We start from the raw sequence: 72,089 nt of genomic DNA, 5'->3' as shown, positions 1-72,089 counted from the left end.
AGCGCAATTTCCAGGCCACCCTAGAAGCTGATCAGAGCCGGCTTATTGAAGAGAATGAGCAGGACTGCCAAAACAGAATAAAGAGGGCGTTCTCCATTATCGACCCGGGTGCAGACTACAACGTCTGGGAGCTCGCCTACAAATACGCAGACTTGGCCATTTTGGCTAAAGAGGAGGGCCAGCCGGGGCCCGAACCGTATGAGCAATGGGTGGACGCCGAGTTCCAGCGAATGTAGGCGGAAGCGGCTGCTTTGGAGGCGACAGTCGAGGATGAGGTTGCTCCCGGCTCCGTCCCCAACACCGACCCAACTCATCCGGAAGGGAGCCAGGCTTAGGGCGACCGGGTAACAGTGCAGCTAGAGTAGCAACGACCTCCCGGCCTGCGCGCCGTGCATTATCTTGTAATAGCGCCGGAAGGGTCGGCTTACTCAGCTGTTATATTTCATTTTGAGTATTGATATTTTCACCGGCTGTGCCGGTTTATTCTGTAAACATTTTAACATTTTCACCGGCTGTTCCGGTTAATTCTGCTACATTTCTATTACAATTCTACCGGTTGATCCGGTTTTGAATGAGTTTGCTTCTTTCTTTTTGCTGCTTTGAATGTCTTGAATATCGCATTCTTCTTGCTTTGAATGAACTCGAATAAATAGCTTGCAATTGGTATCATCAGGCATTTATCACAAAGCATATTATTGTACGCAAGAAGTCAGCCCACACAAGCGGCATGCCGGCTGTGTATAATAATTCTTGCGAGGATAGCCAAGAAAACCCAACCAGTATCACTACCGTCTGTGTCTTCGCAAGCTAGGCAAAGAAATTTGTGAGGGTAGACAAGAGAACCCAGCTGGTACCGTTACCGTCTGAGTCTTCGCAAGCAATTATATTTTTTGCCTTGTGTAAACCATGGTGGTAGCAGCCATGAGTATTGATCTTTTTCAAAAGTCAAACCATGAATGTTTTTCCGCATGACTTGTTGGGGTTAGAATAGGTAATTGCCCCTGGATAGGAGGCTGGCATAGATGAAATGATGCCAGGCGGCTATCCATATGCTATAGCACAAGTTCTAAGTGTCAACCGTTTTTACCGATTTGCCGGCTGGGTTTTTGGGAAAGACCTTTGCAAAGGATTTAGGGTGTCAATTTGCCGGTTGGGCTTTTGCGGGAACACCCTTCATAGATTATTGGCCTAACCCAAATTTTTGAGTCCAACCTTCTCTTAGTCGATTAGGCGGTATGTTAAGTACCGGCTGTCTGTTTTGAGATCAGCCTTAAATGGTACTTGATCCAAAGAGGGGGCCGGTTGCATGTTTGGGAATGCTAACCCACAATTCTTTGGTGCCATGGATCATTCAGGCGGATAGAACCACCTGATATTTGATCACTAGAACAATTTTCCACCCAAATGGGAGATGTTCTCTTCGATGAATTCACCCGAATGGGCGTCACCGGCTGGTTCATTAAATTTCCAGGCCCGCTTGTGTCGGGCACAAGACAAGGCGCATGGGAAATAGGTAAAGGGAGCCGCTTGTGTTAAGCACAAGACATGGCGCATGTAATCACTATATGTAATAAATCTTTCTCATTAATTATACAGAAATCTACAAAAACTATACAATTTCTAGTAGTAGTACTTTTTTAGATTATCTACATTCCAAGTTCTAGGCAGTTTTCTACCGTCTGGGGTTTCCAGGCGGTATGTGTCGTCTCGTACTTCTTCAAAGATCCGGTAGGGTCCCTCCCAATTTGGGGTTAATTTGCCTTGTTCATTGGCCCTACCGGTTGCTTACATTTTGCGAAGCACAAAATCTCCTACTTTCAGGGGCCGTTTGTGAACCCGCTTGTTGTAGGCTCTTGTCATTCTCAGGCGGTAAATATCATGACGCAAGGCTGCGTTGCCCCTTCGCTCTGGGAGAGCATCCAATGCAAGCCGCATGGCTTCCCAGTTGGCCGCCTCATCATATAGCATGATGCGAAGCGTTGGCTCATAATGTTCAATGGGGAGCACCGCCTCAGTGCCGTAGGTCATAAGAAATGGGGTTTCACCGGTTGCCCCTTTTTCAGTGGTCCTGATGGCCCAAAGGACATGAGGTAGTTCCTCTGCCCATAGTCCACCGGCTCTTTCCACCTTCTTTTTTATACCGTCTGAGATCAGCTTATTGAAGGTCTCAACTTGTCTGTTTGCCTGAGGACGGCCAACGGATGCAAAACAATGGGAGATTCCTTGGACTCCCAACCAGCTCTTGAGGACACGCGTTTCGAATTGAGGTCCATTATCAAAGACCATAGTCATTGGAACCCCAAACCGGGTGATGACATTTCTCCAAATGAAGGAGATCACGTCCTTTGTTTTTATGCCTTTGACTGCCTCTGCTTCAACCCATTTGGTGAAGTAATCCACTGCCACCAAAATATACCGTCGTCCGCCTGATGCAGGCGTATACGGACCCAAAATGTCCATGCCCCATTTTGCGAATGGAACCGGACTATGGATGGTTGTTAAGTTAGTTGTCGGCCGATGTATCATCCGGGCAAACTTTTGGCATTTGTCACATCGTTTCACCAAATCCATGGCGTCTGCCTCAAGAGTGGGCCAAAAGTAGCCCTGCCGTCTGGTTCTTCTTGCCAAGGATCTGCCGCCTATGTGTGAGGCACAAAAACCCGCGTGCAGATCCTCTAGAACCTCTCTTCCCCTTTCAGGGGTAACACACTTTAGAAACGACTGTAGGTGCATCACAGGATACCTATGGGGTCATGATCAATGCTTCTTTTCTCAATGACTTCCCAAAAAACCGTTCTAGGTGCATCACAGGAGGCGGATGATGCCAATTTGGAAAGGGCATCCGCCTGATTATTCTCGGACCGGGGTACCTGACTTAGATGAAATTCATCAAGTGACACGGCCTCTTCTCTGACTGCCTGCAGATATTTGATCATAGCCGGATGGGTGGCCTCGTAGTCACCATTGTACTGGCTAACAATCAATTGAGAGTCTGAGCAGGCGGCGATCTTTGTTGCGCCTGCTGCCTTACACATGCGTATACCGGCTATCAGGGCTTCATACTCCGCCTCATTATTAGAGGCTTGGAACCGGAACCGTAGTGCATACTCGAACTTATCCCCTTCCGGGGAATGACATATGACGCCTGCACCACAGCCGTTCACCGTAGAGCTACTGTCTACGAATAACTTCCAAACCTGATCAGGATTTTCCGGTTGCACTGGTCTAGTCATCTCGACAATGAAGTCGGCAAACGCCTGACCTTTCACTTCCCTCCTGGGCTCAAAAGTTATCTCAAGGCTTTGTATTTCAAGAGCCCACTTGATCATTCTGCCGGATGACGCAATGGTGGTCATTGGGAGCTTGAGTGGCTGGTCTGTATACACAATCACCGGGTGAGCCAAAAAGTAGGGCTTCAACCGTTTGACTGCGACGAACAGGGCCAACCCAAATTTTTCGATCATGGGGTACCGGAGCTCAGCATTCTTAAAAACATGGCTGATGAAATACACTGGGAGCTGATTACCGTCTCTCTCAGCGAGGAGAACTACACTAAGGGCATGATTAGAGACGGCTAGATACATATAGAGGATCTTCCGGGGCAGGGGGCTCACTAGCCTTGGCAACGAATGCAAATGTTGCTTTAGCTTCTGGAATACCATTTCCGCCTCTTCACCCCACTCGAATCTGGACCTCTTCCGGATGGCCTGGAAGAAATAGAGGCACTTGTCACCTGACCGGCTGAGAAATCTTCCCAACGCCGCCAGGCAACCGGTCAATTTCTGGGCTTCCTTTACAGTGCGGGGAGAACGCATGTCAATGACCGCCTGTACTTTTTCCGGATTAGCCTCTATGCCCCTTTGATCGATCAAGAATCCGAGAAACTTCCCAGACTCAACACCAAATACACACTTCTTTGGGTTAAGCATGACCCGGTGCCGCCTGAATGTGGTGAATGTTTCTCGAAGGTCCAGTAGGTGATCCATCTGCAGCTTGGATTTGACTATCATGTCATCAATGTACGCCTCTACATTCCTGCTAATCTGATTGATGAAAACGGTGTTTATCATGCGCTGGAATGTAGCCGGTGCATTTTTTAACCCAAACGACATCACTTTGTAACAAAATAACCCCTGATCAGTGACGAAGGCCGTCTTCTCTTGATCTTTTTCCATAGGGGTATTTGGTGGAAACTTGAGTAGGCATCCATGAAACTCATCAGAGCATGACCGGCTGTAGAGTCGACCAGATTGTCGATCTTTGGAAGCGGGTAACTGTCCTTTGGGCATGCTCTGTTCAGATCTGTGTAGTCTACACACATCCGCCAGGTACCATTCGGCTTTTTCACGAGGACAACGTTTGCTATCCAATCCGGGTAGTAGCATTGTCGGATGAACCCAGCATCTAACAATATTTTGACCTCAGCCGCTGCCGCCTGAGATCTCTCTTCACCGTGATCCCTCTTTTTCTGCCTGGCCGGCTTCTTTTTAGGATCCACGGCAAGCTTGTGGACAGCTAGATCCGGGCTGACGCCTGGCATCTCTTCCACTTCAAAGGCAAAGATGTCTTTGAATTCTCTTAAAAGTTGGAGCAGGTCTGCTCCCAGCCGTTTATAAGCAACCGTCCCAACCTTGACAGCTCTGTCAGGACGGCTGTCGTCTAAGACGACATTAATGCAGTCACCAGCCGGCTGAGGTCGTTGATCATCTGGCCTTTCCCCGGCTAGTGATTGCTATTTTTCTTGCTTGACGGGATCCGTCTGGCCCGACTTTCTTTTCTTACCGGCTGATTTTGGAGCCGGGACGGCTGTAACGCAGTTATCAAGGTCTATGGGGTTGCCGTCTCCGGCTGCCCCCATAGTAGGTCTGATGTCAGAGAGATAGCACTCCCTAGCCGTCCTCTGGTCCTCCTTAAGGGAACCAACTGTACCATCGTCCTTTTCAAATTTGACAAGCATGAGAGAAGGAACGATGACAACCTTGGACTCATTGAGGGTCGGACGGCCAAAAATCATGTTGTAGTCGGCGAGCTCTTCTACAATTAAGAATTTTATCACCATGTGACGTCCTTCCCCCTTTTCACCCAACCGGATGGGAAGATCTATGCTTCCTACCGAATGCACTACGCCTCCCCCAAAACCAACAAGCGGGTGGGGCGCCTGGTGCATACTACTGGATTTGTACTTGATCTTGGTCAAGCACTGATAACTGATTAGGTCAGACGAGCTCCCGGTATCTATTAAGATCCGGCCAACTCTCTGATTGGCAACCTTGCATTCGATGACTATGGGGTCATCGTGAGGCCGCCTTACCTTGCCTCAGTCCTTTTCAGAAATAAGGACCTCAGGAAAGATGTCTTTCGACGCCTGGGTCTCCTCAACTGAGTTAACCAGCTTCCTGATGTTATCTTTAGTGCCTCGGATAGTGGGACCCCCTCCGACAAAGCCGCCGGCTATTGTGAAGATGGTTTCTTCATCCGTTTCTGAATTGGCAAGAACAACTTTTGTCGCCTGCCCTTTCTTGGCTAGGGTGTTGCCCTTGGCTTTGGGCAGATAAGACTTTAGAGCCCCTTCATCAGCCAGACGGTCTAATAGCCGCTTGAGGCTATAGCAACCATTAGTGTCATGGCCAACGTCCTCATGGTACTGGCAGTATTTGCTTTTGTCTCGGCTGCCTACGGGGATTTTCATAAGAGCCGGCTTGTCGAGAGACATTCGGTCCTTGATCTCCATGAGGATGGAGGAGCGGTCCTTTGTGAACTCGTACTTGGGAACGTACGGTTCAGATTTCCGTCTGAGCTTCTGAGCTGGCTGACCAGATCGGTCTGCAGCCCAGACCTCCTTTCTCTTCTTTTCTTCCTTTTTAGCCGGCTACTGTTGTTGTTGCCGGCTGTCTCTTCTGTCGATTTTTTGGAATCCAATGGCTGCTTTATAGCACAAAGCTCCGTCGCCTGTATGTAGGCCTCAGCTTCCATTAACGCCTCTTGGAGGGTGGCTACCCTTTTCCGGACGAGGTCAAACTTGAAGGTTGACCCATCCTTCAGACCCTTAAAGAAGTCTATGTAAGCAACTTCGTCAGACAACCCTTGAATCTGAATTCTCATCAGATTGAACCGCCTGTTATACAACCGGAGTCCTTCTCTGTCACCCTGCTGTATTGCCCCCAGATCGAGGCTTGCCTTTTTAGCCGGGATGTTCATTGAGAAGTTTGACGTAAACAAGTACGCCAAGGTCTTGAAGCTGTTGATGCAGCCGGCTGGTAAGTTACCAAACCACCGTTGGGCGATGCCCTTCAGGGTAGTCGGGAAGCATCGGCACCACACGGCATCATCCAACCCCTGTAGGTACATGAGATTGGAATAAGCCATTAAATGATCTTCTGGGTTGGAGGTACCATCATAGGCCCCTACCAACACGTTTTTTATCTTGGCCGGCTGTGCCGCCTGGGTTATCGCAGGGGAGAACGCCGAGGGCTGTTCTCCCAAATTCAGCAGGCGCTGCTGCCAGTCCATGAGTTGGAACGGCTGCTGCATATTTCTGCCAAACGGACCCGTTTGGGTAAAAGGGGATCCACCTAGCCCATTCGGCGAACCAAATAGACCGGGTTGGATCACTTAGGGTCCAGACCGGGCGGATGGTTCGCCCGTCTGACTCCCTAGACTCGTTCACGTACGCCTGTTAGAGGTGTCACGAAAACTGTCTGGAAAGGTCGACGTTGAAGCCGACGCAGACGCCAGACTTCTCTTTTCTTGGAGAAACGTCCGGGCGTCAGAGAATACCTTTTTTGAACCATCCTGCTGGAAGTGTCGGATGGGTTTTCTTGGTTCCGCTTGCGGGAAGCGGAGCCGGTTTTGATCGAACCTGAGGCCCTCCCCCTCCTTTGGCTTTGGATGAGGGGTAGGGATCCGGTCCTTGATTGCCTTCTTGTTAGAAGGCTTCTTGGCCGGCTGACTCTTCTTAGGAGTAGCTGACCGAATAAGGCTCTGGATCTCGCCTTTGAAACTATTCATGAAGGTCATGAGTTCGTTCCTTGTGACGGGAGCAGAGCCTTCTGCCGCCTGTGCAGCTCCAACCGGGTTGCCGGCTGGGTTGCTTGGAGCAGCTTGGATGCTTTCTCGTTCCTTTTTATCCCTAGAACGGGTGTACTTTGTTCTGAAGGACCCGTCTGGGGCCACATAGGTGCCGAGTCCGTAATCATCACCGCTTTCATGGTCCGTCTGGACCTCAGGCTTGGCCGATGGCCGCTTGACCTGATCCGGTGGTACATGGTTTGAAGCCATCTTAGAAGTACTCTCCCCACAAACGGCGCCAAATGTTTTGGGGTTTTTTGATGTGTCCTGCGGGAGAGTTACAATTCCAAGAATGCCCTTCGACCGCCTGTACCTGCAAAACCACGAAGACTCCGGTTGGATGGAGCTCCGCCTCCGACGATCAAGTTAGTGATGTACGGGAGCAAGAAAATGCGTAAAAGGGTAAAGTTACTTCTCGCGTAATGGGAGAAATCCGCAATTAATATTGCTCGGTTTTGGTGTAAGTGTATTGAATGCAATTGCATGCAAGTGAGTATATATTCCATGCCCCATTAATGAGGAGTCTCCCACTATTTATAGGGGGAGCATTGGTTCCCCATTTAGGGTTCCTAGGACACGTGTCAGCAGGGGATTGGAGCCCTGCTGGCCAATGGCAAGGTGCCACGTGTCGCTCAGCCATTGGGCCACGCGGCTGGGGTAATTTTACCCCAAACACTAGCTATGGCCCGAAGTCGCGCTCGTCTGCCATTGGATGTTTATTGATGTTTCCGAAAGGAGGCATGGGGCTTTTCTTTTATTGATGTTCCGAATTGGAGCATGGGGAGACAACCTTGTCTATTGCTTAATCCAATTAATAGAAAAAAAAAATATGACATGAAATAATCAGAGCTAATTAGAGAAGTCTTAGTAATGTTAACAGCTTGAGTCATGTGCTTGAGTCTATTAAGTTGTTGTGTGTTGATTTTAATTAGTATGATGTTAGGAATTCTTTGTTATACATCGTAGCTTGTATGTACTCAGCTTTATTGATTGCGTGCTTTTGTGTGTCTTTTTCTTGGTCATGGCCTTCGCCTTTCAATGACCCTGTAATAATCCGATTTTTTTACACTTGTAATATTGGGATGCAGATTAATCACAAGTATTTACATAGTCTGGACTTACATCAAGGTGGTGGGATTTTGAGTGGAGTGTTGGTTATTTCACAGTTTATTTCCTTTCATAAGTTTGAATTTACTTAAACTCTGGTTTGATTAATTTACTACTTTTGTCGGGTTTTGAATAAGGGACTTAATTCAGTTTTGTTCATCAGTTTTGAAACTTATTTATAACTGTGTTAGTTTTTCCGCTGCTAACTTCTGAATAAGCCTTGATGTTTGAACACGTAACGGTAGGACGTGAGGTCCGCCATTGCCTCCATTGAAGCAGCCTTTGAGTTTCCTCTCCACCTATTGAAGCAACTTCCAAGGTGAGATAGTTGCAATTTTTTTAGGGAAATTCTCTATGTAAACTCGAACTTTTTATTTTTCTCAGTGCTAAACGTTAAAAAAACTTATTATCATAGGTAAACCTAAATTATTGATTACCATTAATAAGTTTTATTTTAATAAAAATCACCACAAGAAAATAGCTTGATTCCGACCGGAAAAAAATCCGTCAGAAACATCGGAAATTCCGTCGGAAAAAGGTCTTCCGACGGAATTAGTCTGTCGCAAAACCCTTTCTAGGAAATTCAACCTTTTCCGATGGAATTTCCGTAGGAAGGCTAGTTTCCGACGGATTTATTTCTGTCGGCGCTGTTTTTTACTTTAATCGAGAGTCCGTCGCAATTTTCCGACGGAATATATACCTCTTGCGATGGAATTTTCCGTCGAAATCTACTTCCTTCTAATGGAATTTTCCGTCGAAAATGTTAATAAAAAAAAATAGCCCCATCCACCACCCCCACCACCAGCCCACCCCCTGCCCCCCTACCCACCCATACCCCCTGCCCCAATAATAACCCAGGACTGCCGCCCAATCACCCACCTCCACCCCGTAAACCACCTACCACCAGCCAGCCACCACCAAAAATTCGAAAACCCACAAAAATCACACAAAAAACCCACAAAAACAGCCAAGCAAAAAACAACGAAATCAACCTATAAAAATTAAACAAAAAAATAACTAAATAAACTCATATTAAACAACAAAATCAAACATTACCCACACAAAATCAAACCAAACTACTAGAAAGAAAACAAAGACATACCTTAAATTCCACCTCCAAAACCTCGAAATTGGGATTATATGGTTAAATTCGACCATAAAAACTCCAGATCTGGAATTTTTATGGTCGAATTTGACCATAAACACCATAATTATTTGTTTGTTGACGACCACTAGCCCACACTCCACCGTTTATTGTCGAAAATTCGAGGAAAAAGAAAAAATGAAGAAGAAAAATAGAACGAAAATGGAGAAAAAGAATAGAGAATAGATAAAGGGAAGGAAAAGAGGAAAGAGAAAGAAGGAGAAAGAGAACGAAGGAGAACGAAGGAACATAGAAAGATTGAAGGAGAAAGAGGAATAGAGAAAGAAGGAGAAGAAGGAGAAAATAGGAGAGAGAAAGAGAAGGAGAAGAAGCGAAAGAAAGAGAAGAAAGAGAGGTACCGGTTTTAAGGTTTTAGGGTTTAGTAAAAAAAGGTTTGAATTTTTTTTTTTAATTAAGTGCCAACGGACTATAATTCCGTCGGAAATTGTAAATTCCGACGGAAAATTCCGTCAGAAAGCACATATATTCCGACGGAATTTATTTCTGTCGAAAATTTCCGACGGAATTGTTGAATTCATCGGAAATATCCGACGGAACATAAATCCGTCGGAAATTTCGATTTTTCCGACGGAATTTCTTGTCCGTCGGAACCAGTCCGTTGGAATTTGCCTGTTTTCTAGTAGTGAATCCTTAACTATAGTTAGTTTTTTAAATTTTTAATAATTAAATTATTATAAAAAATATTAAAAAAAAAAAAAACAAAACCCCTCCCCCACCCAACCTAGCAATCAACAGCCCCTCCCCCTACCGGCGGACAAGCCCCCGCCGCCGACGCCAGATCTCCCCCAACCTCGGCCTCGGTCGTGACGTCCAGCCTCCCCCGCCCCACCTTCTCTTTTTCCCCCCATCTTGACACCTCCCATTTCCCCACCTAACGCCTCATCGCCAACCGCTAACCACCTCGAAAACCGGCCCTCTTCACCGATGACTACCCTCCCCTTTTCGCGCGGCCCGAAAACCTTAAACCAGCTAAAAACCCAAACCCGTTTTCTGGGTTTTGTTTCAAAACCCTAAACGAGTTTGGGGTTTTTAGGTGTTTCGGTTCAACATGAGGTTTTGGCAAGGGGTGGGGCATCGCCGACTGGGGTGGGGGAGCTGGCCGCCGGCCTGCCGGGGTCAGGTGCTAGGTGGGTGGGGAAAAAGGGTTGGTTTTTTTTAAAAAAACAATTAATTCTAACAGGGCGCCGGCTTGGGGTCAGGTGGCTAGGTGGATGGGTTAGGTGGCTAGGCGAGTGGGTCAGGTGGCTAGGGCTTGGGTCAAGTGGCTAGTTGGGTGGGTCAGGTCGGAAGGGGGTGAGTTTTTATTTTTTAAAAAAAAATTATTTTTAAAATTAATTAAATGTAAAAGAAAAAAAACCTAACTATGGTTAAATATTTAGTTCAAATTTGTCATTAATGTTATAGTTAGATTAATATAAAAAAAACAAGTTTACTAGTGATAATAAGTTTTTTTAACGTTTACCATTGAGAAAATTAAAAAGTTCGATTTTAGCAAAGAGAATTTCCCTTTTTTTTTACCATCAAATTAATTGTCAAATGCCCAATTAATTATTGAATTTCAGTTTCACAATTTAGTGTTAATCGTTGATCATAGTATTTCAATTTCTTTATCTAGTATATATCAACTTCAATGGAGGAGGGAAAAGTACAAGAAAACGAAAAGCACCTACCCTTTAGGGTTAACAATGCCCTTAATTTCTCCAATTTTCTTAGGGTTTTCTTTGAATTCGGCGGCTTGTTGTTGGTGTATGTTGTGGTGTTGGGTTGTTGTATGATATCGTGGGGAAGAAAGTCAAGAAACTGCCATTGTTATGTTGAGAATGAAAGAAAAAGGAAGGAAGAGAAGAAGAAGAAACTCAAGAAAGGAAGGATGAAGAGGGGTGCAGTGAGTCATGCGCATCCAAATAAAAATAATAAAACAATTAAATAATCAATGTGCATGAATTCATAGGCACAAAATAACAAATATGCCATTTGAGATACAAAAAATGTATCTCTAGTTGAGGTACCGGGTCCTCCTCCTTTTTACCCATCATTTCAATTGAAATTTGGTTATTCACAATGTATAAGGATACCCGCTATGCATACAACTATGTAATTAAAGGGATTATTGACCAAATTAAAGTTGTGCAATTAGAGCCACAAAATAGCAAATGCATTTTGCAACTATTTCTAAACATAGTAGGTATTAAATGTTATGAAATGACCTACTTATAATACTTAAATTTTTGCCTAGTTACATTCAAAATGACACAATATGCCTTATATTCAAGCCAAGAGAAATTAAACCCCACAAAACATAAATTCTTCACTTGCATACATCACCATGCCATAAAACTTCCATTTTTATTGATGCATGACCATTCTTATAAACTGATGTTTTTCATCATCATGCATTTGGTATCCATTTTGAAAGCTTTATTTTATTTTTTATTTGCTTCAGTGCATGATTAATGCCTTGTTTAGTTCAACTTTTTTTTTTTTTTTACTTATTTTAGAAAAAAAAATAAGTTCAGATTCGAAAAAATAAGTTTAGATCAGATCATTGTTTTATGTGCAATTTTTTATTGCTAAATATCTTTAATTTCGTAATGAAAAAAATTATGAAAATTACAAATTAATAAAATACACATTATTACGAATCTAACAAAACCTTACTTGATATATTTTTTCCTTATATTTTATCGCATACTTAAGGTCAAAATTTAGTCAAATCAGACGATTAGATCAAATAAGATAAGATCAGACCAAATCAAACCAGTTCAGATCAGCAAAAATAAGGCAAACTAAACAATCCTAAGTTGTGGTCATTGACAAATGTCGTTTCCATTTTGGCAAACAAAATCATTATTGAATCTAACCATACCTATTCATTTAATCAAATTCAAAATGTTATATTCAAATCTTTTTTTATACGTCGTGGGTAATTGATCAAATGTCTTTTTGGTGATTTCTAAATAATTTTAGAGTGTTTTCCCTTAATATTATTGGGAAAGTTTACGATTCTATAAATACAACTGCTTTTGTAAGTATTCCCAATCTACTGTCCAGGTAAGCAGCTAAATTAAATAATTTTTTTTTATATATTTTTTGACAAAACCGCTTCGAGGGAAAACCTAATATTAAAATAAAAAAATTAAAACTTTACATTCTTTCTTTTTCTCCTTCTTTGACGTTAAAACCAAGAGGCAAAGATTCCAATGTTCCATTGCCATCATCGTCACTCAAATTATCTTTCGCCTTCCGCTTTCTGCCTTCCACAATGCATCTTTAACGGTTTTCAGATGCTAACGCAAACCCAAATTGCCATTATCACCATTGGCGGTGTTTAATTGCTAACTCAAAACCACCGCAACTTCCACCTTCGCCTCCGCCGCATCTTCCGCCTTCAAGTAGCTTCAATGGTTTATTGAAAATTTTAATTTTATTAATTTTGTAATTTAGATTTAACACCGACCAGTTTGGATGGCAATTTTTCGCTTCCGATTCCCAGATGAGGTGTGTGGTGTGGTTCCCTCGTTAAAATTTATGGCAACTTCTCTCTCTTGTTCTTCCCCTTCTCTCCCTAGAATCAGATTGCTCTGATTTTTTTCACTAATCAAATTAAGATTTGATTTTGTTTTTTATTTTTTTTGTTTGATTTGGAGGAGTTTAAGTAATTTTGCCTCAATTTTATTTTTTCATCTGGTTCATTATCGTAGAATTTTTTTTAAGGGGACGAAGATGGATTACAGTTTCCATATTATTCTTCCTGTACTCATTTCCTATTTTTTTAATATAAATTGGAAACAGCTACTTGAGTTGGCGGTTTTCCCCCAATTGAAAACCGCTAACTCAAGTGGCGGTTATGTTTTAATTACTAAAAAAAAAGTTATACTACATGGTAACGTGGACAATAGATTGGAAAATTGTAAAAGTGTAGCTGTTTTGGGTATTTTTACCCTGGACACGTGGTCCAATAGGGAGGTGGCATGTGTCACTTCAGGAGAGGTTCCTAAAGAACCAATCCCCTACTGACACGTGGCATCTCCAATGATTGGGAAGAATGACGGCCTTTTTGGCCCAATTCCCAAGGAAGCCCACCATTCTTAGGTTTCCGTAATCTCAGATGGCGGCACGCATTTCTAGACCCTATAAATAGGAAGATGTTCCCATCATGGGACACATTCAGAAATATACACAAAAAACAGAGCAATCATTAATTACAGATATTCTCTCAGAATCCGAGAAAATACTTTACTTTCCGCACTTTTTACAGATTCCATACACGTTCTAACTTGATCGTTGGAGGCGGAACTCCACCCACCCGGAGTCTCCGTTATTTTGCAAGTACAGGCGTCCAGAGACCAGTCTTAGAATTGTAACTCTTCCGCAGGACATAAAAAACCCCGAAACATTTGGCGTCGTCTGTGGGGAGAGTCTGGGTAAGTCGACGTTGAGGCCGACTCAGATAGGGTAAGTCGCAATAAAACCGAGAGGGTCCGTCAGGCGGCCTATCCGTCCACTCTGGCCCTAAGATAATCCATTCGGCTCAGTATGTGCCTCAGCAGCCATTCATGTCGTATGGGCAACAATATATGCAGCCGACTCTCTTTGGGGTCAGGCGGCACAGAATGTCCAACCTTTGGACTGGCAGCTCCGTCTGCTTAAACTTGGGGAACAACGTTCTGCGTTCTCCAAGGAAATAACCGAGGTGGCCCAACCGACCAAGGTTAAAATTGTGTTGGCGGGTGCTTATGATGGTACCACCAACTCTGAAGACCACCTTATGGCCTACACCAACCTCATGTACCTACAGGGGTGGGACGATGCCACTTGGTGCAGGTGCTTCCCGGCTACATTAAAGGACATTGCCCAGCAATGGTTTGGCAACCTTCCAGCCGGGTACATAAACAACTTCAAGACGTTGGCGTACTTGTTTGCTTCCAACTTATCTATGAACATCCCTGCAAAGAAAACAAGCCTAGACTTGGGTGTTATACGATAAGGAGATAGAGAAGGGCTAAGGTCCTATGTCAGGCGGTTTAATCTGATGAGAATTCATATTCAAGGGTTGTCTGACAAAGTGGCTTATACGGACTTCTTCAAAGGTCTGAAAGACGGGTCAACCTTTAAGTTCGACCTTGTCAAAAAGAGGGTTGCCACCCTCCAAGAGGCTCTGATGGAGGCGGAAGCCTATATACAGGCGACTGAGCTTTGTGCCATCAAGCAGCCGTCGGACCCTAAAAAGTCTAATAAAAAGGAGAGTCGGTCTGCTCAGCCGGCTAAAAAAGAAGAGAGTAAGAAAAGAAAAGAAGTCTGGCTGGCGGACAATTCTGGTCAGCCATCCCAGAAGAAGAAGAAGAAAGAGTTGAAATCGTATGTCCCTAAGTATGAGTTCAACAAGGACTGTTACTCCATCCTCATGGAGATCAAAGACCGGGTGACAATTGATAAACCGGCTGCAATGAAAAGTTCCGTCAAAAGTAGGGACAAAGACAAATACTGTCATTTTCATGAGGATATAGGCCATGACACCAATGACTGTTATAGCCTCAAGCGGTCGTTGGACTGTCTGGTTGACAAAGGGGTACTGAAGTCTTACATTCTGAAGTCTGGCTAACGGTGGACAACCGTCCAAAAAAGCAGACCAACTTGCTATTAGTTCGGACACTGACGAAGAACAGATCTATACTATAACAGGAGATTTTGTTGGAGGGGGTCCAACCATCCGGGGCACCAAAGACTATATCAGGCGGCTGGAGGTCAATTCAGTTGAGGAGGACTAGGCGTCAAAAGACACCTTTCCTGAGGTCATTATCACTGAGAAGGACAGGGGTAAGGTCAGGCGGCCACACGATGACCCCATAGTCATCGAATGCAAGGTCGCCAACCAAATAGTGGGTCGGATCCTTATTGACACCGGGAGCTCGTCTGACCTTATCAGCTATAAGTGCTTGGCAAAGCTCAAGTACAAGCCCAGCAGCATGCGCAAAGTCTCTCACCCTTTGATTGGTTTTGGGGGTGGAGTAGTGCATCCGATGGGGAGGATTGGCCTACCCATCCGGTTAGGAGAGAAGGGGGAAGGACGTCATATGGTCGTCAAGTTCTTGGCTGTTGAAGAATTGACTGCATATAACCTAATATTGAGTCGTCCTGCCCTCAACAAATCCAAGGCTGTCATCATCCCATCCTTCATGCTCCTGAAATTTGAGAGGGATGACGGGTCAGTGGGATCACTGAATGGGGATCAGAAGACGACAAGGGAATGTTATCTCTCAGACGTCAAGCCTACTGTGGCCTCAGCCGGCTGATAACTTGTTATTTGGCATGATTTTAGGGTACTTTTGAACCTTGTTTTCGTTATTAATCAACATCAAAGTTCATTTTTTATCCTATTTTTATGCAAATGTTGTACCATCCATGCTTCACCGGTTGTTTGTGTTTTTGATGTAATGTAGCTATTTTTAGCACTATGGACGTGATCAAGCATGAGTGAGCAAGGATAAGGGCAAGCTTGGTTGATAGAGCCATGGAGGAAGAAGGAGGAATGCCTTAAAGGGAAATGAAAAGCTTTTGAAGAACCTTGAAAGATCGTTTGCGTAAGCGTCAACTTCAACCAACCATAACTTTTGATCTTCTCAACCTTTTGAAGCGATTCAAATTGGAGATTAAAGCTCATATCAAGAGCTTTCCAACGACTGGTCACAAGTCCATTTCCGACAGGAAACGTAGAAGTTACAGCTTCCCAAAGTTAAACAGTCTAGGCAGGGCATTCTGCACGAACGTGCAAGATGATAGCACGTCCGTGCAAGTATGCACGATCGTGCCAAAAGATGCACGTCCGTGCAGACCTGTAGAAGCTTCTGCTCATTTTGCCTCCTGCACGTCCGTGCCAAACTTGGCACGGCCGTGCTGAGCCTTGCACGTCCGTGCCAAATCTGGCACGTCCGTGCAGACCTGCAGTCGAACTCCTTCCTCGTTTTCTCCGTCCTTTTTATTTGGGGATCATATAAATACCCCCTTTTGGCTCATTTGTACGAACAAGCAAGGTTTTTAGAGCCTTCTCTTAGTTTTGCAATCTTAGAACATTAAATTCTCAAATCATTAGTTAGTTCTTAATTATTAGCTTGGAATTATTCAAATTCAATCATTGTAGAAGACAAAGTCTACCATTGTTGCTCACCTTGAAGCTTCATAGTAACCATTTCTTACTCATATTTTCTACTTCTCTTTACTTTGTTGTTAATTATTTTCTAGTTCTTGCATGTTTAGATTGTTAATTAGCTTAATCCTTAGTTTGAACTTGCTCATGAATTGCTTGAAATCTTTAATTGCTTTAATCTCCATGGATTGTGAGTAGTCCAATTTCTAGGGTTTGGGCAAAACCCTCAATGTAGTCACTAATTACTTGTTGCATGTGCTAATTTGGTTGTTGTGGGATGTTAATTAGTTGAGCTTAAGTGGTTTAATTTCTTAGTTCTTGTATTTGGACATTACTAGAACTATTTATCCAAGCTTCCTCAACAAAGGATCGAGAGATGAACTTGAGTTAGCTCCCTTATGCTTGATTGACCCGGAATGCCATGATAATAGGAATTTCCGGTCAAGGGAATGTTTATGTCATCGTGATTATGCTTTAACACTTGTTTTATGCTTTGTAACCACGAGAGTAGGTTGTATTCATGATTCAAGTAATCCCTCTAGCTTGAGAGAGTAGTTGGGTGCCTTAGATGATTTCCCCTAATTTATCCCATTAATTTACCTTGATTGTTGCATGCTAATTGTGATTTGTGATGAAATTGAGTGGTATAACCCGAGCCCTAGATTCCTCTTAATATTGTTAATATCCTCTTAGTTTTAGTTGAATTGAATTAGTAGAAGTTACTCAAGACCAACCCAATTTAGAATTCATTTAGCTTATTTAAACGATAGTACTCGGTGGTTGATTCAACGCCTTTCTTGGGTTCGACCCTTTCTTACCCTTACTATTGTTAGTGAGACCAAGATAGGTTTTTATCTTTGGTAGGCTCGACGACGGCCTATCACCGGCCAAGGCGAAGAGTCCTCTGACCTTGATGACTTCAAGGAAGCTGCGCCTGCTCCAAAGGCAGCCGGCAAAAAGAGAAAGGCAGACCAGTTGGTGGCCGTCAAAAAAGAAAAGCAATAGCAATCACTGATCGGGGAACGGTCAGATGATCTCCGTCCTCAGCCGGTTGTGAAAATATTGACATCGCCCTCGATAATACACATCCGAAGCAAACTATTAAGGTGGGAACGGTTGCTTTTTCCAAGTTGGGTGTAGGCTTTCACCAACTGTTGAAAGAATTCAAAGACATTTTTGCCTTTGAAGTGGAAGAGATGCCAGGCATCAGCCCGGATCTTGCTGTCCACAAACTTGTCGTGGATCCAAAAAAGAAGTTGATTAGGCAAAAGAAGAGAAATCATGGTGAGGAGAGGTCTCAGGCGGCTGCCGCCGAGGTCAAGAAGCTGATGGATGCTAGGTTCATTCGGCAATGTTACTACCCGAATTGGGTAGCAAATGTTGTTCTTGTGAAAAAGCCGAATGGTACTTGGCGCATGTGTGTTGATTTCACAGATTTAAACAAGGCATGTCCGAAGGATAGCTATCCACTTCCAAAGATCGATAGTATGGTCGGCTCTACAGCCGGTCATGCCTTGATGAGCTTTATGGACGCCTACTCAAGCTTTCACCAGATACCCTTGTGGAAAAAAGATCAAGAAAGACGACATTCGTCACTGATTATGCCGTTTGGCTTGAAGAACACGCCTGTTACTTTCCAACGAATGATTAATACATTCTTCCTTAATCAAATTGGGAGGAATGTAGAGGCGTACATAGATGACATGATAATCAAATCCAAGAAACAAGTGGACCATCTTACTGACCTCCGAGAAACGTTCACCACACTCAGGCGACATAAGGTCATGCTCAATCCTAAGAAGTGTGTCTTTGGTGTTGAGTCTAAGAAGTTTCTCGGATTTCAGATTGATCAAAGAGGGATAGAAGCCAACCCTGAAAAGGTACAGACGATAATTGACATGAAGTCACCCCGCATTGTCAAAGAAGTTCAAAAGTTAACCGGTTGTCTGGCGGCATTGGGGAGGTTCCTCAGCCGGTTAGGTAACAAGTGCCTCTATTTCTTCCAAGCAATAAAAAAGAAAACAAGATTTGAATGGGAAGAGGATGTTGAGGTGGAATTTTAGAAGTTGAAGGAGCACTTGCATTCATTTCCAAGGCTGGTAAGCCCCCTACCACAAGAGGTGCTTTACATGTATTTGGCCGTCTCAGACCATGCCCTCAGTGTCGTACTCTTGGCTGAAAGATACGGTATTCAACTTCCGATTTATTTCATCAGCCATGTCCTTCAAAATGCTGAACTACGGTACCCCATGGTTGAAAATTTTGGCCTCGCTCTTTTCATGGCAATCAAGAAGTTAAAACCTTACTTCCTGGAACATCCGGTTGTGGTATATACAGTAGGGGTTAGCAAGGATCGGATATCCGATCCGAAAACCACTTTCGGATCGGATATCCGTATCCAAAAATTAGGATATCTAATATCCGATATCCGATCCGAAAGCTTCGGATATCCGATATCCGAATATCCGAAATTTTCGGATCGGATATTTCGGATATCCGGTATCTGATTCTTTTTATTAATAATTTAATATTAATTATTTTATACTAATTATTTTAAATTAATTATTAATTATTCTATATTAATAAAAGGCAATTTTTTTTTTAAAAGGCCAATTTATATGTATATTTTAGTTATTTGCAACTTTTTTTCGTATAAGAGCATAATGTATCAGGAAAAATGTTTTAATCATTTAATTCACAGAAAAATCTGTGAAAAAATCTCAGTGGGAATCTGTATAAAAAATTTTAAAAAAAAACCTCTTTCTCTCTCTTCCTCTCCTCTTCCCTCCACTCATCTTACTGTCCTTTAATGGCTTCAAATGAGAGAGATGCTCAGGAAAATAGAATACAAACAATAAATTAGATATTTAGATGAGATATCATGTAAAACTAACAAGAGATTATCAAATTGATTGTTGACTGAGAGTGAAAAAGAGATGAGCTACTGTAGGTCTGTAGTTGAAGAAGACGATTCACGATTGTAGATTGGGAATTTGGGAGGATTGGTGAGTTACTGAGTTTGGGAGAAGGTGGATGTAAATATGTAATATATATAGTGCGGCTGCTGATAGGGAGTTTAGGTAAGATTACATTTGGGCTTGGCCCATTTGTTTCTTCATCCAAATTTAGGAGAACAAGTGATTTTTCGGATATCGGATCGGATATCCGATATCCGACTTTTTTCGGATATCGGATATCCGAAATCTAAAATTTGGATATCCGATATCCGATCCGAAAAATCCGGATCGGATATCCGATCCGAAATCAAATTCGGATCGAATATCCATAATTTTCGAATCGGATGCGGATCGGATCATCGGATTTTCAGATCTTCAGATAGTTTTGCTCAGCCCTAATATACAGACCAACCTCTCAAGCGGCCAATGACAACTTTGGAGTCATCTGGTAGGATGCTTAAATGGGCTATTGAAATGCAAAGTCTTGAAATCACTTTCGAACCTAAAAAGGCAGTGAAGGGTCAAGCGTTGCCGACTTCATTGTCGAAATGACAAGGCCGGCTGAGCCGGAGAATCTTGACCAGGTTTGGAAAGTGTATGTAGACGGGAGCTCTACTATGAACGGCTGTTGTGCGGGGGTTATATGTCAATCTCCTAAAGGGGACAAGTATGAATATGCACTACGGTTCAAGTTTCAAGCCTTAAATAATGAGGCTGAGTATGAGCCCTGCTAGCCGGCATTCAGATGTGTAAGGCGGCAGGAGCAAGAAAGGTCGACGCCTGCTCTGATTCGCAACTGATTGTTAGCCAATACCATGGTGACTATGAGGCCACCCATCCAGCTATGATCAAATACTTGCAGGTGGTCAAAGATGAGGCTGAGACACTTAACGAATTTCACCTGAGTCAAGTGCCCAGGTCCGAAAACAATCAGGCGGATGCTCTCTCTAAACTGGCTTCATCCGCCTCCTGTGATACGCCTAGGTCAGTCTTTTGGGAAGTCATGGAAAAGAGAAGTATTGAACATGATCCCATAGGAGTTCTTGACCGAAGCTCGACCTAGATGGATGGCGTCCGGGCTTATCTGACAGACGACACTTTGCCGGATGCCAATTAAGAAGCGGCTACAATGAAGAAACGGGCAACAAGTTTTGAAATCCATAATGGAGAACTCTTCAAGAGGGGTTACCTCCAGCCGTTGCTGAAATGTGTTACCCCAGAAAGGGGGAAAGAGGTTTTAGAGGATCTACACTCGGGCTATTGTGCATCACATATAGGCGGCAGGACTCTAGCAAAAAGGGTCAGGTGGCAAGGCTACTTTTGGCCCACTCTAGAGGAAGATGCCATGGAAATGGTGAAGAAGTGTGATAAGTGTCAAAAACTCGGTAAACTCATACACCGTCTGGCTACTGATCTAACGGCTATCTACAGCCCATTGCTATTCTCCAAATGAGGCATGGACATTCTGGGTCCATATACGCCTGCTACAGACAGACGGAGGTACATTCTAATTGTCGTTGATGTAATACCCCAATAATTCTCTCTTAAAAACCTGTAAATACCTTTATCAATTTGCAAGAGAATTACTGACGTGCTACCGCTACCTGTTCAAACGTTAAGGCTAGTTTAGAATTTAGCAGCGGAAAACTAACTCAGTTATAAATAAGTTTCCAAAACCAATAATCAAAACCAAATTTAGTCTTACAAGCTAGAACCATTACGACCCTTATTCAAACCCAAATAAAAGTAGTAAATAAATCAAATCACAGTTAAAATAAATCCAACTTAAGAGTTGCAATAAACTGTGAAAATATCCAACACTCCATTCAAAATCCCATCACCTTGATGCAAGTTCTGATTGTGTAAAAACTTGTGATTAGTCTGCTCCCTAATATTACAAGTGTAAAAATTGGATCATTACATGGTTATTGAAAGGCGAAGGCCATGACCAAGAAAAGACACACAAAAGCACGCAGTCAGCAACGCTGAGTACATACAAGCTACGAAATATAACAAAGAATTCCTAACATGTTACTAAAATCAATCAGTACACACAATCTAATTATTGACTCAAACACACACGCCTCAACTGTTAAGATTACTAAGACCTTACTAATTACTAACAATAATTCATTTCATTCATTAGTTGGATTAAGGAATAGACCAAGTTGTCTCCCCATGCTCCAATTCGGAACTTCAATAAAAGAAAAACCATATGCCTCCTTTCGGAAACATTAATAAATATCCAATGGCAGACGGGCGCGACTCCGTGGCCATAGCTAGTATGAGATCTCATCTAACTCCTTATAGTTTTAAAAAGCATTTGTAAACAAGTGACTTATAGATGAAACGACCTCCAGAAAGTACACGACTAATACCCCGTGAACCCCAACCCCTGATTGTCAATACTCTAGATGTGCACAAATCCAGAGTTTTATTGCTCATCCATCTTGCACTTTACGTGATTTACAAGTTTAAACATGGTGACGACTCAAGTGCAAAACAACACACCCAATCATACATCAATCATTCAAACAATTTAAATTTCTAATTTAATTCTTGATTTATTAGTGACAAACAATATTTAGTATTGAATCCTTTAATTACCTCGGTTATAAACACCTTAAGTGCATAAGGCACCTCAAATCATCGACCTCGTCTTATAAGACTTTAATTCTCCCTTTACTCATTCCATTTCAATAAACAAAATCGAGTATTAAAATAATTCATACCACATATTCACGTACCTTTGCCCCTAAGCTCATCTTGCATGTTAATACATAAATAATACTTACAAGATAAATTAATACGCACTCCTCATACATGAAACAAAACCAATCACCACATTAATCACCAATCAAACTTACTACCATACAATTCCAACCAATCTACAAGTTTCCTAACATGATTCTAAGGTTTTCCAAGTCCTTAAACATTCTTCTATAGTCAAGGTTTTCGTATTCTTGTACCACTACTAGAAAACAGCCAATCAACGACGGAAAAAATCCATTGGAAAACCCTGAAATTCCGTCGGAAATGCCCATTTCCGACGGAATTCCGTCGGAAGGCATCGTCGCAATACCTTTTGTAGGACTTTCGGGATATTTCGAGGGAAATTCCGTCGGAAAGGTCCATTCCGAAGGAATTTACGACGGATTTTGTTCTGTCAGACTCAGGTTTGACTTAATTGGAAAGTCCGTCACAAGATTCCGACGAATCATTTCCGTCGGTATGAGTTACCTTCCGTCGGAATAAACCACTTCCGACGGAATATTCCGTCAGAATCTACTTACTTCCGACGGAAATTTCCGTCAGAATAGTCAATTAAAAAAAAATAAAAATTCCCCCACCTAGACCCACCCCCGTCACCAGCCCACACCACCCACCACCACCCCTCTCCCCCACACACCCAAACCACCACCCACATAGACCCCCCACACACCCAAACCACCCCCACCAGCCACTCTAAACTAAACCCACCCACCTAGACCACCCCCTGCCACCACCACACCCACGAACTTCACCCACCCCACCTAACCCTAACCAAACCACCCCCACCAGCCACCATAAACTAAACCCACCCACCTAGACCACCGCTACCCAGACAACCCACCCAGACCACCCCCTGTCACCACCACACCCACGAACTTCACCCACCCCACCTAACCCTAAGCAAACCACCCTAAGCCAGACCACCCTAAACTAAACCCACCCACCCAGACCACCCCCACCCAGACGACCCACCCAGACCACCCCTTGCCACCACCACACCCACGAACTTCACCCACCCCACCTAACCCTAACCAAACCACCCCAAGCCAGAACACCCCCACCCACCATCACACCCACAAACCGAACCACTCCCACCACCAGCCACAACCACCCCACCCAACCAAAATCCTAACCCTCTCGGAAAAACGAAATTTTTTTTTACCGAATTCGTAAAAAAAAAAAACAAAAATTACAAACACAAAAACATACCTTAAAACTTCAATTGAGTTCGATTTTGGTTTATTAAGGCGTAGACGAATTGAAGGAGAAGGGGCGAGGAAGGAGAAAGGGGATGGAGAAAAGGGGCGAGGAAGGAGAAAGGGGAAGGAGAACAGGAGCGAGGAAGGAGGCGAGGAAGGAGAAAGGGGAAGGAGAAAAGGGCGGGGAAGGAGGAAGGGGCGAGGAAGGAAAAAAGGGGCGAGGAAGGAGAAAGGGCGAGGAAGGAGAAGGAAGAGAAGGAGGAGAAGATCAGAGAAGAGGAAGGAGGAGAGAGAAAGGGAGAAGATGAGAGGAGAGGAGAGAGATAGGGAAAAGAGGCGGAATATTTGGGTATTAGGGTTCCCAAAGAAATTTCTGGATTTTTTTTTATATAGTAGAACGTTCCGACAGATTTTTCCGTTGGAAATTTTCCGACTGATTTTTAGTAGAACATTCCGACAGATTTTTCCGTTGGAAATTTTCCGACGGATAAAAAATCCGTCGGAATATTTAGGTTTTCCGAGGGAATATTCCGTAGGAAAATTCCGACGGATTTAAATTCCGTAGGAAAACTAACTTTCCGACAGAATATTCCGTCGAAAGCCTATTATTACGAGGAAATTTATTTCCGTCGCAAGAATTCCGACGGATTTTCCGTCGTAACGAACCGTTTCCGACGGAATGTTCCGACAGACACTAATTCCGTCGAAAAGTTCGGATTTTCCGACGGAATTTAGGTCCGTCGGAACGATTCCCTCGGAAAACGACCTATTTCTAGTAGTGTACGTACCTTGAGTAAACGAGTTGGTTAGTCACTTTAGGAACTAGAAATCGCATTCTACAAAGTCCTCTCCTAAACCAAACAATAATAATTCAATCAATACCCAAGCAATATATTTTACAGCAACACTAACTTACTTTCAAACCCCTTAAACCATTGAAATAATGCTTTTAAATTACTCACCATAGTCAAAGTTAATAATTCAATAGTTCAACTATAAGTTTATTTGTTAAAATCATGAAAATATAGCTTATAACATAAAATTCCAGCAACTTTAAAGTAAGGATTATATTCTGGAATTTAGTTTAAGATTATAAAACAACCTCATAAACATCTCTGCTTGAAATAATCATTATATAGTAGGTTAGTATGTTAAAAACCTAAAAATCCATCATCAAACCATGATTTAAAACCTTTAAAACCAAGATTAAAAATCTGAAAAAAAATTTAATAGTAGAATGTATGCATACAACAATCTAAACTTGAAATATATAATTAGAATTCAATTAGTTTCATAAAAACTCAATCAAACCTCCAAAATTCAATTAAACAACACTTTAAAACCTTTCTTTTTGCTAGAATTAAAAGCTTATATATTTTGCTTTAGTAAAAAGAATATTCATTTGCTTATTTTAATATTATTCTTAAAATTTCCTACATAAAAACATTAAAATACATACTTATTCGTAAAATTACAGCAAGTTTAAAGCTTTATAAAAATCTGAAAATTTATTTTAAACATTAAACCTTCGTTAAAAATCAAAAACTGCTCGAAAACCATATTTAGAGGCTGAATTTGGCCACAAGAGGATGGTGAAAACTACCAAAGGTAGTGAAGTTTGATTAAAACGTTGTTTACACACGAAAAACACTATATTTTTGTAAAAATCGGACGAGTTAGAATCTAAACGTGATTAAAAAATTAAGAACGAAGATCAAAGTTGATTACGGAAAACTAAAAATTTGTTTTTATACTTAATTAATCATTAGAAATTCAACAGGAACAAAGTGTAGGGTTTCGTAGTGACCCGACACTACGCGGAAGGAAACCCACCAAGACCCACCCCTTAATTAAGGCAATTAAACAAGCATAATAAACTTAATCAAACAAGATTAAGAACAAGAATTATACCTTTGACGCGTGCTTCGCTCCCAAAGAGCTCTTACTTCAAAATCCCGAAAAAACGAGATCTCCGATGGATCGTACCCTCGACCCGACCCGAGCGTCCTAAGACTTGAAGGTTAGTCAAGACCCGGACAAAATAACTATGAGTTTTACGAATCAAAGATTTACTCTTTCTTAGAGTTGCCTTTTTAATTCCACTCAAGGTTGTATCAATTCCCAATACCAAGCTTGGTATTTATAGGGAAATGATCCCTTGATTTTCATTCCCCAACCAATGTGGGAGAATGTTTTATTTGCTAATTAATTTATTTCTAAAATAAATCAATAAATAAATGCAATTACAATTCGACAAGTGTCAAAGGGAGAGAGAGTATTAGGTGAGGACCATGGAGAGGTGGGGGACCAATGCCTTGCTCCCCAAGGCTTTCCCAAAGCCTTGGTCCCCACTCTCCTCACAAACTGCCTCGCCCAAGGCTGTTGCCCAGCTGCCAGCTAGCACGCCAGCTGGCTGTGCCAGCTAGCCCAACATGCTAGTACAAGCCCAGCAGCAGCGCTGATGCTTGCTGGTGTGTGCTGGCGCTGGTGCTGGCTGGTGCGTGCTGGCGCTGGTGCTGGATGGTGCGTGCAGGCGCTGGTGCTGGCTGATGCTTGCTGGCACTGGTGCTGGCTGGTACGTGCTGGCGCTGGTGCCAGCATCCCACGCATCGCATAGCCCAGCATGCGTGCTGCTAGCGAGCCACGCATGCTGGCCTTTCGCTTCGCACCACACTCGCACATCATGCGCGCCACACACCATCCTCTCTTGCACACAATGCCTAGCATGCGTGCTGCTAGCAAGCCACGCATGCTTGGCTTGACGTTGCTAGCTTGCTAGCCCCTTGCACACACTCGCACAGCCATACGCATTAGCCTCGGCCATGCACTGTGCACCATGCACGCACATGCCTCGCCCAAGCATCATGCACCACGCATGCGCCAGTGCCTAGCACTAGCTGTGCTTGGTGCGTGTGGTCCTGCCATGCGCCCAGTATTATGCTAGGGCTGCTACGGCATCAGGCCATCCTAGGGCACGCATGGTGTGCCTAGTGATGCTGCCTGGGCTGCGATGGTGCCCAGCCATCCTAGGCCACGCATGGTGCACCCAGTGATGCTCATAGGCTTGCGATGGGCTGCTATGGCGCCCAGCATCATGCTAGGGCTGCGATAGCGCCTAGGCATGATACCAGGGCTGTGTTGGCGCGCCTGGTGCTAGCGAAAGCCAGCCATGGTGCCTAGCCATCACGCTAGGGCTGCGACAGCGCCTAGGCATGATGCTAAGGCTGCTATGGCGCGCCTAGTGCCTATGATGAGCTAGCCTAGCCTAGCTATGGCTACGCTCATACTTGTCGATTGTGATTTTGCGATGCTCGGTCTCGACGCCCTATGCTCGATGTCCGACGTCTGTATTCGTAAAACTCTGTCGACTCATTAAATCCTTTCGGATTAATTCTTCGTCTCGGATCGGTGATTCGATAGGGTTCGACCCGAAGGTTTCAGTTAATATCAAGCTGTAATATCAATCGTACCTCGATATTACTGATCGGAAGCGGCCTCCACCTAGGCATTTCGATCACTTGACCTTACTGAAGAATTAGCTCTGTAATAATTCTGAACCCTCAATCGGAAGAATACGCTTTTTGGAAGGACACCATTCCTTTCACAAAGGCCCCAAATTAATTGATCATTAGAACCCTAAAATCCCAATTTAACTAAATTAAAACCTAGATTTAAAATTACAAAATCTGAAAATTAAAACAACAATTATAATATGAAATTATTAGTTTAAAACATCGAAAACATGATTTTGATACTAAATAAACTAATTTCAAGCAATAAAAACCAAAACCCAAAAATCAATTGCATAAGCTTTATGAAAATAATAATAAGAAATAAAGGAGGAAGAAAATAACACTAACCTTTTTGTGTGGGGGAAAATTTGGGGATTCATACGGTATTTATAAGAGAGAATTGTTGATAAGTGTCATTTATGTCACTATCTTTTAGGAGTTTCTAGTTAGTTTTTCATTGTTTTGATATCTTTTTACTTGGTTTTAAAAAGGTTTTATTTCATTTGTCGTGTTTGCATGTGAAATGTCATTGTTGATCAATTTTGGCTTTACTTGCATATTTTTGGTTGCTTCTTGCATTAGATTAAACTTTAATGGTTTATTCTTATGTTTAGGAACACTTGGATAAGTTCATTGCTCAAGATTGAAGAAACGTAACACATAAAAGAACATGTAATGAAGAAATGTGCACTTGATTTGCAAAGATCGAACTTCAAACACCTATATCTTTTGATCTACAAAACATTTCTGAGTGATTCCAATTGGATATGAAATCTTATCTCAATAGCTTTCCAACGACAGGTCATATTCTCAATTCCGATGTAAAACGAGGGAGTTGTGTTCGTTTGAAGCTGAGTAGTTTTGTCCAGCGCGAAGGAGCGGGCGCGCAGTCTAAGAGGAGCGCCCGCTCCAAACTTTCTGGAAAGATTTTGTTTCACAGTTGCAGCGCCCGTGCACTGACGTTGGAGCGCCCGCTCCTATACGTGCTGCTCGACTTTTTGCGGAGCTTTTTAGGCAATTTAGTAAGGGGTATAAATAGATTTTTTGCTCATTTTAGAGAGAGATATTCATTTTTTCAGTAGTTTTTTTACGTTAGTTTTAGGTTTTTAGAGAGAGAAACTCTCAAATTTTGGAGAGAGAAAGTGAGAAACACAATGGTTTTCATGGATTTTGGATAATCAAATGAGGAATTTAATGATTTGAAGATCTCCATTTTATATCAATGAGCATTTCTTACTCTCTGTTCTCTTTATGCTTTATTTAATTGCTTTCATCATGTTTGAGTAGTTACCCTTCTACTAGGTGTTGAGTGAAGCTTTGTAATGATTAATTGAGTTATTTGAGATAAATTTGATGATAATTGTGTGATTAAATTGATTGAATTGATGTTGGCATGTTGTTTATTTTAGATTGGATTGATCTCCCATGATAGAAAACTTAATTGCATATTGGTTCTAGTTTGACAAGGGGATTGTGAATTAGAATTGATATATTTGGTTGCATTTTGGGTAAATTTCTTCTATGCACCTAGTCAATGAGGGATCTAGGCTAGGAATTTGAGAGATTACTTTTGAGTGTAGTTAATTCTCATTTTAATTCTTTCTTTGCATGATTTATTATCAAATGGATTCTCATTAGCTTATTAATTTTTCAAAGTGGATCTGTTCCCCTAGTAGACTTTATCATACCTTGTTCTTTATATGTATTTTAGTGTATTTGTAGTGTCCTCTATCCATAAACCGACTTCGGCGTAGCTTAAGCATTAGATCAAGAACAATCTAGCATTACCGTTCCTTGTGGTTCGACTCCGAACTTACCACTAGACTTGTTTAGGGGTTAGTTTTAGGATTTATAAATTTATATGACCGTTAGGAGGTTAGTCAACGACCTAATTTCCCCGCGTTCAATTGTAGAGTAGAATTGGGCCTCATGAAAATAATGGGCCAATTAAATAAACATATGGGTTAGGCTTTGTTTTTTATAATAATGGATTGTAGGATATAGGTTCATAAAATAATTTAGCCTAAAATAATTTTTGACCTAAATTAATAATTTGAAAATTAAATTCTAGAAAAATACAATTAAATATTATAAGTAAGATAAAAATTCATTTATAAAATATTTAAAAATACGGGGGATTACAGTTGATTACTTCACCAAATGGGTAGAGGCAGAAGCGGTCAAGGGCATAAAGACAAAGGATGTCATCTCCTTCATTTGGAGGAGCATTATCACCCGGTTTGGGGTACCTATGTCTATGGTTTTTTATAATGGCCCTCAGTTTGAAACTCCTACCCTCAAGAGCTGGTTGGGGATCAAGGGATCTCACATTGCTTTGCCTCAGTCGGTCGTCCCCAAGCAAACGGTCAAGTTGAAGCCTTCAACAAACTCATCTCAGACGGCATTAAGAAGAAAATTGAAAGGGTTGGCGGTCTATGGGCAGATGAGTTGCGTCATGTCCTATGGGTCATCAGAACAACTAAAAAAGGGGCAACCGGTGAAACCCGTTTCTCATGACATACGGTACATAAGTCGTCCTGCCTATTGAGCATTATGAACCAACTCTTCGAATCATGCTCTATGATGAAGAGGAAAATTGGGAGGCCATGCGGTTAGCATTGGACTCACTCCCTGAACTCAAGGGCAATGTTGTCTTGCGCCATGACATTTACCGTCTGAGAATGACAAGAGCCTACAACAGAAGAGTACACAAACGACCCTTGAAAGTAGGGAACTTTGTATTATGAAAAATGGAGGCAACCGGTAGGGCCAATGAGCAAGGGAAATTGACTCCCAACTGGGAAGGCCCCTATCGGATTTATGAAGAAGTAAGAGGCGGCACCTACCGCCTGGAAACTCCAAAAGGCAAACAGCTAGCCAGAACTTGGAACGTAGACAACTTGAAAATGCTAATTCTGAGACTTGTAAATTTTTTGTTGATAGGCGGTATTTTAGGTCGTTACTAAGACACCTCTATCAAATGATATTTGTAGTCCTAAACATGCAACTAAACGAGTATAAAGGCAAGTCAAGGGTCGAACACAGGGAAACGATTAAGCACCGCTATTTATCTCCTAATGTTAATCTAGTTCGATCAAGAAGTATGGTGGGTAATGTAATGACTAAAGGGGATAGAATAACAATTAAAACAAGCACTAGGGGGAAGGATCAAACATGCTATGAATTCAACAAAGTTAGGCATCGGAAAATAGGTTTACAAGTAACCCAAGCAACTCATACAAAGCAATATCAAGAATACTCTCTAATCACCTATCGGGATTAAGAGCTATCCTAGCTAGCATACACTTACACTATCGTCATAAGGCATACAAACTAAGGTCATGAAATAATCAATCACCTAATGACTATTCCTAAACCACACTATTGTCATAATTTAGTTCAAGTCACTCAACCACAACATGCATATGACCATAAACATGGAGTAGCCAGTAAGTATGAGCACAAGGAAGGTTTAATCGCAAATATTCCAAATTAACCTAGCCTAACATACATCAAACTCAAAGCATGCCTTCACCAAACCCCTAGCAACAAGAGAACTACTCACAATCCATAGCCCTAACTACAATTATACTAATCAACATAGTAACTAAGGGATTAATGAGAAAGATTATAACTTTATCAACTAAACCAACAAAGATAGGAACTTTAAGCATAAAAACAAGAGAATAAGTAGAAGAATACCAATAACTTCATTGAATACTAAGTAGGAGGACAAAACCCATTCAAGTTCCAAAAAGCTTCTTCAAAAATACCTAAAAATAACTAAGGTTTTTTTGAGAAATAGAAAATTACACTAAGATCTATTGAGGATTTTCAATACCCCTTGGCTAAAAACTAGATCTAAGAGTTTTTACCCTAAAAACTTCTATTAAAAGCCTTCTTTTTTCTTCTAAAGTATGCTGAATTTCTAAAATAAAAATTGTTGCCTTTTCTCTCTCCTCGTTGTTGTTTTAATCTAATTTCAGATTTCAGATTGTCGCAGAAAGGCGCGGCCGCACCTAAAAGTAGCGCGCCCGCTCCAAATATGGGTATAACGGGATTGGGCCAGCTCAGCACGCGCCCGCGCCTAAGATCGCGCGCCCGCGCCAAAACGCTGGTGCAATGTCTTCAATCCTTGATCTAGTTCTTTCCCAATCCGAATCACTGGCAATAATCTACAATTACAAAATAGGAAGGCAAAGCGTAATACAACGAAGGGGAAGGGGAGTAAAGACTACCTAAACCATATAGAAACACATTACGCAACACATAGGTAGACCACTCAAATTAGGCAAAACATAACTAAAGCACACTAGAATTAACCAAATTACTGCTAAAACTATTAGAAAAGACTACCCTAGGAGTAACATAAATGTCACTCATCATTTGTAAATAAAGTTTATCAACGAAAAGAAGCTTTATTTTCACTTGCTTTTTGCTTTCGGCATATATATTGTCTGTACAATGTACAGACGGGCTTATATAAATTCTTTGCGTCTGCTTCAACATGAGCAGACAACCGGTGACGCCCATCCGGGTGAATTCGTCGAAGAGAATATCTCCCATTTGGGTGGTACATTGTTCTATAAACTATAGCACAAACGACGCTATCATTGTCTAGATTTAAGATAACTCGCAGTCGTTTGAATGATCAATTGAGACCTGGATATAACCAGTTATTGCTCAAAGGCAATACAAACGGTAACTAAAATCTTGGTTGGATATAACCGATCATTGTTTAGTAACAATACAAACAATTACCATAATTGAAGATTTACGTTAAGTCAAAACCATAGCAGTTAAAACATAACTTGGTTATGACACCTACACACGGTCAATGGCCGCTTGTTATTAGACAATTGGCAAAGACTAACAAACCCAAGGGGTAAGTCACAGCCGGTTGATTCAAAAAATTCAAAGTTGGAATCCAGGCACCATAAAGAAAACCGCCTGTTATTCTAACTTAGAATCAAATATTAAGAATTGTTTCAGAGACGGTCAATGACCGATTGACGTCCATCCGGATGTTTGTTGGACGACTGTTGTTCGCTTGGGTAGGGACAATTGCCAAGCAAACACCCTTCCAGGGCAAAATACGCCTGTTGTACCTGATGAGTCGCATGCATTTTGGCACTTAAGAAAAATGCCAAAAAACAAAGTGCACATCCGTCCAGGGGAAAATTAGCCTGTTGCAACCGGTTAACCTCCTGCACTCTGGTACTTAACAAAAAATGCTAAAAAACAATAACCCGCATGCATTTGGATACTTAGCAAGAATTGAAATTTGGAGCAAGAGTGGACAAATACCGACACAGCAGCCGGTAGAAAATTTAATTAAAAGCCGGCCAAAAGGCCGAGAGAGTAATTGTTAACTGGATCCCCATCCGGTGGAAAGAAATAAAATACACGGCACACAGGCCGGAAATACAAATAGCTTAATTTTTGAGCCTGGGTAGAGGGCACATCCTTAGCAGGCGGGGCCGGAGCAGAGGTATCTTGGGCTTCCTCATGATCCTCCTCCTCTCTCTCTGAGTCCGCCTCCTCCTCGACGGCTGCGACTTCCTTCTTCAGCCAGTCCTAGAAGGGCTCGGACGCCGGCTGGTTCTCTTCCTTAGCCAAAATAACGAGATCAACATATTTGTATGCAAGTTCCCAAGTGTTGTACTCCGCCTCTAGACTCAGGATGGACCATGTCATCCTCATGCGGTTTTCACAGTCGTGCTCATTTTCCTCGATCAGCCGGCTCTGATCAGCCTCCAAAGTGGCCCTGAAGTTTTTCTCACTAGTGGCCCTTTTCTTCAGCAGGCGATCATTGTCAGCTTTTAAAGAGATGTTCTCCTTCTTGGTTTCATCCAAGGACTTGAGAGCATCGTCTTTCTTTTTCAACTCGAGCTTAGCATTGTCAATTGCCGCCTCCAGATTATGGATTTTTGTGTTGGCCTCATCGAGGGATTTTTGAAGCCGCTTGAGGGATTTCGCATGTTGCAAAAGCTCAGACTTAGTCTCGAGGTCGTGAATAATCATTTGATACTAAGCAACATCAGACGTGTCGATAGCGGTTCTTTTTGCCCTCCTTACCTCTTCCTGTTTCTGGGCATACGACTTCTTCAGCCCCTCCACTCGCTGCATCGTCTATACATCAAAAGTGTTAAGATGCAACCGGTAAATATTACGAAGTTAGTGAAACTAAAAGTGAAACATTCATACCTTAGCCAACTGGCTAGGATGCGGTCAACATTGAACGCATGTATACCCGGGATGGCCTCTTTGTCTTCCTTGGAGACGGCCTTCAGCATGGCCTTGGAAAATTGTTGTACATCCGGCCATCGGGGAGATATATCTGCACCAGAAAGAGACGGTGAAAAAGCAGCATAAACGCCTCCAATAGAATGCCGGCTGCCAGAGGAACCTTCTGACTAAAAACGAGAATGTGACTTGACCCGCATGGGCCAGCCAAGCTCAAGGGAGTTGAAGAATTCAGCAATACCTTGGTGAGGCGGCTGAAGGCTCAAATCGCCTGCAGCCTAAGGGGCGGGAAACCAGATGGCGCCGCAGGAACATCCGGCTAGGAGGCAAAGTCTACGTGTATTTGTAGACTCTTTCCTCCAACAGACCCCCGGGAGGCTGTCTATACACCAAGAAATAAAGCAATAAATTGGAAGCTAAGTCAGGCTATTAATACCTTGACTTTAGCCGCCTACGCGACTCTTTTCTTCACCGCATTCTCTCTGCGGATGTCTGCGGCGGACTTAGCAGGCGTTTTGTCCACTGGAAGCATGTTTAGTGCAGTTTTTGCAGAAGAAAATCGTCTGTTAGATCATCGAGCAAGAAAAATACAAGTTACAAAAGATAGAGACGACAAAGCATAGCCGGAAAAAACTATCTATATACGTCTGTTAAATTGGGTGCTCAACCCACAAGCAGACAAAAACACCTCGTCCCTTAAATATTCATGTTTAGGTACCCAGTTTTTGGGTACACTAATTAATTCCCCGGTTGAGAGGGTGGTGGTTGTAAACTCAAAAAACCCCGCCTCTATTATTTTTTCGTATCCTCATCCGGGATTTGTGGCAACTTGCATTTTTATCCCAAAAGGTCTGGTTTCCGGTTGTATGTGCAAAGTTCAAAGTTTTCTCGCTTAGTGGGGGCAGAAACCAGATAGAAGCGGGTTTTCCAGTCTAACCACTTAGACGGTTTGTCTAGGGACATCAGGTATTTAGGGTACGTGGTTAAGGTGTACCATGCCCTCCACCCGCCTAGACTTCGGCTTAGATAGTGCATCTTGGCAAAGGCCTCCCTGTCGGGATGAAGACCCTGCATCTCACAGGCGGCGATGTAGCCCAAGATGTTAACCTAGGAGTTTGGGGTTAATTGCCACACGCCTAGGCCATATCCTCTAAGGATAGCCTTTATTGCATTGTGAAGGGGGAAGCGGAACCAGCCAAAAATGCTGCCTCATAGCAGCCAAAATATTTGTTGGCGCCTGGCTGGTCATCATTCCAGGCTATGGTCCCAAACTCAGGTGGCACCCGGATAGTGTATCCCGCACCTAGAGGACGCTTGAGTTTAACCGTCTCTAGGTGCCTCTCCATATTTGCCCTGTCTTTGGCAAAAATATAGATTTGAAGTGGATCCCCTTTATTTTTCCATGTTGGACTCTACTCTTCCTCACTATCCACATTTGGAGTTAGAGAGCTGCTTGAGCTAGAACCAAAGGCGGATTCACTCCCGTCTCTCTTAGAGACACTCCCACCCGCCTCCTCCTGACCAGACATAGAGGCGACCTCTTCTCCGTCTCCATTTTTGGACTCTAGAATCCCATCACTAGGTGTGCCCATGGAGGATCCTCTTGTCGTCTCAGCCCGATCTCCCTCAGGTGGCCCTTCTTCGGTGCTCTCCTCCCTATACTTCGGATCTACAACCGTCTTCCTAGTCCTATCCATAGTGTCCTGCACAGACACGGAGACGGTCAGATTGGGAGATGAGCAAGAGTGATCCAAGCACCCAGAGGCGGTTCCCCCAGTTATAGACTCAACCGTACCAGGGGGCCGGCTGCCCTCTAAACTACGTTGTGTCGTGTGTGCTATTGGTGAATCCATTAATGGAACAAAATGTACACAAAAGGAAATATATAAAAGAGTTGAGAGGAGGTGAAGTGGTACCTATGAGATGAGCTGCGAGGTAGTCAAGCGGTGACCAGCTGAATAAACAGGCGAAAACTGAACAATGGCTTGCAAGATGCTTTGGCGGGGGACCGGTAGTACCCACTTAAAATGTCGAAGCTTGCTTGAAGGGTACACAGGCGGTTCTAAAGAAAAGATAACCGGATGTACCCCTTTGAAAAAGAATGACAATTTGCAAACTACCCAGACGGTGAACCGTCTGTGAGTAGTGAAATGAAAGCAACTGCTTGCAAGGTATACAGGCGATTGGCAGAGCTTATCTCTCTAAAAAACGGATGTCTCTCTCTCTAAATTTTGGAAATATCCAAAAAAGGGAGGGGTAAAAAATCTATTTATAGAAGGGTAATTCAGGCATCCCCGTAATTTCCCTGGAAGACCAACGGTTAAAAATCGTCTTCCAATGGCCGCCTAACAGGTGTCACTTGTGCCACGTGGCATGCCACCTGACACCCGTGAGGGGCAAATGTTTTTGGTATTTTTACCCTGGACACGTGGTCCAATAGGGAGGTGGCACGTGTCACTTCAGGAGAGGTTCCCAGAGAACTAATCCCCTGCTAACACGTTGCATCCCCATTGATTGGGAAGAATGGCGGCCTTTCTGGCCCAATTCCCAAGGAAGCCCACCATTACTAGGTTTCCGTAACCTTGGATGGCGGCATGCATTTCGAGACCCTATAAATAGAGAGATGTTCCCATCATGGGACACATTCAAAAATATACACAAAAAACAGAGCAATCATTAATTGCACATATTCTCTCGGAATCCGAGAAAATACTTTATTTTCCGCACTTTTTACAGACTCTATACACGTTCTAACTTGATCGTTGGAGGTGGAACTCCACCCACCCGAAGTCTCCGTTATTTTGCAGGTACAGGCGTCCAGAGACTAGTCTTGGAATTGTAACCCTCCCGCAAGACATCAAAAAACCTCGAAACAGTAGCTGTATTTATTAAGAATTCCATAAGAAGAAAAGTGGTCATATTGATTAGGAATAACTCATCAAATATGCATTAATACTCTTTCCTATATACATCCCACAAAAAAGTGAGTATCTAAACGAGTATAGAGATTCCATATGCATAATTTAACATAATATATATATATATATATATATATTTTACAAGAAGAAAAAAAAATTTATTAATGAAAGATAGCCATACGACACTTACAAACAATATAATAAACCTAAATATTAAAGGTAAATAATATATATATATCAATATAGACACTCTAATTACATATTCACCTATAGTTGAACAACAAAACCACCACAATGCATATTGTTGCATTAGCCACCATGTCCTCCCCATATCCAACCACCTCCTCCCCCACCAATGATTGAGCCATGCTAACATTTTTATAGTTTATTGTATCTTTTAATGTTTGCTCTTCTATATATTCACTTATAAGCCCTTTGGAAAAACTACACTAACAAATGGCCTAATATTCATTGGGTTTGGGCACCAGTAGTCTACTTGATCTTTCTATCACCTCAATTGTTAAAAGCACCCCCCACCCAAAACTCTCCTTTACTCGTGATATTGAAAAGATCACTAAGATCTTGTTTGGTTGAAATCATAAAATGGAGGATTTGAAAATTCATGGAAATTGATAACATATATAGGTAGTTATTTGGTTGACACAAAAAAGCAAAAATTGTGAAAGTTAGAATTCATGGGAATTTCCACTTCCCACAAAACATGGGAAGTAATAAATTCCCAAGCCCCCCCTCCCCCCGGTAAACCAATTTATTCATGGGAATATCAATTACCCTTATTGCTAACCAAACTCATTTAAAAAACATCCTAGAAATTTCATTAAGGAATTAACTTCCCATGAAATACAAATTCCTATGGAAATTAAATACCCATATTAACCAAACAATTCTTAAAATTTTACTATTTTCACCCTCCTTTTGTTGCTAACACAATTATTGTTATTTTTTTTCCCCGATGTTCATAAATCAATAATCTTCATCACAAAAGGCTGTATAATGAAACCATAATACTTTTCTAACTACGAGGATGCAAAAATGTCAAATCTTAACAAAATAACTAACTTCAGATGACTCTAAACAAAGAATCAGTTGGTGTTTATTTAAATAAATATTAGTAGTTTCTTTATATATTTGTTCTTTCAAAATAAAATGACATTTTCTTTTTGTTATTTTACAAAACTTCTGTTTTTGTCATTTTTTTATACATTGTTTTAACACTAAAACCTTACATTTACAATTTTACACATTTTTGATGAATTCCCACATACCTCAGCAACTCGTCTAAACACATTTAGTCATTCTCAACTAAATAACCCTTTTGATGGTAATGTCAAACACTATATTAGAAACCGTTTCCCCTGTTTTACAACATCCCTGTTTTTTATCTTTCAAACTGCATCCTCTGTTTTTGTCTAACAAACTGCATCCTCTTTTTATGTAAAAAGTGCGAGCCTCTTTTGTCAATTTAAGAAACAAAATTGCTCTAAATGAAATAATCCTGTATAGAATATCGTGATTGACATCAATACCCTCCTCCCTGTTTCAATTTTTAACAAAATCCCGCATAAATGCATAACAATCAATAAAATCAATCTTACCTACATTCATTCATCAAGATTATTTTGACAACAATGTTAGTTGATTAAATTATCACTTATCAAGAATTCAAAAGCAATACCTATATACTTATACGAGATTAAATTATGTCTACACCATCATCCATAGCCGCAACCCTCTTGTACCCTCCTTTCTCTCCTTAAAACACAATAATTTCAAGAGTAGAATAAAACAATTACCATAATTTCCCCAAGTTCTCCATTAATTAAACGAACACACCCAAAAAAAAAAAAAAAAACCTCTCTGTACTCTCTCTCTTTCCTCTCACCGCCTCAATTTCTGTTGTATTGCTCTGGTGCTCCCAAAATCCAAATGCAATTACCTGCTATTTTCTCTCCTCCGATGCCCTAATTTCTCTCATTAGCTTTGCAATTCGGGGCATAATTCGTTTCTCCAATCCCTAATTTTTGAGCTATTTTATTACAATTTTGTAGAATTTTTTTTCCTAGGGTTTTTGATTGGTAATTGAAATCATTGGAAAATTTTCGGTTGGTTGGCATTTGAAATTAGGATTTTGAGTAATTTGATGTAATCGCCATGGCTCCTGCGCGTAAAAAAGGAGCCAATAAAACGAAGACTGCTGACGAGTTGCGACTCGGCGATCTTGTTCTTGCTAAGGTCAAGGGATTCCCTGCTTGGCCTGCAAAGGTTCGTTTGATTTTGTTGTGAAATTTGTTTTTTTTTTTTTTTTTTTTTACTATATTGTACTATTTATTTGTTTTTGATTTTTATGTGATCGAGAATTTAATTCACTCAAATTAATATCAATGTGCGCTTAGAACTGTAGTATAATTAATTTGTTTGTTGCTTTGTGGGGTGATCTTCTCGAGCTACATTTTCATGGGAGTTATATATATATATATTGCTACTCATTATTGATTCGAAGTTGGAACACTAGGGGCGATGAAAGGGCGGGAAGATTACTGCTATATTAGTCAAAAGCCGCGTAATTTTATTAAATTACACCTCCCGTGTTGGTGATTTTGTGTTGTTTTGAATTTTTGGATAGTGTATTAATTACAGCGGGATCAGTGGTTGTGTCTTGTATGGACATGTGTGATTCGGAAGAATTTAGGTTGCGAGCTTTTTTAAAACTTAATTTACATTGAGGAGTTTGCGGAATGTCTATCGTGGTTGTGAAGGTGAGTAGAATGTTTTTCTAGATTTTTCATGCAAGCTCGATTATATCAAGTACTACCACCCGTATGCGAAATTATTCTTACATTGTCTTAATTGCTCACTTTTTGCTTAGGATTTGCTATCTGTGGGTCAAATATGGTTTTGCTGATTTGTTCCTCGTTATGTACATTGCCAAATGTATCAAGATTCTTTTGTGACCTGATTTGACCTGAATTTTGAACTTATTAAATTTGACCCGAGTTTGTGAATATTTACTTCTAGTTCTTCTGTGATGTTCTATTATTTGTTATGTGCTTATCTTGGTGATTTATTTTTTCATACAGTATGAGAGTTGTTGGCTACCTAAATACTTACATCTCTTAGAGTTATGTGCATTTCAATTATTCTTTACTGGCTGAACTTTCAGGTTAGTAGGCCTGAAGACTGGGAGCGAGCCCCTGACCCAAAGAAGTATTTCGTGCAGTTCTTTGGAACCCAAGAAATGTAAGTTGTATCACCAGGTAGCTATGGTTATGTGTGACTAGTAGGTTAATTGCCACAGATTCTGTTAATGCTTTTCCCCTTCTATTTGTTTCTACAGGATATACATTTTTAGAGACTAGTTTAGGTATATGTTTATGAAAATCACTTTGATGTTTTAATTAAACTACTTTATTTCAAGGTGATGATCATATCCACATTACAATTATTCTTTTTGTTCTGTATTTTAAATTTTTTGGATAGCTTTGAAGCACATGCGGAGAGATTAGAGATGTATGATTAGATTATTTCTGAAAATGTTTGTATTGATTGGTTGGCTAGGCTATATTTTTGACATTTTGCATAAAGTTATCATATGGGATAATCCGATATTGACAACATAATATTTTTTCCTTAGGGAGGGGGATATGAGATGATTTTTTTGGGTGTTTTGTTGGATTTACTACTGTAGAGAAGTCCTCTTTGCTTCAAAATCTTATTAAAGATTACCAGCAAGATAAGGGCTTTGAAGCCTGTGATCTAATTGACTTAGATTACACAAATGTACAAGAATTGGGACATGAATTTTCAAATAAGATCATTGGGGAGAAAATGGAAATGAGGTATTGCTGAATATGTATATACTTTCTCCGTTCTAGAAATATTGCACCATTTGCAAATTTAACAGTTTAACACTATTGACACGATCCCTTTTAACCACATATGGTGATTTATACATAAAGAAAGATATAATCATGTGGGATCTTGTTAAATTCATCTCAATATATACCTTTATAATACTAACTTTTTATAATTTTTACTCCTATGTAACTAAAGATATTAAGGTTGAAGATGTGCATTAGGATTCGTAAATCCCCCATGGTGCAGCAATAGCAAAACGGGGGAAGTATATAGATATGGACAAGTGGTATGGGGTATGTGCGATTTGGAGAATTGTACATTATATTAGAGAATTATTAAATGTGAAGTTTTGGGAAAATATGTTCGAATCAAAGTTTAAAAGGGTAGAGATTTCAGTCTTCTTACGATCTCTTTTAGAAGAAGAAACTCTGAGAGTAATCCGACGCCTCTTCTTCTTGGATCCGTTCTAGCTTTCCAAGGCTGGGTGGAGTTAGTTCTTCTCTTATCTTTTAGGATATAAGAAACTACTTGGCTTCGTAAGTTAAGTAAATGAATTAGAGCAAGGTTTGGAACCCCAATCCTCTTAAAGATTGCTGCCCACTTTATTAGTATATAGTTGAAGACACTTTTGAGATAAGCATATAAAATGAAAATGGTTATACACTTCTTTAGCACCGAAGCAGAAAGAATGGGTAAAACTTTGTGTAGGTTGTATGGTGGTTGGTCAATAAATTTGTGGACTTTTATGGGTGTTTTTATGATCCACTTTTGATAAAGATTCATGGGCAAATTAAATGGCAGTGTCTACTACATATGGTTATATAGATGTCTTTTGTAACTTCTGTTATATATGAGGATGAGGTTACGATGTGTGCATATATGCATGTAGAATGTAGGTTGGTGGCTTTTTGCGGTGGAACTTAGTATTTAGTTGCCTGGAGCAATTGCTTGTGATTGGTAGGATTCAGGAAGGTCCAATGCTTAGTTTAATGATGTGGATTTTTGACAGTTTTTTACACATTTATTAAATGAGGGTGAAATGTAATTCTTTCTGAGTTTCCGTCCCTTATTCGATTTTGGACTTTTTTTTTTTTTGGAATGTTCCTATAACACTCCACTTTCTTAAAAATCAAAGTTACTCTCTCCCTCCGTCACATCAGTACTTCACAGCCTTCTCTTTCTTTCAATTTGAAAAATTTATGCTATCATCTATCAATTTTTTCATTGTACTCATTTTTCTTTGTCCCTGTGCCACTTTAGTAATTGGAAGTTAAGTAGGGATGACTTAAGACACTTTTCACGGGTAATTACTTAACCGGGTGAAATATATTTTCAAGTAGGTGAATGTCCAATTGTGCTCACCGATACCATGGAGAAAATTAGATTTACGGAACTTTAAAAACTAGAATTTACAAAAATAAAATAAAAATGTAGATGTATTCGGTGTATCAACAAAAAATTTGAGACCTGCTTCTCTATTTTGATTTTGGAGGAATTGAGGGAAGGTTTGGAATCTGGTGACTGTTGGGTGACCCTTGGTGCAAGTTAATTTATCAGGATGAAATGTCCAATTTTTTGTGATTGATTATGTTAAAGAATATCCAGATCTTGATTTTTCCACATGTTTTTTTTTTTACTTTTTCCTTTGCTTGTTAAGCATTTATTGTAAGGAATGTATCATTTTGTTTTTATTTTTTTTACTGTCTTTTCACTCTTGAAGAAGAGTTCAGGGATGATTAATACCAGATTGCTTTACTTAACCAGGCGAAATATTTTTCAAGTAGGTAAATAACCAATTGTGCTCACCATTACCATGTGGAAAATTAGATTTATAGAACTTTAAAATTTAAAAATAACAAAATGGAATTAAATGTAGATTTGTCATATCAGCAGAAATTTTGAGACTTGAATATCCATTTTGATTCTATTTATAGTGAGACTATTAATTGCAGACATGTCACATGTTGCCTAATGTGATATTCTATAATGGATTCATGCTCTTTTAACTTTCTATTTTTCAAGTATGTTGTTTTGTATAATGAAACAAGTCTCAATCGAGTTGTGGTTATTAACATGGAATGGTTTTATTGAGAATAAGTAGTTTGTTGCCTCACTTGCCTGATTTTGTACATGTATTCTGTGATCTGTTAATCGTGCGATTGAATTCTCTATATATATAAATAATAAAGAGCAGATTACGGCTTCATTAATGCCTTGTGATTTCTTGTTTGAATGTTTGCATTTAAAATTGTCTCCCCCCCCCCCCCCCCCTTTTTGGATGCATTTCGTTTAACTCTGGAGATAACTCTGTATCCTTATAAAAAAATTATGATAGTTGCAATTGTGGTGATGTTGTTAGACTGCAGAGTTGTGGAGTTGACTTTTTTAGGTGTTTTGTTGAGCCTTTTGACCTTTGCAGCGTGAATTAATGTATCAGAAAATTCTCCTTCTACAGTGTAATTTAATGGTTTAATTTGTTTTTAGATCATACTTGGAAGCTGAAATTATAATATTACAACCTATATCTTATGGCCTGATATGGTTTTGATTTTACATATTATGGAATGAGGTTTGGTCGAATGGAAGTGATTTTATGAAGTGGGATGACGACTTTTTGTTACATGTTTCTCTTTATATTGCTTTTCTTTATTCTGTAGTTACCTTCTGTAATTGAATCATTGGGATTTCTTGTTGAAGTCTGCCTTACAGTGTGATGCTCTGCTCCTTGCAGCATTGTTAAGAACATGTGACTATATATCTTGAAGCGAACTAACCACCTTTGATGATATTGCTGATGTTCTAGTTTTAATGACGTAGGTCGGTATGTGGCTTTTTTTGGGTATCCTTAGATTTGGGATTGAGGTGTCGCATTTTTTCAATGTTCCATCGCTTCCATGTGGTGGTGGACTTCTGGTGCTGCTCCTTTGCAAATAAATGTTGATCACAATTTTATTTTTTATTTTTATTTTTCCCATCTTTATAGTTTTCACTTTAATGTATGGAATAATATCTCAAATGTTGTTTTTTTTTTTTCTCATGCATGTTTTTTTTCTCATGGCTTATCATATAAGCTGTGCCCTTTAAATTGTAGTTGATTTTATTATAGTTTCTTTTGTTGAATGTTTATAGTCATTAAAGATGACATATATGCGCAATTTTGCTCTGTTGCATTTATTTTTCTTACTGAGGGTATAGGGTGCTCTATTTTTGCACTGTAAATTGGACATTTCATACTTCTAAATAGTTTGTTCATTTTTGTTCTTTTTAGAGCTTTCGTTGCTCCACCTGATGTGCAAGCATTTACAAGTGAGTCAAAGTGTAGATTACTGGCTAGGTGCAAAGGGAAAACTGTAAAATACTTCGCTCAAGCTGTAAAGGAAATATGTGAAGCATTTGAAAAAAGTAATTTTAGTGGTCTTGGTGACAATGTATCTGCTCTCAATCATGATGCTTCTTATGATGAAGGAAATGTCAATGGTTCTCGTGCTGAGTTGAGCAGAAAACCTAAATCTGTCAAATTATATGCCAGTGATTCTGCATTTGATCACACCTCTGGGATGGGGGGCGGTTATAAAGTGGAAGATTTGTTGGAACGGGCTGATGCTGCTGAAGAATTTAAGAAATCTGATTGTCATGAAATGACTGAGAAAGTTATAGCAACAGGTAGGGCATTTTGTACTGATGCTTCACCTCCTAGCTCACTTGTCCCTTCCTCAGTTAAGGAAGAAACAGCTTTAGGGGCGAATATAGCAGATACAGCTGCTCATCATGAAAGAATTGAGTCATCAAGGGCCTCAAGTTCCAGCCCATACAGCGGTCATTCCGAATTAAAAAGGGCTACCAGTTATCATGGGGATGGTAAAAAATATACTCCAATGTCATTAGGAGCTTCAGATCATCTTAAGCTTTCATCTGGTGGGGACAATAAGTCAGCAAATGGACACAAGTCCCGGGATTTGGTTGCTGGGGCTAAAAGGAAAATTGAGGGTGTGGTTCGTCACACTGAAGCTGCTAAATCTGGCGTGCTTGGAAAAGATAAGATACCTGGTAAACTTCCAGCTGGAGGACGTGCAAAGCGGTTGTCTGCTGGTGTAAATAAAATGGAGTCTAGTCCTCAGGGGAAGGCCTCACAAAGCTTGGTTAAAGACCAGAAGCATGTGGACTTCGGAACAAATTCACCAAAGGATACAACCTCTGATGCTAAGGATCATGGAGATATGGAGTATTCAAGACGTAAAAATCGGCAAATTGTCCAGCCACAGTCAATTAAGAAGGCTAAGCATGTACACACAATAAGTGATGTTGCAAAGGGGTCAGTAATCAAAAGTGAAAAAAGTGATATGGAACACAAAATTTATGATGAGGAAGCTTTACCACCTGTAGCAAAGCATCATCGCAGAGCATTAGAGTCCACGTCTGATGTAAACAATTCATCTGAAGATAAAAAAGGTTTTGGTCTCAAATCTCTGAAGAGTGATATTCCTAAGAAAAGACGAGCTGTTTGCTTGTACAATGACGACGATGATGACGATGCTGATCCTAAAACTCCAGTTCATGGAAGGTCTTTTTCTGCCTCCAAAGCTGGTTCATCTGCAATAATTCCAGATACTATCAAGAAATTTGATGAGAATCACAAGTCTTACGGTTGTGCTGGAGAAAACCTGAAGGTTTTAAGTAAAGATGGAGGTGGCTCTCTGAAGGAATTTTCTGCTGTTAAGTTAGCTGGAGCTTCTTTTGTACCTTCCACTCTGCAGCTGAAGGTAGACAGTTCTACAAAAGCCCTAATATCTCAAAGCCCTGAAAAAGAAGAATTAGACAAGTTGCTGGTTAAGGATGCTAAGAAAGATTTGGTTTCCCCCACAACGTCTCCTTTGGTAGCAACTGCGGTTAAGAAGTTGGCTGACCAACAAAAGTCTACTAGATCATCCATCAAGGGGACTAGTTTGAATTCTCATAATAAGGCTCAAAATATGCCTAGCAAAGATTTAAAATCTGTTTCTGGCTTGCCAACTTGTCAGAGTCACGTGTCTTCGCATAAGATTAGGCAGCCTTTGTCTGCGGAGAGGGCTAAAAGTATCCCTAAAGTGTCTACAAGGTTGAATGGACCGATTTCTTTTGATAACCAGAAAGAATATGATCATGTGCTGGTTGATGACAGGTTTGTGCCCCTCAGACTTGCTGATTTTTTTTTATTGGTTATGTTCTCTTGTTCTGCTGATCCATTGTTCCCTTTTGGTAATTATAGAATGGAAGATTTGAAGGACAGTTCTGGTTCTTTGGTTGATTCAAAGACCATAGACTCTGCACTATCCATGAAACATTTAATTGCTGCAGCTCAGGCGAAAAGACGACTAGCTCATATACACAATGTACCTCAGGGTAATGGAAATTCTGCAGCGGCACCTTCTGCTAATCTTCATGGAAAGAGTCCAAGCCCATCGTCTAAAGGCCATAATCATTCATCTAGTTTGGGTGATGTAACTGAGCTTGACACTCATGAAGTCCATCATGGAACTTTGGCTTCCCCTCCTGATCCTATTCGTCAGCTGGCATCACATAATCAATTGAGCTCTGACGAACAAGAAAAAGGACCTGGCTCAGCACACCTAACAGCTGGAAGTATTTTGAGTGGTGGTACAGAAGCAGCGGTTGCTCGGGATACTTTTGAAGGAATGATAGAGACACTGTCGAGGACGAAAGAAAGTATTGGACGTGCTACTCGTCTTGCTATTGATTGTGCTAAGTATGGAATAGCAAATGAGGTTAGTCATACTGCTCTCTTATTCACACCTGCACTTAAGGGATTAACTATAAAAAAAGATGAAAATGCAGAACCACCTGCAGTCAATTGAACAGGAGCTTGCTGGCTATCTAATTTCCGTACTCTCTTGTTTCTTTTCTTTAACTTGCTTTAAACCTGTGAGTTGCATGAATGCATGATGGGATAGTCCGGGTAGATAAAATAAAGAAGCTGACATGTATCACGTGTGTGACCTTATATCGTATTTGTCTTGAAAATCTCCTTATTAAATAAATTTATGATAATTGATCTTGTTTATAAAGCTTTGATTTGAGCTCCTTCCAATGATGAAAAGATTGTAAACTTTTGAACTATCTAGAAAAGTGTTGTGCATAATTTATGTATTACAATCATTCTCAGTCAATTATTGAACAACTATACTTCCTCTGTTTTAAATTAGTTGACACGTTTCTTTTTGACACACATATTAAGGTAAGGTGAGAGAGAAAAGTTTTTTGACAAAAAAAAAATACCCTTATCTACCTTCACTCACTGACCTACCCTACTCAATCTGCTTGGCAACATATAAATTTAACCAGCTACCACCAGCCCCACTGTAGTATACTCCCCAGCCACCGCTGTTATCGTGTACTCGTCAGCAACCCCCACGATCCCACCATACCTTCTTCCTCGCCATAAAACATTGTCTTCATTGAGTATTTTCCGCTTCTCACGCTAAACTTGTCGGAAGCTTCACTGACCAGTGATGGAGCTGATAAACCTTGAGACACAAGTTAGCATTCGTTTTTTGAGATTCTAGCCATCAGAAAAGACTAATTGTTTTTGGAAGAGATAAATAACGGGTGGAGGGGAAATGCAAGTGAAACAAAGGTGAGGACTTAGGAGTAGAGTGAAAGAGATCGGAGGAAGAAGAAGAGTGGTATGGTGAGGTGGGGTTCAAGGGATTTTATAATTTTTATTTTCGATGGATGTTAGATCGAATCAAGAAATTTAACAATTCACAGTTCAAGGATTGAAGTTATTGAAGAGGGAGGGGGGTTCAATTTTCAAGATTTGATGGAGAAAGCTAAGGGGAGAGGGGAGGGGAGAGAAGGGTTTGTGTTTCAAATTCATTAGAGATAGAGGACCTAAGGGTAAAGAAAAAGAGTGGATCTTTGAGTTTCAGGAATCTTATTACGCATCTCACCTAATTTATTATCTATCGTCATACTTCCTCCGTTCTTTTTTTTTTATTGCACCATGAGGTTTCACGCTTGCCAATGCATTACTTTGGCCATTAATATCTTTGATTATACTTTTGTAAAAATTAGAAAAAATTGATATTTGAAAAGTAGATTTCGAGACGAGTCTAACTAGATCCCACATGACTATGTTTTTCCTAATGGATAAATCACAAAAGATGGTCAAAGAAGATTTCAAGTGAATAGTGTAAAAGAAAAATAGAGGAATTATAATATTTGTTCTCACTTGAAAGAGGTATTCTTATGAAAGCTTCACACACACACGCACGTACAAACACACACACACGTACATGTATGAATTCTCCTGACAAATTATTTTTATTATGTGCTGTTATCGATTCTGAATTTCTTGCAGGGACTGACTCAATTTTTGAATGTTTAAGGTTGTGGAACTGCTCATTCGTAAGTTGGAAAACGAGCCAAACTTACATAGGAGAGTGGATCTCTTTTTTCTGGTGGACTCCATCACTCAGTGCTCACATAGTCAAAAAGGTTAGTAGTTTCTTAAAATGGTATTTATGATTGTCGGGATATGAGTGCGTATTTTAGTTTATTACACGCAAGTAGTAAATTGGCATTTGCGATTTTTGAATGTGAGACCTATAATCTATGCTCGACTAGTCAATTGTAGAAAATTTTTTAGTGCTTTGGGTTGAGATGATATAGGTTTGGATTTTTGTTTTTGACTCAGGCATAGCTGGCGCCTCGTATATCCCTATTGTCCAAGCAGCATTGCCCCGCCTTTTAGGTGCAGCTGCTCCATCTGGGGCTAGTGCTAAGGAAAATCGCAGACAGTGCCTGAAGGTATACATTAGTTACATTGTTACCCGCCATATTTCATTTGCAGGCAACCTTATGTATCTCTTTGCAACTCAGGTTTTGCGCTTGTGGCTTGAGAGAAAAATTCTACCGGACTCAGTACTTCGACGCTTAATGGATGATATTGGTAGTTCAAATGATGATATGAGTAGTGGGTTTTCCTTTAGACGTCCTTCAAGAACTGAACGATCAGTGGATGATCCTATCAGGGAAATGGAGGGTATGCTTGTCGATGAATATGGGAGGTTTGTTTTCTCTCTCGACCCTTCTCATTTATACTTTTGACACCTTTTTCACTTATTTGTTCATATGTTTGCTTACGTGTTATTTTCTTCTTATGTTTATGTTGTCCTTCAATGCCAATTAGTTAGATATGTTATGTCCTTTCTGTTCACTGGGATCCTTTTTGTTCCATTAATTATTCATATCCTCCTTTCTTCTGATATAAGAGAGGAAGAAGGATCTCTTTCAGCAAAGCGCTGACCCTGTTTAGTCTCATTTTTTGACGTTTGGGAAAAAAAAAATGGAACGAAAAGAAGGGGAAGGAAGAATGATGAGTTTTCCTTCCAAATCTCTCCATTGTTGGAGAGGCAATTTCTTACAATTTAATCCCTCCATTTCTCTCCCCTCCAAGTCCCTTCCTTTCTCATTTGTTATCGAAATGAAAGATACTCGATCCCTCCATTTCCCTTCCCTTCCTTTCGCTATTTTACCTTCAATCCAAACGAAGTGTAAGTTTGGGTGGCTCAAATGATGAGCAGCAACTAGTGTTCCTCTCAGGTTAAAGAGAAATTTTTATACGACAATATTTTGATAGGGATTATTATATAGGTCATGAATCTCGGAAATGTTTTTGGGCATTTAATAAAGCACTGTTATAAGACGGTGATACTAAGATGCATATGTTGAAATGGATGTGTGGGAGTATGAGGGATAGTATATATTTCATATTTGGTGTTAAGCTGGAGTTCTGGATATTGAGGATAAGTAAAAATTAACTACGTTGGTTCAGAGATGTGAAAGCTCAGCTAGAGGAAGCACCTTTAAAGAGGGTGGATGATTGGGATAATGGGGATAAAGGAAGCCTAGGGAGACCTATGATAACTTAGATGGAGGGAGGTAAATTTGTCAGACAATGGGCTTGTTAGCCTGTTTCTGCTTGCTTTCTTTGATTTTTCCCAAAAAATGTTTTTTAAGATATACTTCCTCTGCTTTTAATACTTGCAACACTTCTTTAAAATGGAAATGTCACAATACTTGCAATACACTATAATTTGGAAAGTTATTTTGAGGAAAAGTCGTATTATTTCCCTTATTTAAAGTACATGGCCCGCTAAATTATACTTCTAACAAGCTCTCACCTCATTTAAAATTATATCAAACCATGTGAACCCTACTTTTCTTAAATACCGTGAAAAAGTGTGTGTTGCAACTATTAAAAAACGGAAGAAGTGTTTATTTATTAAACCTTTGTGTAGTGTTTTAAATATATGGGGATGAAGTTGTGAAGGGTTTTGCTTGTATTTGAGAGCTCTTTTACTGAAATATTATGCGTTTTAGCAGAATATCATAGAAAACAGAAATAAAGAAATAGGACAATGCGTCTTCTGTGAGTGAGGCACATCTGCACATTCACCTTGCCCCTTAGGTTTCAGGGACTTAATACCTTGTGGTTTTCAATACTTAGGTTGCTGAAATCGTTTTAAAAGCATCAAAAAAGCTGTTTATACAAAGTAGGCATTATAAAGGTGGAGGCATTGGGTGGATGTTGGCTGTTGCTTTTGTTCGGACATGCCTTTTTGAATAATGCTATCCTGGATTGCTGTGGAGTTAGGATAACTTGTGTTGCGGTGGTGTTGCTGCTTCCCTGGATACCGCTAGGATTGGTGTTGGAACTAGTGTATTTCAAATTTTTTTCTCCCAGTGAATTTGCAAAATTGCAAGGCTTTATTAAGGTCTACCTCAGTGTTCAATTTTGTTAATGTCTAATATATTTGAGGTGCCATATCCTGTGCATTTTTTCTGTTGTGTACGAGTCGCTCTGATAGATGACATTTCTTGGCTGCGCACAGCAATGCTACTTTCAATTTGCCTGGATTTTTATCTACTCATGGATTTGTTGATGACGACGAAGATGAGGATGTTCCAAGTTTTTCTCTCAGAGAATTTGATGTGTCTCCATTGCAACCTTCAAATAATTCGGCAGGGCTTGAAACTGAAAATACTCCAAATGATAGGCGCCATCACATCTTGGAGGAGGTGGATGGTGAGCTAGAGATGGAAGATGTTTCTGGGCACCTAAAGGATGGAGCACGCTCTCCCGGTGAGTTGTCAAAGAAAGTTGAGCAAGGGATGCAGTTGGACGCTCAATTTCAGTGTTCTACTAATGAATTTGTTGAGTCCCCATCATTCGAGGGTTCCCCACCATTACCTCTTGAATCTCCTCCCCCCCTTCCCCCATTACCTTCTTCACCTCCTCCTCCACCACCACCTTCATCGCCTTCTCCTCCACCGCCCCCACCACCATCACAAATGCTACCCTCTCAGCCTCCTCCGCCTTCTTTGGTGCCATTAGGTCCCCCACATATTGGTAAACATCAACCTCTGCTTCCCCCACAGCCTTCCACAACTCAAGTATTGTTGCTGCCTCTGTCTGTAGTTCGTTCTGCACATGCTCCTTTACCTCCTGAATACAGTATGCCAGCTGTAAGTTTCTTCACTGTTCTTGTATTCTGTTGGTGATGACTTGTGGTTTGGCTTCTTGCATATTATTTTTAAACATTTACTTATTTGAATTGTATTTGGTGCAGGGTGGCCACCCTGTTCTGATTGCCGGCAACACCCCTCAACAAGTACCTTGTTTTCCTGCTGGATTATCTGGTTCACTTGACACACCTGGATACAATTCTGTGTATGCAGGACCACTAGCTGGGCAGTCCAACCAGCAGTATCAGCAAAGCCAGCAATTTCAGCCTTGTCAGGCGACATATGGACAGAGAGCTTTCCCACCAGTCACTGTACCCCAACCCCCTTCAGGCCATTTTGCATATAATAAGCCTACACAGCAGATGCCCCAACCCCGGCCTCATCCTCCTCCCTCGGTTCCTTCTCATCCATACACATCAGCCTCTCACTCTGAAGGTTTAAGACGATTTGGTGATGAACAATGGAGGCCTGCCTCTGCTGAATATAACACAGACAGCCAGCATAATTCATGGATGAATGGAGGGAGGATTCCAGCATGTCCTACTACAAATTTTGCCGGGGAAGGTACTGAATGTCTTCATCATTTTCCTTTTGTGGTGGGACTATTAATTTATAATTTCTGAGAGGTTGTTGAAGTGTTCCCTGTATCAATCTTTGCTAAATCGAGCTGATTCATATATGGGAAAACACATTATTAATATGTGCTGAAATTTTCAAATGATAAGTTTTTGAAAACTGTGGTGTTACTAAAAGGTTCCGGTTGCATTCCTTGTGTATGGAAGTGTTCCTAGTCTTTTGCATTGCTGGCAGAACTCTGCTTGTCATTATGTTCTATCAAGACTTGAAGCTGTTGTATTTATTAGATCACTTTTTCTCTGTTAATTTTCAGTGTACAGAAATTAACTAAGCTCTCTCCGGATTTATACCATTATAAGTCATTGCATTCCTATAATCATCTTTTGACAGATTCATATTGCTGTAGTTTGTAATTTGTATAGTATTGAGACTTGTAGTTGTGGTATCTCTAACCTTGCTTCTTTTTTTTTCTACCTTTGTTACAGACTAATTTTTTTGTAGATCTTAATTCTTGCTAAATTTTTTTTTTTTGTAAAGAGAGGGAATTTAGAGACCACAACCTCTTTGTCTGATATTTGACATTCACCTCCCTGCTTTTTACACCTTTCGTGACTGTAGATGCCCTATAAGTTTATAACCTTTACTTAATACAAAATTTTGTTTTAGTGGCAAATCTCTCACTGAACGTTACGTCTGAACTCATAGTAGATTGGTATTTCTCTAACATATAGAAGTGTCCATTGTGTTTCTATGGTCATCTTCTGACTTTGTCTCATGTTCTACATTTCCAATATGTGAATTTCACATATTGACTGTCTGTATCGAACAAGGGTGTTCATTAACAGTGTGTTATGTCTGGAAACATTTTTCATATTGTGTGATGACCTGCTTTACTGTTGCAAGTTTCATTATCATGTTGATGATCGCACATGAATAGTGTGATCCTTTTTTTTGTGTTGAATGAGTTTCTAACAGATATCATTATATCAGCATATTTTCGACCTTCTGAAAGGGCAATGCCAGATAACATGGGATACCAAGTCTCGGCTCCTAACCCTGCTATGGCAGGTCCTTCAGTATCAGGTCTAATTTCTTAGTTTCTTTGGTGTACATGTGTTACTATATTTTTATTTTTTGATTGACCAACATAGTTTTACTTGTCTCCAGGTCATGGTATCAATCATATGTTACCTGCCGGACCAGATCTGTCGTCTCTTAATTGTTGGAGGCCGGTGTAGAAGTTTAATTGAAGTTGAGCTGTTGAATTCAAGTGAGATTCATAACTTAAAACGATGACTAGACATCCAGGCTGCTTTATGTTTTTGTAGTTGAACAATTCCTATGCTCTTATCCTTCTCGTGGAAATCACCAGCAAATATGCTATATATTATGCATTTTAGCCTCTTATGGCCTAAATGGAGGCTACTTTCTGTGTTGCTCCAACTCTTGAATGTGTTGGAATGCTTCAAATTTTTGACATGAATCCTTCAAGATTTTGTAAAATTTATTTTTAATTTTTTTCTCAAGGATTGTTCTCTAGAATCCAGAGTACATGGGTTGAGGGGCTCCAAGGTAAATTGGATTGCTGAAGTGACTTAGAGTTGCCAAATATATACTTGGAAAGTGTGTATTAATTAATACACTTGCTATATGAGATCTCAGCAAACTTGATGTGCTGCTCTTTTTGTATCTGTTTTTTTCCTTCCAATATGAAGTATTACTTTCAGGGGCCGAGAAAGGCTTTCTTTCTCTTCTAGGGAATGAAAAAGGTTCTTAGTTTTTACTGCTTCGTTTATTTTATTAATATTGGTTAGCAAAATCTGTTAGTGTTATTGAAACGGAAACCTAGTGAGTTGCTTTCGTTAAGAGGTTTCTTCTTTACATTTGTGACATAAGAATGAATGCTGCTGTGATCAGATTTGATTTATTCCATCTTTGTCTAATTTCCATGTCAATACTTATTTGTCTCTGATTTGCTTATTTCAGTGCTTCGGGGCTGAAAAGATTGGTCTTCAATATTTTTTTCGTACAAGTCTTCCCATTGACTTGGCATACAGGGAGATACAAGTGCCTGTAATTGTGTCACAAAGACTATGTTGATATCCTGACAGACAGTATAGAGTTTATTTTTCCTGAGAAATCAACACCTGCTGACATTTGCCTCCCAATGTAAGCCGATGCTTGCTGCTCAGCTGTCAATTGTGTTTGGTACCTTTTGTAACTAAAACCTTTATATTAATGTTGTGAAACAACCTACTTTTCAAAGAAGACTATTTTATTCTTGTTTCTTTCTGGCTTTGAAGGTTATTTTTATATTTTATTAGCAACGGCAAGAGTTTAGCCTGCTGAGTGAATAATTGCACATAAGATTAAGGTATACATACTAGGATATCAATTATTAATTTGTCCCTAGTGTTTTGAAAAAAAAAAAAAAAACCCCAAATAAACACAGAAGCTCTATCTTGTGCATGGATTCTGATTGAAGAGTTCTTTATTTGGGGTGTTGATATCTTTTAAAATTAGACTCATTTTAGTTTTGGCAGAGTTGTATGCTACAGAGGCACAAATTGGTGATTGCTGTAGCCTTTTTCTTAATCAGGATAAGAAGCAGATATTTTCTTCTGCACCAGTAAACCCTAATTTCTTCCGATCCTAGATTCATGGGAATCCAAATCTAACCCTTCTCTGCTTTTGAGAGATTTTGTCTGTGCTTGGAATAAATCTTGGGTGCTTCGTAAATAGATTTTGTGAGTAAAGTATTTCAAATTGTGCTACTAGTGCTGATGGCATTATAAGGATAGCTTGCAGAATAGGTAGATCCTATTTTTTGGTTTCCCCGTTAAACTTTGGTTTCTGAAGGTGTTGGCTGTTTCAGTAATTCTTCTAGCCTGGCCATATTTACAATTTATTTGGAGTTCCGTCATGTGGTTAATGCTATGGTATTCTTAGGAAAACTATCATACATAATCTTCGCTTTGGCCTACCCTCTATTGTGAATCTGAAGGTTCGAGTTTGAAATTTTGATGGATGTTGTTCTGCTTCATCAACATTTTGGTTATGAAGATACCAAACCAAGTATTTATCTGTCCTGAACGCAGTAAATAGTCTTGAATTACTTTTTGGCCCCAAAAAAAAAAAAAAAAACTGCCCAATATAACTATGTTTCTGACGCACAAATGGCTCATGAAACCAATATTGTCAACCTGGTTACTGGTTAATATTAGATAGATGTTGAAGGTTAAACATTGGCTTGTACTGCCCCCTGTTTCTCCCTTTTTCTCTCGCTCTCTTTCTCATGCACACAATAACCTCAGCTGATGAAAGGCTCCTGCTGATGGGTTATGGTAAACATAGCTAGTGGTGACCTAAAGTAGCATTTCCTTCATTAGCTTCTACCTACTCAGCCTCCTTTGCAAGTATATGCCAATGAAATAAAGTACAGGTCATCAGACTGATATTCTCATTCATGATAAGCCAGACAATTTCCAATTAACAAAGCTGATACAAAGTTGAAAGAGAGAGGTTGCGTAAAAGTTATGACTCCGAAGACCTATGTGCCTCTTTGTATTTGGTATTATAAGAGTTAATGGAAATGACCTTCATGCTCTATGATTTATTAGGGATGGAAACATCTTTATCAACCTCTGTTTACTAACAAAAACCATCTTGCATATTTTATACAGCATGTTTAATTCTGCGTGTTCAATTTACACACTGATATCGTGATATGTATAACCATGGATTTGGGAATTAGACTACTATTTGTGCTGGCAGGAATGCATGAAGTACATGAATGTTACTTGTCCTTTTGATTATGTTCCACTAAACTGTGTTTAGAGGACATTGTTTGAGGTTGTTAATATTAAACTTATGAGGAGCTGATCCTTGTGATGATATGTGTTGGACCATATTACATAGAAATGTAGGAATATTACTCTTCTGTTTTATATGTGATATTTCTCATTGGTATTCATGGAGGAAGTTATTGTATTTGTCTAGCAAGACCATGGATGTATGATTTTCTTTGATACTTTGATATAATTGAGAAGATTCTTGTGAATTACAAGGTGAATCTTTTTATATACTTCATACTTTTCTTTTCTTTTTTTTTTTTAATGCACCATTTTCCTTTTTGGGAAGTTGCATATTAATTGCACCATTTCTCTATATGGTATGCTTTTTTCACTTTTTGGTTGTGTTCACACACAAAATTCCCTACCTATCCTTGTTCACATGTGATAACAACCATTATTACCCCACCTTTTCTATCTCTCATTTGTTTTTTTACATGGGCACTTTTGACATACTTCATCTTTTACACTTTTTCTTAAATCCCGTGCCCAACCCAAATGGTGCAATTAAAAAAAATGAAGTATTTTTCTGCTGTTGATAGCATTATATACTCTTTTTCCTTAGTCTATAGGCGGTTTCACCCTCATCATCCTAGCTGAGAAGATGACTTGGTTTCAAAACACATTAGATACGTTGTATGTTACTTCCGTCCTTGATGCATTAGATGTATCCACCATTTGAACCTGTAAGCTTGTGCCACATGCTCTGCTGGTCTTAGTACTATATATAGTTGCTAGACTTTGCTGGAGTAGTTGATTGCTTGTCTTGTAAATGCTATTGTCTTGTGCTTGTTGACGAATAGTAAAATTTTAGGCATAAATCAATTGCAGAATTTGTGTCCCTTTTTTTCCTTTCCAATTCATTTCTGACTATTGAAATTTTTAGATTGGACTAGAAAGTATAGTAAGTTTTTTTTTCCCATAAGTTAAAATCTTGTGGAGTTTGCACCTGCTTTACATTACTCAACATGTGTGAACAATGGTCTGAAAATTCAAAGTCTTTCTGAATACTTTTTTTTTTTTTTTTTTGTCTTTCTGAATACTTCGTATAAAGGTTGATTGACTATGCCTTTTTTGTATGAGATGTATGCACCAATTATACATGCTTGTGATTCAGCTTGCTTCCCGACTATTGTGTTTGAATAGGAAACGAGGTTAGGATAGTTGATCAGCTTTGAATAACAGTTATTTTCAGTTGCTTTTTGGACAAATCAAAGGGAATTTTTTTTAGTTTTTGACTCAATTTGGACTTTCTGAATCTAGTTAGATTTATCAGGATTTATATCTTTCTTGGGCTCATTTTTTTCCTAATTACTTGGATTTCCTTATAAAGTAATTTTATCTTCCCTTAGATGGAAGATATGAAGAAATAGCAGTGTTTTTATTTTTACTGCTTGTGAATAAGATTCGTGAATGTCTAGTCTGATTGAATTTTGTGTTTTGTTGCTGCTGTTACTAATAAGAATACAAGATTACTATCTATACATTCTTAAATTTGAATTTATTTTCATTGTCAAGCCTTGTAAACTTTGACTGCATTGTTTTACTAATATGCATTGTTGAATCTTTTAGATTTAGCTTGATTTGTGTTTTCTTTATAACAACTAATTTATATTTTTTGAACATGTGACATTAGAATGTTTAGATATTAATAATCAAAGGTGTGCCTTGTCGACTATGAAAGAAGAATTTCAGCTATTTACTAACAGAGAGGATATATATGTGTATAACGGTATAACCAAAATTACTGTATGTTTTGATTGATCTTTTGCCTAGCCTTTCTGTTTTGTACAATTGGGTTAGTGAATTATAAATAAGGGTAGGGGGTCATGAATTTTGGTCAGATGGTACAGTGGATGCATTGGTTTAAGAAATACATTAATTTTGTTGCAACTCTGATACTTAGTGACTACAGGCATAGATAAGAATTTATGCTGGGTAGTTGCTCCTGGTTGTACTTTGTGATAAGACTGCGTGAAGTAGAAATCGACTTCTGAAGTATTTAAATGTGTTCTCCTGCTTGGGATAGTATAATTATGCTCTTAATTAAACTTTTTTATTTTTCTCTTTATGCAGGTTTTGCTGATACTGTACATTGGTTTCTTAATTATGATTCTTCATCACTCTGGAGCATGATCCAAACATTCTGGGAGATTGATGGTGGCTACTTTGGAGGTAAACTCTTATTTTGAAGCTTGACAGTCATGACAGATCATTGATACTTACATGAGCGCTTATGCAAGGGCTCTACATTTGGGTAGCTATAAAGGTAGTACTTATACATTAGCACCAAGTCTTGCTGTATATATTGAGACTAACAATGCTGCACAGATACCTTGGTTCAATTTGTAAATACTTTTCATTTAACCACCCATTATTGGTATCTAAGGATAATCTGTTGGCTGCATCTCAATGATTATCTTATCTTTTGTCATATTTTGGTTTTATTCCCCCTTCAAAATTTCACCTTTTGGTTCTTAGTGTCTGTAATTGTGAGTAATACTTATTTGTCTGTTTTCTTTAGTATCAGTTAGTCAGTGTTAGCCCTAGTAACTTTCCATTGAATTGATTGTTAGTTTCTTGATGTATTTAAAACGTTTTATTACCACAGTGGAAAGGGTCTTTTGATGGATGAGGCTATATATAAAGATTATTTAATATGTTGATTACAGTTGACTCATAGAATATATGGGTAATGGATCCGATGTTAGATATGTTACTATAGGAGTCTAGTCAAAAGCTCAGACCATCAAATATATACATTGTCAGAGTACTACATAATTTTTTGCTCATAATAAGGTCGTAAATTAATTCAAAAATGGAAGAGGATGTAAAATTGGAGAGGGATTAGACTGACCTCTCCCCTTCCCAGTTGACAAAGTTTTCTGTTGCTTGGAGTCAAGTTTAGGAACAGGGAATGATACTGCAAAGCATGATGTGTAGGCATGTTGTATACGTTCAAAAATAATTATGGACTTGGTCTTTCATGTATGGCGTAGATAGAAATATAGAATTAACATTTAAGTGTTCAAGAATCGTGCTTTCCAAATTACTGACAGATAAACTCTAGGAAGATGAGCGTATTATTTTTATTGGTGGTTCCAATGGATTATTTTGTGGGGAGGTTGGCATGCATTATATCCTCTTCCAGGCTCACGGACGCATAATGAGGTTTATGAACATGTTTAAATTGGAGTGGAGAAGAAAAGTACTGGTGAAAGGATACTGAATTGCTGATGATCGGATGAGGTAACATATTTTTCTGCTTACCTTTATATTGTCTTTTGAGGAGGGCAATGGAGTGTGTTGTGATGGGCAATAGAATCGGTATTTAGCATAAGTTTGATTGAAGTCAAGCTGTTATGCTGCTGCAATCTTTCTAGTAACCATCAAATATCTGAAATTCCGTTTACCTTACCTAAACATCCAAGTGAACTAATTTTTCCAATTTCCTAAATCCTTGCTTTGTTTTGAATGGAAGTTGGTTCTCCATGCTGTTATATGGTTTTGTTTTTAACTTATGTGCATATTCTTAAGTAAGATAGTACAGAACTACAGAAGAAGCATGATTTCAGTATGTGCATATTTTCTAATAAATATTTAATTTTTTTGGTTGAATTACTGCAGTTTTTTTTACAAAAATAATATTCTATTTCTGTCGAGTTTTGCCCTTCACAAAGTGTTGAAATCTAAAATCATACAAGTAGTAATTTGTTTCTAATAATTGATTAAATAAATATGGTTTGTGAATATAAAATCTCACACTTTTTGTATTTCTCGTGAAAACAGTTTCATATACTACCGTATTAATATCTTTATTACCACTGCAATATTAAAATAATTACAGAAATGAATGTTAATTAGTTGCAACAATTGCGTAAGTTACTCTTTTTGAAAGTCAAATCTGGATTAAGAAAAAAGGAAAATCATGAGAATTTGTTTGTCTTAATTTTTATGCTTTTAGGATATGTTTGGATTGAGAGTAATTGGATCAGTTCTAAAAATTTATACGAGTAAGTGATGTTTATACAGAGTATTATGTTCTTGATCAACAAAATTCTTATAGAATTAATTTGATATACGAGAAATCCAAATATGTTTTTTGCTTGTGGAATTTTACATAAATTCCTAGTACAATATACTATTTTTTTTTTTTTTTTTTTTTGGATGGATCAGTTTACCAAGAACTTCATACGCAGTAGTATAATATAATATTCACTGTAAAAAATAAAAAAATAAAAATAAAAATAAAAAAATTCAAAGCTCGTGGTATTTGTCTCTAATTGATTGACGGTGATTATCCTTCTTTGAAGCGAGTTTATCAAATTTGTGTTTTTAACCTTTATGCTATGTTAATATGAATTTTTTGAAAGTCGCAAAATGCTCAAAATAACGTTAAAACATTTCGTAAAAAAAAAAAAATAATGACAATTGTTGTTATTTTTTAAAATAAAAAAGTAATGACATGGCATGTTAGATGTACTCATTAGAGTATAAATAAAGAAATACTTCGTATTGTTCTTATGTCATACTTAATGGTGTTACACTTCTAACTAATTTTTTGTTAATGTTGCCAAGTTTTGACCACCAAAATCAAATATAACCATTTTTTTGTATTTGTTCCTTGCAAATGGAGGCACCCAATATATTTGAAAATTAAAGGTACGCATAGCATAAAGGCCCCCTATCTTAAGGGGTCACCAATAGCTAGGAAGCAATCAAAGGAAGAAGATTAGGAACTTTGAAAAGCTCGAAGCGATGTCAACATGAAATACATGGCAGTGTAATCAAAAGACATGAAGCAATAGTCATTAAGTAGCGAGCAAGTTCCGACTTGAGGCATGGACAACGGAGAAAGAAGCTCCTCCAATTGAGGTCTCCTTCTCCAGTGATGTAAAATATTTTTTGACAAACAAATGTTACAAGAGTCAAAAGTTTAATGACAATGTAAGTCTTTTAAGTCAATTTTTATGACTAGTTAACTAAATAAAAAGATGTTTTAGAGCCAAAAAAAAAAAACTCAATTGTATATCCTTCTCATCGAATCTCTTTCCTGTCCTCTCAAGTCTCAACGATATTCCTCAAGTAATCAAGAGAAACCAGAACATCGAATAGTCTATCAGAAACTCAGTTGGAGTGTGGGAGAGGTATAGGTAAATCACTGTCGGCGAAAATGTGGGTGTTAAATACATGGGGCCTAGGTGATGAAGCTGCAAATTATGTAACCTTTAATAAAAATAAACTCGAAAATACTGAAAAATACAGGGAAAAATAAGAATTTTATTTTAAATAAGAATATATTTTAACAAATCATTCATGACTAGTTGAACTAAACCAAAACATTGTCCATCGGTATGGCTCACTAATTACACCTCTTGACAAACTAGTCCACAGGGATTACTGTTCTGAGACGGAGCACGTAAACTACAGCTACTTGATCTAAAGATTCAACATTAGCCTAAGGAAACAAATAACACAATGGAATAAATAATTTTTTTTTTTTTTTTTTTTTTTTTTTTTTTTTACTATCGACCTGATTATTTCCAATAAAAAGGTGATCCAGGACTTTACATATACAAATTTCTGTGATCCAAATTGTAGCAGAAACTTTCACTAAAAAATACCTGAGATGAGGAGGGCAAAATAAGCTTCATATGTATCATTTGTATCCTTGAAGGTATATCACTGTAAACAAAATTCATGTACTCGGCTTGCATCTTGTGCGACCATCACCACAGGGCATCGTCGATTTACTTAGCCTTACTACCTCTTCCTGTTCTTGTAAATGAATTTAATGCAACCTTAGGCACTTTTTCTCCATCTAGAACAAGATACAAAAGAGCTTGAAAACACAGTTCAGTCTATATCAACTCAGGAACTGGAATTGCAACGTGAGGACAGCATCTAGTCAAGGGCTGCTTTAGATTTTCGGCCACTAATTGGCTTAGGCAGACCATCAAAAATTGGTTTTGTAAGGGCAGCTTGTAGTTCTGGTGTCAAGGACCACTTGGCAGCAGACCATATAGAGCTACTATTGCCGTCTTGATCCTGGAAACTTGGTGTGCTAGAGGATTTCCTGACTCCAGATGAACTTTCAGCTGCATTAGAATCTCCCAAACTGAAGGGAAATCCATTTGATCCTCCTGCTTCGGCTTCAGAAGCCAAACTGGTTCTACTTGCTGCTTTTGTTCTCAAAGCTAATCCCTTCCCTGTGATTGCAGAAAACCAACCACCACTCCCATTCTCTTCCTTCAATAATTTTCCAGGAGTGCGAGCAAAATCAGCATCTGATTTCTGGCGCCTCTTGTTTAGGTTATCAATCCATTTAGCTGCATTGTCCATATCATTAGACAGATCATCCTCCTCTGTCTTAAAGCCATTAGCCACACTTCTAGATCTCCTATGTTGACTAAGAGGTGGGTTCATCAGTGATGGTGATGTAAAAGATCTTTCATCTTCACCGTAACTGGTACTTCCTTTGCTGTAAAGTGCCATTTCAAAGCCATCCGAAGAGTTTTTCTGTTCATTAAGCCCATAGTAGCCTCGTAAAGAACTCATGGCAGGCGACACCTTATATTCCGGAGTTATTCTCAAAGTTTGAAATGATTCGAGAACATCAGGGCGCACACGACGAGATGGAGTCTGCTCAGAGCTGCTTGGTCTGTAACAAGGTTCAAGAATGAAAGCTCTGTTATTTGTGAATGGCTAGGTCTCCATGACAAAATGCAACAAAGAATATTCATGCAACAAAGAGATACAATATTAGTAATCAAGCAGCAGGTATACCATAGCAAACCTAAAATTAACAGTTTTCTAGATTACATCATCATGTTTTCCGTCACCATACATAATAAGTTTTAGAAATACAAGTTATATGATTTCTTCTGAGTCTGGTGTTCACCAAAGGAAGATCCTAGAAGAGATATTAGAAATATGATAGTGCACTAGCATGGGCTGAACAAATAACCTCAACCTTAACAAAAGTGAAAGTTCGGTGTCAGGGAGAATTCAAGCAAGCCTTATAAAGAGGTTGTCGTTGTCCTGCCAGTTATATACATTTATTTCAAATTGAAGGCTCTACGTTGTTCCAATAGAGCAACAGGCCTTGGTAACATTTTCGCATATATATCTCCTCCATGGAACGAGAATTGGAGGTTAGATACATTAATTTCAAACTGAAGGCTCTATGTTGTTCCAATAGAACGAGCATTGAAGGTACTAAGATTAGGAGAAGACCTGACTACCAAGTCCCTAAGTTTTCCTTTTAGTCAAACAGTGAGACAAGAGATGTAACGTACGTACTTGCTGAGCTAAATAATCATGTCCACAGTCAAATAGAGAAGCATATCTACTATCTCGTACAAAGTACAATATTGTTGCTTTAAGATTTTTCACCAATATTCACATAAAGCACCATGCCCAAGACTCCTCTCACCAGACCCGCATCACAAAAAGAAAAAAAAGTGTGGAAAGCGTTCACCAGAATACATAATCCATATACTTCAAGGCATCTATTCCATCATGTAATTCTTCACATGAAACATTAACATCTCAAATAACAAACTATATTGTCTCAAATAACACATAATTATAGTATTCTTCACGTGAAGCAACACCAGTTGCCAAAATGATAAAACAGCATCATAAATATAAAACTTCCCATACACAAAATGTAATTAATTAATTGCGTAAATAGAGCTGCATTAAAATTTACATTCTAAAAAGGTAAGAGAATAAAAAGGAATTGCACCTGGTCTATGCAAAGAGCCAAGTGTAAAATGCTATGTCCAATTTGCTATGTAACTTTATATGTTATGAGATAGGCCCTTACTGGAAAAGGTCACTAAGATCACAAGTAAAATTACCACTATGAGCCATTGCACATATTGGCAGCTGCAATTTGCTATGAACAACAACACTACAGTAAATACTGTCACTAACCATACGAATTTTGTTTCCTTTAAGTTAACACGCATTCCCTTTTGAGAAGTTTCTTTTTAGTTGAGAAATGTACTTTTTTGATAACCTTTACATTTCCATTTATACCCTTGCTTTACCTACTTGCTTTTGTCTTCTAATCTTGGCTCAATTTTGTGCTATTGGGGACATATATGTTAATAAAGATAGAGCTAACAAAACAGGGTAAACACATTGTCAGTTGTGTATTCAAAGCACAAAAAAGAAATAGAATCTTTGCAACATGATAGGTGCAAGTGGTGTAACGCATAAAATACCTGACAACAAGGTATGGATTGTAATAGTTTAGTACATCTTGACCACTTATAAGAATAAGTTTGAGTTCCCAAAAGCTAAAGCCTCCAGCCCAACCTCTTGGGATAGTATTAGCTAACCGATACTAGTCCAATTGTCAATATTGTAAACCTCTCTAGCTTGAACCACTAAGTATTCATCTATGAAGCTGATTCAGCTGTCCACATTGCCCGGAAGCATCAGTCTAAGCAACCAAAACCATCAAGATATGACAAACAAGTTGTTTTGGCAAAGGATGCAAAGTGAGGATAAAGGGTGACAGTGGTAGAGGTAAAAATAAGTGGTAATTACAAGTGTTAGGTGAGGCCGTGAGGAGTAAGTGTGACTAAGAAGGGATGCGAAAGTGGGGGATATGACTGCAGAAATGAGGTTGTGGTAAGGGAAGAAATTATCAAAAAACACCAATGAAGGGTATAAAAGGTCATTCTCAGCCTCTCCCTTCCAATTTCCAATAGTTCCAAACCATACACATTGGGGTAGTTGCACGTGTTTTGAAAATTTGACCTTCTAAAGTTCCTTCCTTATATTAGAACCACTTAGTCCTCAATCTAATTAATAAACTCATCCCCGCAACTGTTTTAGCTTTGGGAAAGAGCTAAACAGAACTTGTATATATTTTTGCCACAAATTCATGGATTAAGGGCTTGGTTTAGATTCTGCAATTGTCATCGTTGTTGCTGTATATGCAACAAAAAGCTTATGATATAACTATGAAACAATTTTGCCCACGCCTAAACCTATGGCATAATGTGAATGTATCAATATGCTGAATTTCTATGCTAAGTGTACTCCCCAAATTTAAAGATGAAACAATCAGGAAATACATTATTTCATTGCTGCAGATCACACTAGTTGAGTGCTAGATGACATAAGACTATCTAAAAGCACAAGAAACCTTGATGAAATTGTTCGAAAATGCAAAGACCAGGGTGTAGAAAGCTAGTAAGATACTTATGCTTAAAAGAAAAGTATTTTGAGAAGAAAGCAAGGTAAAATACCCTGTCGTGCTGTGACCATTTGATAAGCAAGGAGAAGGAGGGTGTCTTCCAGGAAGTGGGATATGAAGCGTTTTGAGGGCAAACATTTGTAGATCCGTCACCAGGCCATTTAACTTCTTGATGTCTGCAACCTAAATGAATGAAGAGCTGCGTTACCTCACGGAATATAAAGATTAACCAAACAACTCATCATCTCCATAGAAAAATCCAAAGCTAACCACTGAAACCACATCACATAGTTAATTCAGCATACAGTACAGTGAATCCATCACACAAATAAGTACCTAACACAAAATTTCTCCAGCAAACATCTCAAATATTTTTCAAAACATAGCAAAACCTAGTCTATTGCCATAAAACAACGGTATCAGAGTCTCGAAGAACCGTAGTAATTATTTATTAACCTCACATCCATTAAATTAATTCCCTAATTTCTTTGAGCAACACAATCTCTTAACATCACTAAGAACAACACATTCATTTCAACTTCTCCAAAAAAAAACTTGAAGAGCTGCATAATCTCTTAACACCAATCAATCAAACCAAATCTACCCTTACAACATCTAACATCATCACTTTCCATAACCTAGTTTTAGCCCATATATTCTTTCAATCCGAAAACCGCAATTTATTTATTTTTCCTTCTTTCCTTATACATCACACAAATTACAAAGCTCAAAAAATCAAAATAACATACTCAAATTCATAATTAAAACAAAAAATTCCAAATATTAATTGAAGGAATATTCGGTACCTCAACACCGTATCTGATAGCAACACCAGCAAGAGTATCCAACTTTGTAACATGATGCTCGATGTAACGCGAAGGCGAAGACGAAGACGAAGATGGCGACGAAGAATTTGTTGATGATGAAGAAACCTTGAAAGAATCAGCTATAATTGGTCCATCACCACATTCTCTCTCCTCAAAACCAAAACGATCGTACATCAAACCATTACCATTTCCATTACCGTTGCCATTTCCAAAGCTGTTTCCGTTGCTAAAGCTTCCACCGCCATAACCGTTACCATTTCCATTCTCTCTCCTACGACCAAAGTCCATCACTTTTCTCTCTCCTCCACCCTGAGAGCGGATCCAAAACGCCTTTCCTTCTCCAATTTTCACTGAATCATCATCAAATTAACAATCTGATTTTTCATTTCTAATCACTCAAATAGAAAACAAAATTTGAGTTCGTGGAATCAAATCAATTAAATTGAAATTGTTCTTCGGTAGCAGAAAAAACAATCAGCAGAATTGAGGTGGATCGGAGTGAGATTTTGTATGAGAGTGTGAAAATCAGAAATCGATGAGTTAATTAATTAATCAGAATCAGAATCAAAATCAAAGTGGTTACGATGAAGAATCAAACCCTAGAATAGAAGAAATTCCCCCAAATTACACCGACGAATGAAGATGAATTCACACAAATTCCAGAAAAATGTTGTGGATTTTTTTGGGGATAGGTAGAGCGAAAAAGAAGGGTAATTGAGGAGAGAGAAGGTGTAGATCTGGAGGAGAGAGAAAATTTATTTTTTTATTTTTTTTACGTTTTTTAGTTTTTGTGAGTGGAATTCTAAGTCTTAACGAAAAAAAAAAACAAATGCTTTAATACTGGAATTTTCCTAAGAAGAGTAGAAATACTGAGCTTTCAGTATTTTGTGGTTGGACTTTCCTTTTCTTTTGAATCTTTTTCTACTTTAAACTTTATTTCATCCGTAAATTATTGCTTTCTAATTGCTCTAATTAGTTTGTTTTAACAATAAACTAGAAAAACAACCAATGGCTTTTTATCTCTTTGCTTGATTATTTTACTTATCCAACGCTAATACGCTATAGGATTATAGTTTCTCCGTCTAATAAGTGTGCGTTTTAGATATCTGATTCTTTTTATATAACTTGATTACTACCTCAGTTTCAAATTATTTGCAACGATTTGACATAAAATATGAGTAGAAAATGTCTAATCGTTGCAAATAATTTAAAATGGATGTAGTATTAAAATTTGTCAAAACTTATTATTTATGAATTTAAACTTATTTGAAGTTATTAACCTTTATCTGAATTTTGTTTAGCTTGAAATAAGTGAAAATAGATAAGATTGAACAAGGCTTAAGATTGTCCTATGGGTGAAAAAACTTTTTGAAACTTGGTTAAATTTGGCACGCGGGGTTTTAACTTTGTCTTTTTATATGGCATGCTTGGATTGAAGGAGATGTATTAATAGGGTAATAAAAATCAAACTAAGTAAAATGAAAGTGAATATAGGGAAGGAAGAGATAGTGATGGTGTGATTGTAAAGAAAATTATGTAGTGATGGAGTGGTATGAGGGGAAGAAAGAAGAATTATTACTCTCGTTTTGGGGGTAATAGTTACACTAGGAAGAGGGTGGGTAACTATTACCCGGCCCTCATTATGAGGGTTGCATCTCTATCTTTTCCTCATGGCACAACTACCTTATTTCATTTGTAAACATCATGCCTCCTACAACAACACCTCTAATTACATTATTTTTTTCTTTTCAAATATGACTTTTATTACCTCCTTAATATATTACCCCCGATCCAAGCATGACTAAGTGTTTATGTTTATCTCTCTCTACCAGAAAAGGTATGGAGTAAGTCTATGGAATAACTAAAAAAAATAAAGCAATTTTAGTGGGACAAAGGCAATACCCGACTTAATTTTGTTATAACTTATACTTGCTTGTAAAATTCTATGTAACAAAACTCAATTTGTCCAAAGTGTATTTTGTTTGAACTTATTCAAACTAATTTTACACTTTGTATATTCTAAACTTATTAGAAATGTGGTCCTTACTTACAAATTACGATTGTAAATAATTTTAACCTCTTCATGAACCTTGCATTTATAAGTGAGAAAATCATATAAATATATATTATTATTTTTTAACCAAAACATGCTCTTGTTGTGATAAGTACTTCAATTTATGAGCGTTAAACTGTTGAGTACCAATTTATACGGATGACCACATACATCATTACAGTTTGTGTAAAATACGAAGTGTGCAATATTGAAAAACTTTCACTGTAATAGTTTTATAAATCATTATAATACATTTGTACTCTGTATTTAATCAATGATAATTACAATTTATCTACAAAATATAAATTAGTATTTTTTTTTCTTTGAATGGAAATATACTACGTAATTAGTATTTGTGGAAGGAGTAATAATAATAATAATAATAATAATAATAATAATAATATATATTATTATTATTATTATTATTATTATTATTATAATAATAATAACAACACAAAAGACAATAATATTTTAGTAATAATAATAATATTTAGTAAATTGATTGACTTTGTAGGTTTTTTGTTATTTTAATAATAATAATAATAACATAAAAGACAATAATATTTTAGTAATTAATGACAAGTTTAATTTAATGAACAATCAAATTTCTATTTGATTCATAAAAAAAATTATAAAAAAAAAAAAGAAAAAAAGAAAATACTAAATAATATAAGGAAAAATAGTACGCTACTCCTATACAAAAAAAAATAAATAAATAAAAATAAATAAATAAATTGCATAAAATTCTTCAAAATAAAATTGTATAAAGCTACACCATTCATGGCTTCCCTAAAATCATTATTATTTCATCATTTATACCTCCCCCTAAATCATTGGTATCTCTCCCATCATTTCATCAACCTTTTTTTAGGTATAGTATTCATGATTATCCTTTAATCCTTACCTATTGTTGTATTATAGTGTTTTATTGAGCATTACTGTAACACCCTATAAATTCCTTTCCTTTAAAATACTTGTTTTTCCCTTTTTAAAATACAAAATAGGAAAATCTAAGACATTACAGCCACCGTGAAAACGGCAAAGGCAAATATCAAAGACACACAGCGGAAGACTTTCTTTAAAACTATTCAAAACAAGTCAACTTCAAAATCAAAACCAAATGAAAGTAAAGTCGAACCAAAGTTAAACAAAGTCAACCTACAACTTGGAACCATTGTAGGCCCTTAAAACCAAACAATACTGAAAACCTTTACGTTAGTCTCACGAGCATAACAAAATAAATCATATTCAAAGCAATTAAAACATATCATATTCCTATGGAAACTAAGCATGATTCGCTCTTCTTATGCCCATCATGAAAATGCTTTATCACCTAAAAAGCTTCTCTCTACTTGTCCCCACTACTCGCCATTAGAAATGGGTCGTCGTATGGCCAAGGTAAAGACAAGGCCAAACAAACATACAACACACAATCAGCAATGCTGAGTACATAAGCGTAAATAAACACACTAACATGCTTCCATCTTATCATCACACAACTTACCTTGTTGCACCTGTAAACAAGCATACAAGACATTCAACCTTTAACTAGACAAATAACAATATCCATTTAATTTGATTACGCATTGAACGAGTTTCCAACCAAATCCCTGCCCCAAATAAATTGAGGTAAACTACACCGGGAGCTAACCGGGTAGACAAATGTCACATGAAGTAACGGACGTCCTGCGCATAATAATAATAATAATAATAATAATAATAATAATAATAATAATAATAATAATAATAATAATAATAATAATAATAATAATAATAATAATAATAATAATAATAATAATAATAATAATAATAATAATAACGCGGGGCTCTACGACCTGCAGATGTGCTGCTTTATTCCTGGGATAGAGGCCTTGATGTATGTGTTGATTTGACGGGGTCTTCACCTTTGACACAATCGGGGTTGTCTGACTTCGTTCCTGGTCGTGTTGTGTCGGCGGCGGCTCAGCGGAAGCGGGACAAGTATGGGGCGCGTTGCAGGGCTATTGGCTATGGTTTTCTTCCTTTCTCCTTTTCTTCGTTGGGGGAATTAGAGAAGGATGCTATTGCGTTGCTGAAGCGGGTTCAGACGTTCGCTAAGACTCAGGATATTGGTGCTCGTGCAGCTGCTCACATCTTCAGCAGGATCGGGTTCGCTATAGCTAGAGGGGTGGGGGCCCAGATTGTATCTCGGCAACCTACCAATTTCTTGTAAATTGATTGACTCTGTACGTTTTGTTTTTTATAATAATAATAATAATAATAATAATAATAATAATAATAATAATAATAATAAAAGGAAAATACAGCGTCCTGTACTCCCAGTAGAAGTTATGGTTAAATATAAAACCTTATAACTCCCTCCATATGTTCATACTTGAGGTATATACGTTCCAAGAGTTTTGGTGTGTAATTTCTTTCATTTTACGTTGTTTTACATATTATTCAACTTGGTGATGACTCCCAATCCATAACAAAATCAAACATTATAATCATTCAAACAATCAATCATAACCAATTTAATTCTTGAATAATTAGTGACCATATAATTTTAATGTTGAATCCTTTTTAATCTACCTCGGTGTCAAATACACCTCAAACGCATAATGCGCCGCAAATCCTATCCCTCGGTGTTATAAACACCTTAAGGGCACATATAGGCACCACAATATAATTCATTCCTGTGTACTAAGACACTTAATAGCTCAATTCCCATGCTTAAAGCATCGATAAAAATTATATGAACCATAATAAAATTTCCTTTTCAAATTCCAAACCAAATTAAACCTTTAGTTTAATCAAACATGCCTTCAATCATGCTAATAATAAAAGTGTGGTTCATATCCAACATGCCATCATATTAAATTCCAATCACCAATCCAACATAAATAAATCATACATCACAATTCATCTCCAACATCAACCATACAACAAATTCTAACCAACACCTATCATGATACTACTTGGAATTAATTATTCAAAGCCTATCATGCCTCTACATATTCAAATAATTGCCAAGTACGCGAACTTACCTTGAATACGATCTCAAAATCGCCACGACTACAAGAAATCACTCACTTGGAAATATCCTACAATCCAAAATTACAAAGAGGCATTAATAACTATTCCATACAAATTTCCAGCAATATATACACTCCTTAAATCACTCATAAATCCTTTAAAACAAGCTGAAATTTAATTTAAAACCCTCACTTTTATTCCCAATTAATGGGTAATTAAAAATCCTTTTAAGAAACTTAATTGTAGCTTATATACAAAAACTCAAGCTTTATTGAATCATCTATAATTTCTGTAATTATGTTTTAAAACACCTTTTTCAATAATTTAAATCACCCATAAACAATTTCCATCAATATTCATAAACTTAAAAACCTAGGGTTTGTAATTTGGGGCTTTTTAATTCAAAACCAAATCTGAAAATTTATATACATCATACTTAAAATCAAACATCATAAAATCATCACAAAACCAAAAACAAAGTGAATCGCTAAACATCGCCCGCAAATTACCATATAAAGCCCACAAATATGACTTGGTGTGACCATTATGCCCATTTTCTAAAATTGAAATAATCTCGGTTTAAAAAATGTGGAGCCGTACTGGCTCGCCGGGGGAGACCGGAGGGCAGGCCGGAGATGCGGGGGACGCCGGAGGTACGTCGTCGTCGACGGAAAACGAGGTAAGTCACCGTTAAAATTCACGGTTTACCGTCGGAGTGGCTCCGGCGCCTAGGATGGACGCCCAAACCGTAGCCTGGACGTCCAAGCCAGACGCCAGAACCACCAGAGTAGCGTCCAGCCCAGACGCCCAGACCACCAGACTGGCGTCCTGGCCGGGCGCCACTCTACTGGCTGAGGCGACCCTGCCAGGCGCCAGTCCAGTGGCTGTGCCAGTCCTGGCAGACGCCACCCTTATTTAATTATTTTTTTCTTTTTTGATTTTGTTGTTGTTTTTTATTTATTTTTTTTTTAAAAAAAAAATCGAAAATGATTTTTTAAAAAATTCGAAATGGATTTTTTTTAAATTAATTTTGAAAATTCGAAATAGGTTTTTTTAAAATTAAGTTTGAAAATTCGAAATGGTATATTTTTAAATTTAGTTTGAAAATTCGAATTGGGTTTTTATAAAAATTAAGTTTGATTATACATAATTATGCTTTTTTTGTGTTAATTCTGTGTAAATATAGAAATTAAATGTATTATTCGTTAAATGTATTTATTGTAAATATAATTGATGCAGGATTATGGTGGAGACGGAAATGATTACAGTGGGATATTTGGACATGATGGTCCATTCGAAGAAGCTCAACAGGCGATTGATTGGGCAAAACAGGTTGCAATTGCAGCTGGATTTTGCTTGGTAGTAGTAACTCATAAATATCAACGGGATGGTAGAATGGATCGCATTTTGAGATGTGACCGTTATCGCAAAAGAGAAGAAAGAGATTTTCGTACAGCCACTCGGTTTGATACAAAGCGGAAAGGTTGTGGGTGTGAGTTCAGAGTAAAGGTTCGACAACTACGGAGTCGTGACGGTTGGGAAGTGATTGGTTACTCTAAATGGGGGTATCACAACCATGAGATGATAGTATATGAAGAGGGTCATCGACAGCTGAGCGGCTTAAGTCCTGCTGCGAAACTAGTTGTGAAAGAAATGAGTGATGCTCAAGTCAAGCCTGCTAAAATATTAGCATCTGTGTTAGAGAAATTTCCAGAAGACCATCCAAACCGAAGACACATCTACAACGTCAGACAGCAACTCAGGTTTGAACGGTCAGAGGGAAGGAACCCTATACAGCAGCTGCTACACCAGGCACAATCACGTGGTTACCTGTTCTGGTTTGATTCTGATGAAGATACAGCGGAGGTGACTCATCTTTTCCTTGTGCATCCTGATTGTGCTGATATGATCAAGTCTTGGCCATTTGTGATTTTGATCGACTCAACGTACAAGACAAACAAGTACAAGTTCCCACTGGTTGAGATCATGGGGATGACTCCAACGAACCAGAACTTTCTGATTGGTCATGCAATCATCAAGGATGAGACGTCTCCAA

General features: G+C 38.9%; 2 protein-coding genes across 3 annotated transcripts; one reads left to right on the top strand and one right to left on the bottom strand.

Moving 5' to 3' along the window:
• The first annotated feature begins 37,581 nt into the window (after positions 1 to 37,581).
• Positions 37,582 to 57,365, top strand: LOC110692012 (ENHANCER OF AG-4 protein 2-like). 2 transcript variants are annotated; one of them, XR_002505373.1, is made up of 13 exons: positions 37,583 to 38,371; positions 39,270 to 39,346; positions 43,233 to 45,122; positions 45,210 to 45,726; positions 47,350 to 47,458; positions 47,658 to 47,770; positions 47,843 to 48,030; positions 49,858 to 50,491; positions 50,596 to 51,055; positions 52,058 to 52,150; positions 52,235 to 52,337; positions 53,054 to 53,236; positions 56,995 to 57,365. XR_002505373.1 is itself a non-coding variant. In XM_021869004.1 (12 exons), the coding sequence occupies exons 1-11, from the start codon at positions 38,261 to 38,263 to the stop codon at positions 52,303 to 52,305; spliced, it is 4,263 nt and encodes a 1,420-aa protein (XP_021724696.1). In that variant the 5' UTR covers positions 37,582 to 38,260; the 3' UTR covers positions 52,306 to 52,337; positions 56,995 to 57,365. The 2 variants fall into 2 exon arrangements, 1 of the variants encoding a protein (XP_021724696.1); XM_021869004.1 differs by lacking the exon at positions 53,054 to 53,236 and having other exon boundaries at positions 37,582 to 38,371.
• A 2,813-nt stretch (positions 57,366 to 60,178) lies between these two features.
• Positions 60,179 to 65,916, bottom strand: LOC110692011. Its single transcript, XM_021869003.1, has 3 exons — positions 64,942 to 65,916; positions 64,188 to 64,318; positions 60,179 to 61,579 (listed from the first exon to the last, which is right to left on the bottom strand). Exons 1-3 carry the CDS (start codon positions 65,248 to 65,250, stop codon positions 60,823 to 60,825), a joined length of 1,197 nt encoding a protein of 398 aa, XP_021724695.1. The 5' UTR covers positions 65,251 to 65,916; the 3' UTR covers positions 60,179 to 60,822.
• Positions 65,917 to 72,089: the final 6,173 nt, after the last annotated feature.

This window comes from Chenopodium quinoa, unplaced genomic scaffold, assembly GCF_001683475.1.
Source record: "Chenopodium quinoa cultivar QQ74 unplaced genomic scaffold, ASM168347v1, whole genome shotgun sequence".
Classification (NCBI taxonomy): Eukaryota; Viridiplantae; Streptophyta; class Magnoliopsida; order Caryophyllales; family Amaranthaceae; genus Chenopodium; species Chenopodium quinoa.
This window is presented reverse-complemented; position numbering and strand designations above follow the sequence as displayed.

Bases quoted from the DNA above. Each gene is read 5' to 3' on its own strand.
- LOC110692012 (XM_021869004.1), top strand. From the start codon at position 38,261: ATGGCTCCTGCGCGTAAAAAAGGAGCCAATAAAACGAAGACTGCTGAC. The intron at 47,459-47,657 runs GTTAGTAGTTTC...TTTTTGACTCAG, and splicing joins GTGCTCACATAGTCAAAAAG to GCATAGCTGGCGCCTCGTAT. The intron at 47,771-47,842 runs GTATACATTAGT...TTTGCAACTCAG, and splicing joins ATCGCAGACAGTGCCTGAAG to GTTTTGCGCTTGTGGCTTGA.
- LOC110692011 (XM_021869003.1), bottom strand. From the start codon at position 65,250: ATGGACTTTGGTCGTAGGAGAGAGAATGGAAATGGTAACGGTTATGGC. The intron at 64,319-64,941 runs GTACCGAATATT...TCATTCATTTAG, and splicing joins CTATCAGATACGGTGTTGAG to GTTGCAGACATCAAGAAGTT. The intron at 61,580-64,187 runs GTATTTTACCTT...ACCTTGTTACAG, and splicing joins AATGGTCACAGCACGACAGG to ACCAAGCAGCTCTGAGCAGA.